Genomic DNA, 72,089 nt, shown 5'->3' on the forward strand with positions numbered 1-72,089 from the left:
AATAGTCCATTTTAAATGAGCCTTGGCCCACAGGACACGACGGCGCTTCTGGACCATGTTCACATATGGCTTCCTTTTTGCATGATAGAGCTTTAGTTGGCATCTGCTGATGGCACGGTGGATTGTGTTTACCGACAGTGGTTTCTGAAAGTATTCCTGGGCCCATTTAGTAATGTCATTGACACAATCATGCCGATGAGTGATGCAGTGTCGTCTGAGAGCCCGAAGACCACGGGCATCCAATAAACGTCTCCGGCCTTGTCCCTTACGCACAGAGATTTCTTCAGTTTCTCTGAATCTTTTGATGATGTTATGCACTGTAGATGATGAGATTTGCAAAGCCTTTGCAATTTGACGTTGAGGAACATTGTTTTTAAAGTTTTCCACAATTTTTTTACGCAGTCTTTCACAGATTGGAGAGCCTCTGCCCATCTTTACTTCTGAGAGGCTCTGCTTCTCTAAGACAAAGCTTTTATAGCTAATCATGTTACAGACCTGATATCAATTAACTTAATTAATCACTAGATGTTCTCCCAGCTGAATCTTTTCAAAACTGCTTGCTTTTTTAGCCATTATTTGCCCCCGTGCCAACTTTTTTGAGACCTGTAGCAGGCATTAAATTTTAAATGAGCTAATTAAGTGGATAAAAGTGTAAAATTTCTCAGTTTAAACATTTGCTACGTTATCTATGTTCTATTGTGAATAAAATATTGGCTCATGTGATTTGAAATTCCTTTAGTTTTCATTTTATTAAAATTTAAAAAACGTCCCAACTTTTCCGGAATTCGGGTTGTAGTTACATCGTTGCGATTTTCTAGGCCGATATGGCTAGGAACTATACTCTTATTTCAGGCTTAATAATGTAACTGTGTAACTACAGAAGATTCTAGTTTTAAATAGAAAAAAATATAGACACTCTGTGGTCATTTTTGAGGGAGATGCTAACGGTCTAATCAGATTCAATTACCTATGCTGAGCTAAGCTAAAAGTGCTACCGCTAGACCCGGAGATCTGCTATATGGATTCGGAAATGGTAAAACTCAACTGTTTAACTCTAGGGAATTTGTAAAGTTATCCTATTTTTTATTTCTTTTTTAAAGGGGAGTGTTCCTTTAACAATGCAATACATTAAGAAAAGAAATAGATATAAGGTGATGATTAATTGCAACAAACTAGAAATAAACAGTAACAAGATTGGCAGTTTAAGACATTAACTTGTAAGCAGAAAATACAAGATACTTCTCTTTTCAATATGAATAAGGCTTTATTAGATAAATCTAAGACATATAAACTAATCTAACACATAAGAACACACACTCAGACATTCATACAAGTTGGAGGAAGATAGAAAGTTAGGGAAGAATGAGTTTAAGAGAATGAAAATGTGGAATCCAAAGTTTACAGCAATACGTGAAATTGCATAGACACGAACAACCATCAATCACTTAATTAACCCTTGCATTGAGTTCCTCAATGAGGTTAAAATTATATTAGATACAGCAGTATGGATCAGCCTGGAGGTAGTTACTTGCGTTGCCTGTATAAAGGGGTTCCCTTTGTTGTCGTTGAAAGGGGGTTTCCCGATGTCGCTGATTGGCTGGAAGTTCAGTAGTCATTGAAGTGACGTCTTGGGAAGCCCGTGGTTGGGCGTTGGCTGAATGATTTAAGACCTCCTGTTGCCTTTCTGAGGAATTCGGCTCGTGTTTCAAGCACAGTCTGTCACAGTGTCTGGGTTGTGTTCCCTGGGTTTCCACTAGGTGTCCTCCTTTTCCACGGTGTCTGTCACCTTATCACTTCCTGTTCCCTTATTTGGTCACATTCCTCCTTGTTTGAGTTAATTGATTGTTCCCCACCTGTCTCCAGTTCCCTTATCATCCTTCTGTGTATTTATACCCGGTCTGTCTGAGTCTGTGTCACGGAGTCCTTGTCTAATGTTTGATGATATCCGTAGTCTTGCCATTTCCATGTGTTCTGTTCTGTTCTGTTTCATGTTGTTTTGGATACTCTGGTTTTGACCCTGCCTGGACTGTTTACCCTTTTGGATTTGGCCTCAATAAAACATCATACCTGTACTTGGATCTCTTCCGTGCTTCTTGTATCACCGTACGTGACAGAAGGACTCCGTCACCTTGAGATCCAGTGGTATGTCGATTAACGCTTCTTCCCCAGCCACCGAGCGGGAGAGAAGCAATCGGTTTGAGGGAACCCACCTGGTCGTGTTTCGCGGGACCAGGGGAGGTCGACGAGGAGGAGGTGGGCGAGAGGAAGCTCAGCATCGCTCTCCACCATGGCCCCCCTTCGACTCGGGGCTCACGTGGGAGGGACCAGAGCCGCCTTCTCACCAGGGCAGACGGAGAAAGTCAGCGACACTGCCCATGATGGCCGCAGGTCCAGCACCACAGCACAAGAGGGCCGCCAACCCAGCGCCGCTGCGGTGCATGGCCACCAACCCCGCACCACGAGGCAAGATGGAAGCCAGCCTCACACCACAGTGCAAGATGGCTGCCAGCTCAGCACCAACGCCCAAGATGGCCGCTGACACCTTTCTCGATTACTTCGAGATGTTATCAAGGATCCTAGAGATTACCAAGACGGTTCACGTCATGGCTGCTGAGCCAGCGCTTCAGCACAAGATGGCCACCAGCCCAGCGCCACAGCACAAGATGGCCGCCAGCCCAGCGCCACAGCACAAGATGGCCGCCAGCTTAGAGCCACAGCACAAGATGGCCGCCAGCCCAGCGCCACAGCACAAGATGGCCGACTCAATGCCTGAGTCTCCAGACAAGGTGCCACCGACTCGCCATCATAGAGGGCGGAGGAGGAGGAGACAGGCGTCTACCGTTCCTCAAAGCCTGGAGAACGTTCCCGAGCGGGCCGCTGCCGTCCAGGAGGACGTTCCCGAGCGGGGGGGCCGAGGCCGTTCTGGAGGCCGAGGCGGTGCCCGAGGCCGTTCCCGATGCGGTGCCCGATGCCACTCCCGATGCTGTTCCGGAGGCCGAGGCGGTGCCCGAGGCCGTTCCCGAGGCAGTGTCCGTTGCTGTTCCGGAGGCCGAGGCGGTGCCCGATGCTGTTCCGGAAACCGAGGCGGTGCCCGAGGCCGTTCCGGAGTCAAGTCAGATTCTTGTTGACCTTCCCAAGTCAAGTCAGGTGCCCGTTGACTTTCCAGAGTTGAGTCAGTTCCCGGTTGACTTTCCAGAGTTGAGTCAGTTCCCGGTTGACCCTCTAGAGTCGAGTCAGGTGTTCATGGACCCTCCAGAGTCAGAGTTAGTCACCGTCGACCTTCCAGAGCCAGGGTTAGTTTCCATTGACCCTCTAGAGTCAGGGCTAGTTCCTGTTGACCCTCCAGAGTCGAGTCAGGTTCCAGTTGACCCTCCAGAGTCGAGTCAGGTTCCAGTTGACCCTCCAGAGTCGAGTCAGGTTCCAGTGGACCCTCCAGAGTCGAGTCAGGTTCCAGTGGACCCTCCAGAGTCGAGTCAGGTTCCAGTGGACCCTCCAGAGTCGAGTCAGGTTCCAGTGGACCCTCCAGAGTCGAGTCAGGTTCCAGTGGACCCTCCAGTGTTCCCTGGGTTTCCACTAGGTGTCCTCCTTTTCCACAGTGTCTGTCACCTTATCACTTCCTGTTCCCTTATTTGGTCACCTTCCTCCTTGTTTGAGCTAATTGATTGTTCCCCACCTGTCTCCAGTTCCCTCATCATCCTTATGTGTATTTATTCCCGGTCTGTCTGAGTCTGTGTCACGGAGTCCTTGTCTAATGTTTGATGATATCCGTAGTCTTGCCATTTCCGTGTGTTCTGTTCTGTTTCATGTTGTTTTGGATACTCTGGTTTTGACCCTGCCTGGACTGTTTACCCTTTTGGATTTGCCCTCAATAAAACATCATACCTGTACTTGGATCTCTTCCGTGCTTCTTGTATCACCGTACGTGACACAGTCCTGATCGACTCTTTAATTTGTCTGGTTCGGGTCAGATACGCTACAATATATCACACGTTGCTCTCTGCGGGCACAATGAAAGAAAGGGTTAGCCGAGTCTTGCGGAGACATCTCTCACCTCTGTGTTTGCTTGCAGGGTTTTTGTGAGCAGCGCTTGATGGGGCGCAGATGTGGGCGCTCAGCCCGTGATGAGCAGGTGCAGGTGTGCCTGCTCAGTTTCCAGGGTGATGCTGATGAGAGTTCGGGACACGTGTCACAATATATATAGGTGCTGGTCATATAATTAGAATATAATCAAAAAGTTTATTTATTTAACTAATTCCATTCAAAAAGTGAAACTTTTATATTATTTTCATTCATTACACATATACTGATATATTTCAAATGTTTATTTCTTTTAATTTTGACGTTTATAACTGACAACTAAGGAAAATACCAAATTCAGTAACTTAGAAAATTTGAATATTGTGAAAAGGTTCAATATTGAAGACACCTGGTGCCACACTCTAATCAGCTAAACACCTGCAAAGGCCTTTAAATGGTTTCTCAGTCTAGTTCTGTAGGCTACACAATCATGGGGAAGACTGCTGACTTGACAGTTGTCCAAAAGACGACCATTGATACCTTGCACAAGGGGGGCAGGACACAAAAGGCCATTGCAAAAGAGGCTTGCTGTTCATAGAGCTCTGTGTCCAAGCACATTAATAGAGAGGTGAAGGGAAGGAAAAGATGTGGTAGAAAAAAAGTGTACAAGCAATAGAGATAACCGCACCCTGGAGAGGATTGTGAAACAAAACCCATTAAAAAATGTGGGGAAGATTCACAAAGAGTGGACTGCAGCTGGAGTCAGTGCTTCAAGAACCCCTTCACACAGACGTATGAAAGACATGGGTTTCAGCTGTCACATTCCTTGTGTCAAGCCACTCTAGAACAACACACAGCGTCAGAAGCGTCTCGCTTCAAAAAGGACTGGACTGCTGCTGAGTGGTCCAAAGTTATGTTCTCTGATGAAAGTAAAGTTTGCATTTCCTTTGAATATCAGGGTCCCAGAGAGGAGAGGCACACAATCCACGTTTCTTGAGGTCCAGTGTAACGTTTCCACAGTCAGTGATGGTTTGGGGTGCCATGTCATCTGCTGGTGTTGGTCCACTGTGTTTTCTGAGGTCCAAGGTCAACACAGCCATATACCAGGAAGTTTTAGAGCACTTCATGCTTCCTGCTGCTGACCAACTTTATGGAGATGCAGATTTAATTTTCCAACAGGACTCGGCACCTGAACACAGTGCCAAAGCTACCAGTACCTGGTTTAAGGACCATGGTATCACTGTTCTTAATTGGCCAGCAAACTTGCCTGACCTTAACCCCATAGACAATCTATGGGGTATTGTGAAGAGGAAGATGTGATATGCCAGACCCAAGAATGCAGAAGAGCTGAAGGCCACTATCAGAGCAACCTGTGTTCTCATAACACCTGAGCAGTGCCACAGACTGATCGACTCAATGCCACGCCGCATTGCTGTATTTCTGTATGTGTTTAAATACCTTGTTTCAGTGACTCCAAAATTTTACAGTTTACAGTTCGATAGATAATGGACAAGGAAGTCAGGGGTGGCGAAAAAGGCTCTTTATTAACTCAAAATAAAACAGGATAAACAAAAGTAAACTGTGGCTGGGCTCTCTGCCTTCACACATACAGTATATACACACACGCTCGACTCGGCTCAGCTCTGGCTCTCCCAACGATCCAGCTATCTTTCCATGGTCTGCTGGGCGCTTATAACTCCTCTCTTCCCAATCACTGGAATTACAAACAGGTGTTAATCATTAATCATTTGACCTCCTTATTACCGCTCGTCCCCACATTCTTTCTCCCGCTGCAGCTTTCCGCCTTCCCATGCCCACCTCGCCACATACCCCCACCGCCCGACCCAGGCCTGTGGATCACCTTGAATTTAAAAGGCTGTAAAGCGAGATATCCTTGAGATATTTGGTATCCTTCATGCGGTGGAGCCACTGGAAAGGGCGCATGGTCCGAACAGAGAGTGAATTCCCGTCCCAGGAGGTAATAGCGCAGAGTGAGGACGGCCCACTGAATGGCTAAACATTCTCTTTCAATGGTGCTGTATCTAGTCTCTCTCTTTGAGAGCTTTCGACTTAGATACAGCACCGGCCGCTCCTCTCCTGTGACCACCTGAGACAGGACTGCACCCAGCCCCCTTTCCGACGCGTCCGTCTGCAACAAAAACGGGAGATTAAAGTTAGGAAAGTGCAAGAGCGGCCCACCGCACAGGGCAGCCTTTACCTTGGTTAGGGCCTGTTGGCACGGCTCCGTCCACTGGACCGGATTTGGTGCTTCTGTAACCGATGTTAGGGCCGAGGGACAATTACCACACTCCGGAGGAGCAGACACCAGAGGGCACCAAGAGGCGGACAACAGAATGACTTTAAAAGGTAAGTTTCTTTTATTAATTTAAAACAACAAAAACAGTGCTGAGAATGTTTGTGGCTGGAACCCAGTTTGGGAAGAGGAACTGAGGGGGCAAGGGGCTCAGACTCGGCTGGTGTACGTGTTCATAGAACAGCCAATGGAATGACAGCAGCTTCCGCACCCCTTCAGAGGAACAGACAGTGACAGGGCTCAGACTCGGCTTGTGTACGTGTTCATAGAACAGCCGATCGAATGACAGCAGCTTCCTCACCTCTTCAGAGGAACGGACAGTGACGGGGCTCAGACTCGGCTTGTGTACGTGTTCATAGAACAGCCGATCAAATCACAGCAGCTTCCTCACCTCTTCAGAGGGACGGACAGTGACGGGGCTCAGACTCGGCTTGTGTACGTGTTCATAGAACGGCCGATCGAATGACAGCAGCTTCCTCACCTCTTCAGAGGAACGGACAGTGACGGGGCTCAGACTCGGCTTGTGTACGTGTTCATAGAACGGCCGATCGAATGACAGCAGCTTCCTCACCTCTTCAGAGGGACGGACAGTGACGGGGCTCAGACTCGGCTTGTGTACGTGTTCATAGAACAGCCGATCGAATGACAGCACTTTCCCCACCTCTTCTGAGGGACAGACAATAACGGTAGATCAGGCAATAACAAGTGATACAGGACTTTGGTAATTTACCCGCCTTTGCTCTCATTCCGTGCGTAGCGGAGCGGCGTCGTTTGGGGAGTTTGTGAAACTGGACTTTCGTGGACGTGAGAGACAGTGCCCGTGGAGCGTGATACTCGGAGTGCGTTTAGCGCTTTCCCTTCACACCGTCCACTCGAGTGGGAACCTGGACACAGCTTAGACAGATCAATTTGGAGGAATCTTCACAGTCACAAGTCAATATTCATCCATCAAAGTTTCAGAAGAAACACAGTCATTTGATTCTCACCACACTTGTGCATAAATCACTCTTGTAAATCTTCACACTTGTGCACTTCACTCTTTCAGACACTGCAAACTCACTTCATCTCCACAGTGATTGATCAACTCGTTTCTCTTCTCTCTGTAGGGTGGATGACTCAAGGAATAATGGTTTCAAAAGATCAGCATGAACACATCAGCGATCCTCCCAGCTGTTCCAATCACTACGCTTTGTTCTGTCAACAAGATCACACACACTGCCCGCAAACAAAGGTTAGTTGCACACTGGTGATGGTCAATCTTCAAATGTGGTTTTCCTCAACAGGTAATCAATGGAAGAGTGCACTTAACTTTTCCTCGGTGAGTCACTCAATATCCTGCAGTGGTTTCCTCTCTCACTTCTGCATAATCCTCTCACTTACTTTATTGCGTTGCTGTTCGTGGTTTCTCCAGAAAACTCACCAATGAGCATGCCTCAGGAAATCTCACAGTAGAACTCCTGATCTGGCATTAAACCTCCAGCCTTCTTGCTTCACCGCCGTTGTCAGCACACACACTACTGCCTGCCCGTCCCTGGCATTGAACCTTCAGCCTTCTTGCTTCACCGCCGTTGTCAGCACACACACTACTGCCTGCCCGTCTCTTCTCACACTGCTCAAACACTCCCTTTTTATGCTCCTCTTCCTGAGCACGTGCTTCAATGAAGCGCAGCTGATTTGCCTTAGCTGGCGCTCGTTATGGCCAACACTCAACAGAGCCAGATTTAAAACAAATGAGGAACCTTTTTAGATTCACCAGGTTTTCACCCGGTGACACTTACTTTTTGGTGAGATCAGTCAGTGGGCTAGTGAGCTCCGAATATTTAGGAATAAACCTTCTATAATATCCCGCCAGCCCCAGGAACTGTCTCACCTCCTTTTTGGTCTTGGGGCTTGGGCAAGCTGCAATTGCTGCGGTCTTTTCAATTTGGGGACGCACCTGCCCATGACCCAAGTGGAAGCCCAGATACCGTACCTCCACCCGCCCAATTGCACACTTCCGTGGGTTCGCCGTGAGTCCAGCCACTCTTAAGGATCACAGGACCGCACGCAGATGTTCCATATGCCGCTGCCAATCATTACTGTGTATAATGATGTCGTCGAGATAGGCAGCGGCGTACGCGCAATTGGGGTGGAGAATCTTGTCCATGAGATGGTGAAAGGTGGCGGGAGCCCCGAATAACCCAAAAGGAAGTGAGACAAATTGGTGCAACCCAAATGGCGTGGTGAAGGCCGTTTTTTCTTTGTATAATGGCGACAAGGGGATCTGCCAATACCCTTTTGTTAAATCCAGTGTCGAATAAAAGCGAGCCGAACCTAACCGATCAAGCAGCTCGTCAACTCGGGGCATTGGATAAGCGTCGAATTTCGACACTGCATTCACCTTTCGGTAATCAACACAGAAACGGACCGAGCCGTCTGTTTTAGGGACTAAAACTATCAGGCTCGCCCAGTCGCAATGCGATTCTTCTATTACTCCCAACTCTAGCATGGTCGTTAATTCATCTTGAACCACCTTTTTTTTGTGTTCCGGTAAACGATAGGGGCGGCTGCGCGCCACTTCCCCGTTTCGATATGGTGCTGTATGAGATTCGTGCGACCAGGCAGGGGTGAAAATACGTCCACAAAATCTGCTTGCAACTTCGCTACCTCGGCGAGCTGCCGCGGCGAGAGGTGATCTCCCCCATGGACCAGAGCGAGCGGGTTGGTTTTGACTAGGGATGGGCGTTTTCCGCAAATATCACATTTGAATATTTGAGCTCATAAAAAACGAATATTCGAATATTCGTTTATTTAAATTAAGTTTAATGAGACAGACGTTATTTTTCAGCAACATTTATTTTTTCCGTCATTTTGAACAAGCATACACACAATAAGCTTTAACATCACACATCGTGTTTTGTAGCTGAAAACCTTTAACAATGCGTGCAAACAAACAAAAGTACAGATTAAAAGCAAGAAAAAAAAAAGTTAACAAAGAAAAAAGAAAAAGTTAAAGAAAAAACGTAAAGCAGCCTGCAGCAATTAGGCTATTGTAGAGCGTAGCCTACACTTAACTTTGAAATTGTCAGCAAATCTTTTTTGCTTTTTTTTCTATTGTTTTACATGTTCTTGTTAAGAAATACGGGCATGTAAACATGATCGGGGGAAAGTCGGCTCCTTAGTCTGTTAACAATAAGGCCGGCCATGGAGAAAACGCACTCTGACGGCACAGACGTTGGCGGGACTCACTTCTCTCATGTTTTCATCAAGTAACCTGAGATATTTGTGCCGAGGGTCTAGGGCAGACGCGAGAAGAGGAGTTTTCACTGCATTCTCCAAGTTAGCGGTGTTTATTCGTTGCTTGAGAGATGCCGCAACAATGTTCTTGAATTCGGTCATTTTCTGTGATTCTCCACGGCATATTTGAAGTAGGAAGACCGCAGTTCTTAGGGGCCGTTCACAAATCGCATCTCAAGTTCGTTATTTCCAATGTAGGCGCGCAGTATGTGCGCTCATAATGGAATCGACGCGGACGCGATGCGCACGCGGTGCAACGCGCCCGTTTTTTCCAAGCGCCTCCGCACCGAATCGAGTTAAAACATCTCAACTTTTCAGAGAGCCGCAAGCAAACCGCGGGTCATGTGACAAGAACTAACCAATCAGATTCATCCTTTCCCTTAACAATGTTGAAAGCTCAGCCAAGATGAAGGAACAGCTGATTATATCTGGATATGGATTGCCATTTTGAAATAAATTTAGTAGCAGAGCTACTGAAAGCAATTTTTTTGTGCTGCAAATCCATTTATCCTTTGCTGAAATTTCTGCATCTTCATGGAGAGAGCGCGTCATTGTTGCTTAGCAATGACAGACGCCTCAGGAGCGCTTCTGCCCGAGCGCTTTGGAAAGAAGGAGAAAGCGGCACACCTAGCGTTTTCCATGCGTTTTTAGGCGCGATATGTGAACGGCCCCTTATTCATTCATTAATTATTTTTTGCTTGCATACATCTTCAAATATGCCGTGGAGAATCACCGAAAGTGACCAAATTCGGTTTAATTGAGAACTTTTTTTTTTTTTTGCTAAATTCGAATATCATTTTTATTTATCGAATAATTAGAGCAGAACGAATATTCGAATGTTCGACTATCCGTGCACACCCCTAGTTTTGACAGCTGCTTCTGGTCCGAGATCATGAAATTGTCATGGCTAACTCAACCGAGGTCACCTCATTCCACCGTTTTATAAGATTGAGATGATAAATTTGACGTGTATTCCCTCTATCCGATCGCACCACCTTATAATCGAGATCCCCCACTCGCCGTGTAACCACAAATGGTCCTTGCCACTTCGCGAGTAATTTAGAACTGGATGTTGGAAGTAATACAAGCACTTTCTTCTCCCGGTGTAAATTGACGCGCTCGCGTACCCCTGTTGTACAGCCGACTCTGTTTGTCTTGAGCCTGGAGCAAATTCTCTATAGACAGCCGCCCCAGAGTGTGAAGTTTTACTTGAAGGTCCATGACATACTGAATTTCACTACAGCTGTTTGAAGGCCCCTCCTCCCAAGCCTCCCTAATGACGTCAAGCACACTGCGGGGCTGACGACCATAGAGAAGCTCGAATGGGCAAAACCCTGTGGAGGCTTGTGGAACCTCCCGCACTGCGAACAATAGGGGCTCGAGCCATTTATCCCAATTTTTGGTGTCCTCTTTCACGAACTTACGAACCATGGATTTCAATGTGCGATTAAACCGTTCCACCAAGCCATCTGTTTGTGGGTGATAGATGCTGGTGCGAATCGATTTAATGCCCAGTAGTTTGTATTGCTCGCTTACCGTACGTAACATAAATGCCGTGCCCTGGTCTGTGAGGATCTCTTTGGGGATCCCCACTTGGGAGATCATTCGAAACAGTGTGTCCGCCACACTCTTTGCGGAGATTGTGCGAAGCGGCACTGCTTCTGATTATCGTGTTGCATAGTCCACGAGAACTAATGCAAAACGATGCCCATGTGCTGAGCGTTCTAATGGCCCGATGAGGTCCATACCAATTCTCTCGAAGGGGACCTCCATCAGTGGTAAGGGACGCAATGGCGCTTTAGAAGTGGCCGGCGGATTTACCAGCTGACATTCTCGAAAGCCCGCACACCACCGGCGGATGTGCTCGTGAATGCTCGGCCAAAAAAAACGGGCCATGAGCCGCTCACGTGTCTTTGCTTCCCCCAAGTGGCCTGCCATGGGACTACAGTGAGCCGCCTGGAAAAGCATTTCCCGATGGCCTTTTGGGACTAATAATTGGGTTATATTCCTTTTTGACTGGGTATCTTGGGTCACCCGATACAACCTATCTTTTATCATGGAAAAATAAGAAAAAGAGAACGGTTGGTCAGGCTGGAGAAGCCGTCCGTCGATGGTGCGGACCCGGTCATACATGTTTTTAAGCGTCTCATCACGAGACTGCTCCAGTGGAAAGTCATCTAGCTCAGGGGACATGAAGTCCGCCCTCGCTCTCGTTTCCTCTGAGTCAGCCTGTGAAGGTCCCGCAACTGCATCCCCAGCCTGTGCCACCGCTTCTCCGTTTCCCTGCCCTGTCTCCCAAGAAACATCCACACACAAAACCCCCAATAATTGTGTAAAAGCTGGCCAATCTGTCCCCAATACCGGATACCAAAGGTGGGAATTAACCACCACCTTCACTCTATGCGTTTTCCCCCGAAACTGAATACTAACAGGCACTAAAGGGTAGTCCACCACATCCCAGTGTACACACATCACTCGCTTGTATCCAATGCCCTCTGTTGCATCAGGCTTTGATGAATGGAGGTTTGGTATGGAGAGAGAGAGAGCGAGGTTAGAAAGGGGCTCGCCACCCCCGGGCACGCCACCAGATGGTCTTCAGCCAGCTGGATAGCCTGCATCAGCGATGTCGGGCGGTGGCACCGGACCCACTAAGCCGTCCCCGAGGTAGCCGAGCGATGAACTGTTCCAGTACCACCAGATCGACCACTCCCTCGACATCGCGATCCTCCGTCAACAACCACCTGCGGCAAGCGTCCCGGAGCTGTTAGGCCATCACGAAAGGCCGGCCGCTGTCCCCCAGCTCCCTTGATCGGAAGCGTTGCCGATGTTGTTCGGGGGTACGGCCGACTCGCTGAAGGATGGCCCACTTCAGGTCGTCATAGACCAGGAGGTTCGCTACAGGCAGCTGTTGGGCCACCACCTGTGCCTCCCCAGTCAGCAGCAGGATGAGGCGCACCGGCCATTGGGTGGCCACACGCCTCCGCTGTTCTCTCAAAGAGATCCACAAACGCCTCCGGATCGTCTTGTGGACCCATCTTCATCAGCGGGACGTGAGCTAAGGAAGAGACTGCTGCTGGGGCGCCCTTCCGGCCAAGAAAGCTCCGGTGGACTCGCCGGTCTTCATCCTGTGTTTGGACCAACAGCCGGAAGTGATCCTCCTGCTCCAAGTTGAGGTCCATCAGCGCCTGATGTTGGGTTTGGTGAAGACCGGCGAGTGACTTCACCAGCTCCGCAAGTGGCATTGCTGTAGCTGGCTGCATGGCGGCGTGCCGGCTTCCTTGTCCCGGGTTTCGGCACCAGTGTAGAACAGTTCGATAGATAATGGACAAGGAAGTCAGGGGTGGTGAAAAAGGCTCTTTATTAACTCAAAATAAAACGGGATAAACAAAAGTACAGACCGGTTTAAATAGGCAGGGTAATGACTATGAAGTGAAGACACCTGAGTGAAATTAACAGGAGTGCAATTACTGTAATGAAGGGACAAGGCCTTGTGGGAATTGTAGTGCCTGAGGTGAGGTGCCTATGGGGAAGTGAGACCACTAGTAGACACCCAGGGAAACAGCGGCCAGACACTGTGACAGCCATTCCTTAATTTTTTTTTTATATTTGTAGGTTAATATCAGTGATCTTCAAGAAGTTTGCTGAGAGATTTCAGCTTTATCATACAGAGGACATTAATGGGAAACAGAATAGTAGGAACTTGTAACGAATGGAAGGAGGGGAGGAAGCAAGTGCGAGTTTAAGATAATATTTAATGAACAGTCAGATAAATAAATAACAAAGAGACAGGAGGCTGGGTGAGTGTTGTAGGTCTGGTAGCAATCCGGGGAGTGACAATGTTCAACGGTGATCCAGGGCGTGGTGGTGAGTAGGCAGCAGGAGAACGTGACACAGGAACTGCGGTGAGCAAGCCGTGAAGGTGATGCGTGAAGTCCGTGGAAGGTGAGGAGCGGATGGGGTTCCGAGACAAGACAATCCAGCGACGAGAAGAAACATGAAACGGGAATGAGAGATCAGGAAACAACACTGGGATGAACATTTAACGGAGACGCCCACATGAAACAATCAGTGCTGACACAAGACACACACACACTCCACCACATAGTGCAAAACCTGAGGCCACGGTTTACCAACCGTGACAGAACTACAGACAGAAAAAGTATAAACCTCAACATGGTCCCTCTGAAAGAACAGACAACAGGAGCTTTCATGGACCGAGACATTCTGAGCTGAATATATCAAAAACTTTGAATTACTGTCACAAGACAAGATTATTGCAAATCATTCTTATTTTATTTTATTATAATGACAATGTACAAGAGCAGCACAAAATTAACAAGTATTAGGTCAGCTCTGTCAAGTGCAGAATGCGGTTAAGATTTGCTTTATGTATGCTTTAAAAATGCCATTATAGGGTTTGTGCTGAGTCGAGCTGTTAGTAAATCTGGACATCTACGTCTTCAATTTAAATGGTCATATAAAATTTCAGTCAGACCAGTCAAAGAATGGTTTTAATTATCACAATAAAGGATGTCTTCAAAATTAATAAGACATGGATGCAATAATTTATCCATCATTATAATGTCACAGTGACATCAGTCTCAAAACTCACTTGAGATATTTTTCTCAATTATCAACATGTCATCTCATAACTGGACACAATAATCCAGTGCCCTTGCAGCTGTTTGCTTTCGTCAGCAGTTCTGCAGGAACAGGTAGATAAACTCAATAACATCACAGGCTTTTTTATCAGCTGTAGATTCAGGAGTGTTCAGCATCTTTCCATTACAATGAGACTTTTGATTAATTATTTTATGTAACTTTTATGTATGTTGTTTTCTTTTTTATTATTTTATTTACTCATTTAATTATAATCATTTGATCATATAATTATTAGATCATTCAGTTTTTAACATGTGTTCCATTTTAAAAAAAAGAATAATAATTAATTGTACTGTACCTTGGCACACTTCCGTTTGATTTGATAGTAACAAGCCGGGAGATTTTAACCTCTCCTAGCTACAGAAAATGCTAGTAACTGCTGAATCAGTGTATATCTATGTGTCTGTTTCTATCTACACTTAGCAACCAGCAACCTGTACATTTATTTTAGATTTACAGTTGGCTACATATTTTATAAGTTCATGTATTCCAAAAAATCAAACCCTTGTCTAGTTAATTATGTTAATAATAATAAAGTAATAATAAAGTTAATATGTTACTAATTATTATACAGTATATTACACATAACATTATTATAGTTTTAAATATATTTGGTTGGCATAAATTTTTCATTTTATATTTTAATTTGTTGCCATGCTATAGGTCTACTTTTGTAAAGTAGATTAAAACTGCTATATTATTTAATTAATAAGTAGTTATAATATTTGGTGGCTGGAGCTACAACAATACAATTGTGTATAACACCCATTCAGCCTCTGTTTTTGACAATACATGCATGATATTTTGTGTCAGTCCACTTGAGTCTGTTCTGCTCTAACAAGGGATGCAAAATGTGAATGTACAACCCGAATTCCGGAAAAGTTGGGACGTTTTTTAAATTTTAATAAAATGAAAACTAAAAGACTTTCAAATCACATGAGCCAATATTTTATTCACAATAGAACATAGATAACATAGCAAATGTTTAAACTGAGAAAGTTTACAATTTTATGCACAAAATGAGCTCATTTCAATTTTGATTTCTGCTACAGGTCTCAAAATAGTTGGGACGGGGCATGTTTACCATGGTGTAGCATCTCCTTTTCTTTTCAAAACAGTTTGAAGACGTCTGGGCATTGAGGCTATGAGTTGCTGGAGTTTTGCTGTTGGAATTTGGTCCCATTCTTGCCTTATATAGATTTCCAGCTGCTGAAGAGTTCGTGGTCGTCTTTGACGTATTTTTCGTTTAATGATGCGCCAAATGTTCTCTATAGGTGAAAGATCTGGACTGCAGGCAGGCCAGGTTAGCACCCGGACTCTTCTACGACGAAGCCATGCTGTTGTTATAGCTGCAGTATGTGGTTTTGCATTGTCCTGCTGAAATAAACAAGGCCTTCCCTGAAATAGACGTTGTTTGGAGGGAAGCATATGTTGCTCTAAAACCTTTATATACCTTTCAGCATTCACAGAGCCTTCCAAAACATGCAAGCTGCCCATACCGTATGCACTTATGCACCCCCATACCATCAGAGATGCTGGCTTTTGAACTGAACGCTGATAACATGCTGGAAGGTCTCCCTCCTCTTTAGCCCGGAGGACACGGCGTCCGTGATTTCCAACAAGAATGTCAAATTTGGGCTCGTCTGACCATAAAACACTATTCCACTTTGAAATAGTCCATTTTAAATGAGCCTTGGCCCACAGGACACGACGGCGCTTCTGGACCATGTTCATATATGGCTTCCTTTTTGCATGATAGAGCTTTAGTTGGCATCTGCTGATGGCACGGCGGATTGTGTTTACCGACAGTGGTTTCTGAAAGTATTCCTGGGCCCATTTAGTAATGTCATTGACACAATCATGCCGATGAGTGATGCAGTGTCGTCTGAGAGCCCGAAGACCACGGGCATCCAATAAAGGTCTCCGGCCTTGTCCCTTACGCACAGAGATTTCTCCAGTTTCTCTGAATCTTTTGATGATGTTATGCACTGTAGATGATGAGATTTGCAAAGCCTTTGCAATTTGACGTTGAGGAACATTGTTTTTAAAGTTTTCCACAATTTTTTTACGCAGTCTTTCACAGATTGGAGAGCCTCTGCCCATCTTTACTTCTGAGAGACTCTGCTTCTCTAAGACAAAGCTTTTATAGCTAATCATGTTATAGACCTGATATCAATTAACTTAATTAATCACTAGATGTTCTCCCAGCTGAATCTTTTCAAAACTGCTTGCTTTTTTAGCCATTTGTTGCCCCCGTGCCAACTTTTTTGAGACCTGTAGCAGGCATTAAATTTTAAATGAGCTAATTAAGTGGATAAAAGTGTAAAATTTCTCAGTTTAAACATTTGCTACGTTATCTATGTTCTATTGTGAATAAAATATTGGCTCATGTGATTTTAAATTCCTTTAGTTTTCATTTTATTAAAATTTAAAAAACGTCCCAACTTTTCCGGAATTCGGTTGTAAAAACTATCAAACTTTGTCCTCCAGGGGGCTCGGCAAGCCTCATTTGGACACCATTCAAATCTCGAGACAAATTTGATCTTAAGGATGGTATTTGTGCGATGGAAATTATAGGCGTCTCTAGTTTGGCTTGAGGTACATGGAAATCCGCCCTGTCAATCTTTATGTAAATTATTACCGGTTGTGATTGGTCCATCCTGAGCAGCGCTGAGGAAAGTAACACGCACCACGTGACATCGAGCCCAGTTCTTCTTTAGCAGAGCAGATTACTTCTAATTAATTATGATTAATATCTTAATAAAAGCAGCCAGATGCCCGACGCGAGTGCATTTAGGTGTCAGCAGGCGGTGAAGAGTGAAGTCAGTGAAGGCTGCGAGCCCCAGGCCACGCCCACCCTCCCTCCCTCCGCATCCCTCATGACAACAGCCTCAGCCTCAGCATCCTCCTCCTCCTCCACGATCACACGAGCAGCTGCCTGAAACACCCCGCATCCCAGGACCTTCGAGGCTTAGACCACTGCGCCAACCGTACCGTCTCGTGCTTCGATATAAACATAGCATTCCGTTTTCATCTATTTGCCGTTATCGTCTAGCATCATGACGGACGCAGTAGCTGAGTGTAATATTAAAGTGCTGTGCCGCTTTAGGCCTCTCAATCAGGCCGAGACCCTGCGCGGAGACAAATTCCTGCCGACCTTTCAAGCGGACGACACCGTCATCATCGGGGTAACGATTCTGATTTGTGCTTATTAAACCGGATTCCGCAGTTAAACACGCAGCTCTTAATGACGGCAGTGATGCTCGAGGCTGTGTCAGTGTGACGTCAGCACATCTAGAGGCTGTAGGCCTCGTCATCATCTTCCTCTTGACTGATCTTCTTCATATTCCGATGCATATATTCTTCATATAGTGCATGGAGTGGCCGGTGATGGCTGGCTGGGTTTTGATTAAGCAAATGTATGGTTAAAGATGATGCAAGTATGTAGTACGTGAAACAGTCATAACGTTTTTTTTTTTTTAATAAATAAGCTTCCCATTGATGTATGATTAGTTAGGATAAGACAATATTTGTCTGAGATACAACTATTAGAAAATCTGGAATCTGAGGGTGCAAAAAAATCTAAATATTGAGAGATCATCTTTAAAGTTGTTCAAATGAAGTTCTTAGCAATGCAAATTACTAATAAAAAATGAAGATTTGATATATTTATGGTAAGAAATGTACAAATATTTTCATGGAACATGATCTTTACTTAATGTCCTAATGATTTTTGGCATAAAAGAAAAATGATAATTTTGACCCGTACAATGTATTGTTGTCTATTTCTTCAAATATACCCCAGAGACTCGAGACCGCTTCTGTGCCGCAGGGACTCATATTGGATAACGCTGAACTGAGACGGTTTATAGCCCGTCTGTATGTCTCTGTGACGTGATTAGTGGCCTGATCAATACCTGATGACACCAAACAATGACTTTTCTTTTTTCCTCCGTGTCTCTTCTCTTCCTCTGTGCCGGTTTTATGGGTGTGCAGGGAAAGCCGTATGTGTTCGACCGCGTGTTTCCCACCAACACCACCCAAGAGCAGGTGTACAACACCTGCGCCAAGCAGATCGTCAAAGGTCAGTGTGGGACGCCCTGCGCGCGCTCAGCATGTGATAATGTTTGGCAGATGCTCCTCACAGGAAAGCTGTGTGTTCAGCTGTGTTTGTCTGATGTGTAGATGTGCTGGGAGGTTACAACGGCACCATCTTCGCTTATGGACAAACCTCTTCTGGAAAGACCCACACCATGGAGGTACAGTCATGTTTTAGATGAGATAATGATTGTACTTTTAACACTTTTACATTATTTTGTACCTGTAAAAGACTCAGTCAGATGCACCAAATGACTAATATAATACAGACACAGTGTACCTGCATCAAAATGAACATCAAATATTATTGGCCAGTTTCCCTGTAAGTACTCACAAAGCCAATCACAAGATAATGCAAGCTTTATATTGAAATGTAAGAACGCTAGTCGATAAATTCACAGTAGATTTTTAAGTTAATTTTAGACTTTCACTGTACATTATTTTACCAGTGCAACCCTCCACTCTACCAAAGTCATCGACCTATAATAATAAAAAGACCTTACTGTCAGTGTTGCAGATATTTAGCGTAACACAAGTACAGTTTTGCTTTCTAAATACACATTATGGTCAGCACAAGCCATGTATACATTTATTGTCGTGTCAGAGTCAGCATCTTTGGATGGAAAATTAGGTTTAGTTTAGTTTGCTTTACCTTGTGCCTGTCTTTCTGTCTAATTTGACTTCGTTTTACCATGTGATGGATAAACTGGCAAAATGTAATTATTTTGCTTAATTCTGTTATGATTTGTTTAGTTAGAAGCACTGCTGCACTGGTCGATTAGACTAAGATGAAATTGAATAATTGAGGTGAGTTTGACTGTGATGGCACTTCCAGGGCAACCTCCACGACCCGCAGCAGATGGGCATCATTCCCCGCATCGCAGAGGACATCTTCAACCACATCTTCGCCATGGATGAGAACCTGGAGTTCCACATCAAGGTACAGAAAGGGCACAAAACAATGGCACATCCATCATCTAGTTATAAACCTGAGCGAACATCCTCCCAATCTACGGCGCTCTCAAAATAACCAGCGTTTGCTTTTCTCAGGTGTCCTACTTTGAGATCTATATGGAGAAAATCCGGGATCTTCTGGATGGTTTGTAGAAAACAGAGAAAGTGCAGTGTACCAAATTTACTACAATGGTTGTTATATTGTTCCTCATTGTGTTTCTTTCCTCTTCAGTCACGAAGACCAACCTGTCTGTGCACGAGGATAAGAACCGCGTCCCTTACGTGAAGGTGATTTTCCAGAGTGTTGTGTGAGGATGTGAGTTAATCAGAATGAACTGTAATGAAGCAGCTGTTTTGTGTTTGTGTGGCGTCAGGGCTGCACCGAGCGCTTCGTGTCCAGTCCTGAAGAGGTCATGGACGTCATCGACGAGGGAAAGTCCAACCGGCACGTCGCGGTCACCAGTGAGCGCTTTTATCATTGCTCTCAAATGCAGTTAAACTTCATTCACTCACAGCACTTCAGGTTACATTTTCCACACATTAAGGTGGGGGATTACTAGTATTTTATTATCACAATAATGACTCTTTTCCACTGCAAGGTATGACTCGGCACGGCTCGGTTTGCATTTCCACTGTAGTTTAGTACCGCTTTAGAGCTGGTGGGATTATTCACATGTCATTATAGATGCGCCGCCTCTACTGCCACAACTCCTGAAAAACAACTTCTTCATTCTGCATCACCCCATGAAGCTCTCACTGGATCCGCTCCTCTGCTTTCAGTGAGAGGAACGTCTGTACTTCCTCAACAAACAATGAAAAAAAGGAGCGCTCGTTCAAAACAGTGTTCGATCCTTCGCTGGCTGTGGCTTGTGAGACAAATAAGCAATCGCAGCCTCAAAACAAGCCCAAAACAGGACCAATATTTTCCCTCTCTAGCCAATCAGTGTCTCGTTTTGGTAAGGGTACGGCTCGCTTGGAACCTCAACCGAGGTGGTACTGAAAGAAGTACCGGGCACCAGATACTGTACCCACTGAAACCCCCCTAAAATGAACAGTACCACGCTGTACCATGCAGTGGAAAAGTGCCATTACAGTGTGTAAATTATGATACCTTCATCTCAGTCAGTGGAGTTCTTATGCTTGAAATGCACATTGTGTTTACATAAACTGTTCAAAGATTTGCTGTACATAAGTTCGTCTTTTTAGTTTTTTAGTGTTTATACTCATCAAGGCTGCAATTATACAGTATAAACTGTTTTTAATTTAAAATAACTGTTGCTGAGTTTGAGTGAATTCTAACTTTAGATTTGTATAATGCGTATTGGAGAATGATTGAGGGACTGTTCTGTTGTCAGATATGAATGAGCACAGCTCTCGCAGTCACAGCATCTTCCTGATCAACATCAAGCAGGAGCACGTGGAGACGGAGCAGAAACTCTGTGGGAAGCTCTACCTGGTGGATCTAGCCGGCAGCGAGAAGGTCTTCTGTCTTTTGTTGTATGAAGCATCTTGTTGTCATGTTTAAAGGCACAGTTCACCCATAATGAAATCACTGTCCTTCACTCCCTCTTATGTCGTAACAAAACTGTATGACTTTCTTCCTTCTAGGGAACACAAAATATATTTTAAGAACGTTTGGTTGCATATGACATTAGACTTTCATTTTATGAACAAAAACACACAAGACATTGAAATTATAAAGACTAAAGTCTCAAATCCAAATCCAAACTGGGAATTTAAGAAGAAATAAGTCTGACTATGCCACTTTGAGAATTTCACCCAAATATTTAGAATAAACCATCACCAATTAGAGAGTAACAATACAAAAATAAACTTTTTAGGGAATTAATGTTTTATCAAGAGCTTTTCGGCAAAGGCCAGTGCAGAAAAATAGGGATCCAGCAACTGCATAAAGTTCAGCTGAGAAAGGACACGAGTTAGCGATGTTCAACCAGCATTTCCAAGTCAAGTCACCTTTATTTATATAATACAGATTGTCTCAAAGCAACTGAACAACATTAAATAGGAAAACAGTGTGTCAATAATTTAAAAAGGCAGTTCATCATTGAATTCAGTGATGTCATCATCCAGCTCTGTTCAGTTTTAATAGAATTTGTGCAATCAAGTCAACGATATCGCTGTAGATGAAGTGACCCCAACTAAGCAAGCCAGAGGAACCGAAACTCCATCGGTGACAGAATGGAGAAAAAAACCTTGGGAGAAACCAGGCTTAGTTGGTTTTGAACATTAACAGATTTGGATAATAAAAGCATATTAGTATGTTATGTGTAAGCCAGGTTAAAGAGATGGGTCTTTAATCTAGATTTAAACTGCAAGAGTGTGTCTGCCTCCCGAACAATGTTAGGTAGGTTATTCCAGAGTTTAGGCGCCAAATAGGAAAAGGATCTGCCGCCTGCAGTTGATTTTGATATTCTAGCTATTATTTTAAAACAGTTCATGAGAAATTAACAAAGCATCCTCTCTTCCTTCTCCAGTGTTTGTACCCAGTTTGAATGAACAGTAATAAACGACACTGCAGTAGAACTCGAAGAGTCAAGACAGAAGCACTCTCCATACAAATCGGCATCTCTTTAAACACACATTAGACAAAGAGTGCACCCTTTAATAACCAAACACATGCCATTACCTACAAAACAACTAGCAGCACGTAACGCATATGTCCCTGTTTTTATAGCCCAGGGAAGCTGGGAATGGGTTAAAACAGCAGACAACAATGACGAAAGAAACATCACCCTCCTGCAACATGTTCTGTATATGTGTGCAAGTGATATCCATGCTAATTGGCTAATGATGAGAAGGGTTCTCTAATCTGAAGTGTATGTTCACACACAGGTCAGTAAGACCGGTGCGGCTGGAGCCGTCCTGGATGAAGCTAAAAACATCAATAAGTCTCTGTCTTCTCTCGGCAATGTCATCTCTGCTCTCGCTGAAGGAACTGTAAGTGTTCGCAAATGCCCACATGTATGAGTGACTCTGCATATTGGTGTTTGCTTATGCAATGTCCCTGATTTGTGTGAGCAGAAGACTCACGTGCCGTATCGCGACAGTAAGATGACCAGGATCCTGCAGGACTCTCTTGGAGGAAACTGCCGGACCACCATGTTCATCTGCTGCTCTCCCTCCAGCTACAACGACGCAGAGACCAAATCCACCCTCATGTTTGGACAGCGGTACCTCCAGCACATCACATGCATTCACATCTGCACAACAGTAGTGCAACAGTATCACAGCTAGATCGAAGAAAAACCTGCATTGTGTTCCTTCGTGAGTTCAGTTATCATCTCAATTATCATTGTCATGTTTTCACACAGCTTTACTACTAATATGAAACAGCGACATTCAAATACAATTATAAACCTCTATAAACTTCAGAACAATTTAAAGTCAGAGTGATATAAAAACATTTAAATTCTGGTCCTTGCCCATGTGGAAAAGAAGTACACTGTTAAAAGAATATTTACAACTTAAACAATGAAGTGCTAACTGAATGCAGCGTTGCATGTAAATTGCTATTAAATAAAAATGAATTATAGTTCAGGTGTATAATTAATGGATACATGTGTACATGTGCTTTAGTATGTGAGAAAGCACACCAAAATAAGTGTATTTCTTTAAAACACCACAAAAGATTTACAAAATTACATTTACTTTATTAAATTTACTGCAAAATTATTTACTTAAGATATTTAATTTGACATAATTTAAAAAGAAACTTCTTAAAACTGTGTTAAGATATGTAATCACTGTATGTTCACTTAAGTGGCCTCTTATTTCATTAGCTTTATATTACGTATATTACATTACATTTACACTAGTGGACATACAATAAATGCAGTAAAGCACTTTTTTGACAAGGTTGGAGGGCATACTGAACCACTTTTGAACAGAATCTCTGCTCTGCCTAGTGTTAAATAAAGAGCAGTTATAGAATATTAATCTGAATGCTTCTTGAAGGGATTGTTCACCTTTTTTTTTAAATCATGCCACTGTCAAAAAAAAAAAAAGATTTTCTTATTTAGTATTTTTTCTTGTTTTCTAGTATAAATATCTAGCCAACAACTTGTTTTCTAGTAAAAACACCAAAACGTCCTTGAATCATTTACTTGTGACAAAGTCATTTAACTTGTCAAGTATATGCAGCTTAATTAAACCTTTTGGTAATTTAACTAGAAAACAAGACAAAAACACTAACACTTTTTTCCTGTATGTACTCGCCTTTGTTCCAAAGCTGTATTCATTCCTTTCTTCTGTTGTACAAAAAAGATACAATTTTGAAGAATGTTGGTCACCAAATAGTTGACATAGTCATTGACTTCCATAATGTAGAAGAAAACACTGTTAGTCAATGACTGCTATCAACTGAACATTATCAAGATCACATGAGGGTGAGTTAACGATGACAACTTTTTCATTTTTGGGTGAACTATACCTTTAACAAGCTAATTTTCGTTGGTTAAATTTTGAGTGTTGAACGTTCTATCAGTGTGAACCAATGGCAGATTTAAAGCTTTATAATTAATTGCACTGCATTAATAGAATTAAAAGACTGAGAGCTGTGTGTGTGTTTGTGTTATAGTGCTAAGACCATCAAGAACACGGCCTCCATTAACCTGGAGCTGACAGCTGAGCAGTGGAAGAGGAAGTATGAGAAGGAGAAGGAGAAGAGCAAGAGCTTGAGGGACACCATCCAGAGGCTGGAGCTGGAGCTACTGCGCTGGCGCAGTGGTGAGCCTTTGCACTGCTCTGACGAGTCAAGTCAGTTTTATTTATATGGTGCTTTATACATTACACATTTTACAAGATGTGCACAATGTAATAAAATGTTATGTGCACAAAGTAATAGTGCACAAGCTACAGCAGAAGTAATTATATTGAAATGGATGATGTTCATTGTAGATTTAAACTGGCACAAAGTTTCTGATCTCTGAAAAACACTTTTATTATGTAGGATCTAAATGTCAAAAGGATCGACCACGATGACATATAAAGATGTTATTGGTATTTTCGGTATTAGAAGTTTGACAGAGTTGTCAAATCTCTAGCTGCTGCATTTTGTAACACCTGAGTTTATTTTATTTTTTTATATATATAAACCTGTTTTATTGAACCATTGCAATAATCTAGTCCTGAGGTCGTTAACATGTGAATTGGTTTTCCTGTTTGAAGGTTTTTGTTTCAATAATGAAGACCTTACTAGTTGTCCTATGCAGTCCATAAAGTTAGTAAATTGGTAGGTTTCATGGAGCCTTGAGAAAATATGAACATGAGTATCAGAATATAAATTGTTTATGAAAGACTGGTCCATGTTTCCTGTTCGTGTCTTCTAAGAAAAGCATTATGAAAGGTGAAAAGCAAAGGACCTAGTACTGAGTCTTGTGGCACTCCGTAACTAACTTTTATTTGATATAAATTTTCTTCATTCACCAAAATGAATAACAGTCAAGTTGCATAAGATTTAAACCACACTATCAGTCCAGATACCAATGTAATTTTCAAGCTCATGCAAGGGAATCATGGTCAATAGTGTCAAGCAGAACTAAGGTCCAGTATTTTGTGAGATGCAGCCATGATAGGATGATCTGCACAAAATAAGAGAGAATACAACTTTGTCTAGCATTTTTTAATATGAAAGTTAGAGATAGAGATTCTGCAGTTAAGGTCTATAATTGACTAATCCTTTTGGGTCAAGTTGTGTTTTTAATAACAGCTAACTTCAAAGATTTTGTAGAATATCCTACTGATACAAATAACAAATAACACCACACATTTTGTCCACAGCTGTGGACAGCTGTGTGCCGGCAGAACCACTTTTTTAGAGTTAAACTTTGCGCACGCCGAAGAGCTGCGGGTTCTCAGTCTGCTCCAGAGGCCTTCACCATCAGCGACCCCCACTGCACCGCTCGTTAAAGTGGCCAAACCAGTTCAAAAACAAATACAAGTGTGGCTGGAAGGGTCGTCAGAGGCTCTTCAAACAACCACTGTTTTGACACCACTGACTGGAATATGTTTAAGCAGGCTGCCGCATACAATAACACCACTGACCTCCAAGAGTACTCCAAGACTGTCACTGCCTACAACAACAAGTGTTTTGATGATGTAACCGTCACAAAGACCATCACAGTCTGGGCCAACCAGAAGCCGTGGATGACGGGGGAAGTCTACAGACTCCTGAAGACACGGAACGTTGCCCTCAGAGCTGGAGATGAGGTGGGCCCGAGAACAACTAGGGACAACCTCTCCCGTGGCATCAGAGAGGCTAAGAGACAGCACTCCAGGAGAATAGCCCATCAATTCAGCGACAGCAGAGACACTAGGAGCCTGTGGCAGGGGATACAGACCATCATGGACTACAAACCCTAAAGAAAGCGTGAGGAGATCCTTCAGCAGGATCAATGCATGCAAAGCTCCGGGTCCTGACAACATTCCTGGGCGTGTACTAAAAGACTGTGCAGCAGAACTCACTGATGTCTTCACAGATATTTTCAACATCTTGCTTAGTCAGGCTGTTGTTCCCACATGCTTCAAAGCTACCACCATCATTCCAGTTCTGAAGAAGTCATTTCCATCCTGCTTCAATGACTACCATCCAGTTGCACTTACCCCTTTTCTCATTAAGTGCTTTGAATGGCTAGTCACGAACCACATCAAGTCTGCCCCCCCCTCCCTGGACCACTTCCAGTTTGCATACCGGTCCAACCGGTCGACAGATCATCCCATCGCCATATTCTCCACTCAAGACTCATACGTCAAAATGCTGTTCATAGACTTCGGTTCAGTATTCCACAATCATCCATCAACAGCTCATTCACAAACTGGTCCAGCTAGGGCTCAACACTTCGCTGTGCAACTGGCTGTTGGACTTTCTGACTGGAAGACCTCAGGCAGTACATCCAGCACCATCACACCATACACTGGGTCCCCACAAAAATGTGTGCTGAGCCCCCTCCTCTTCACTCTGCTGACCCACGACTGTACACCGTCACACAATTCCAACCTCTTCATTAAGTTTGCAGATGACACTACTGTGGTGGGTCTCATTAGCAACAGAGATGAGACAAACTACAGGAGCAAGGTGAGCCGACTGGCCGGGTGGTGCAGTGACAACAATCTCTCTCTGAATGTGGAGAAGATGAAGGAGATTGTTGTTGACTTCAGGAGAGTGCAGACTAAGCATGCTCCTCTGACCATCAACGGTGTGACTGTGGAGAGGGTGAGCAGCACCAAGTTGCTGGGTGTGTATCTCTCCTGGTCCAACAACACCGCAGCCCTAATATAGAACAAATTAGGAAACTCCAAGGCACTCTCTTTAAGAAAGATTAAAAAGCCTTTATTTTATGGCTTGGTCATCATAAACCTTTAAAAACTCCGACGCGTTTCGGCATAGAAGCCTTCGTCAGGGAGTCAACACCGCAGCCCTGGCCAAGAAAGTATAGCAACATCTCTACTTCCTCCGTAAACTGAGAAGAGCCAGAGCCCCACCCCCTATCATGTGCACCTTCTACAGAGGCACCATCGAGAGCATTCTGACTAGCTGCATCACTGTGTGGTATGGCGCCTGCAACGCGTCCTGCCGAAAGACCCTTCAACACATGTGAGAGCAGCTGAGAAGATCGTTGTTGTCTTCCTCTCCTCCCTCCAGGACATTTACGGAACCTGTGTCAGCCCTCTCAATCGATCCCACCCAATCGTCACACATCTTCTTCAGCTGTCCTTCAATCTGCTAGTCCAGGCCAGGAGACTCCACAGTCTCCTCCCTGATGGCAGCAGACTGAAGGACAGCTTTATTCATCAGGCTGTCAGGAAGCTAAACTCCCTCCCGACCTTGCCACCCCCCCCCCCCATTTCCCACTACAAACTGGGACCTGCACCAGACACTTTGTACAGCATTGGTCTGCTCACTACCTCATTCATCATTCACAACTGCTCACTGAGATTTTTGGCACTTTAATCAGACTGAATCAGCTATTTGCACTACAACCATTATATCTGCAATGTTTGTTTACTTCACTGGTTTGAACTCTATCTCCAACATGCCATGTGCTGCTTTACTTATCGTTCTTTTTTATATGACCTATTTCTACATTTGTATAGTTGTACTTTATATTTTATCTGTATTTAATGTTCTACTGTTAGTGTTATCTGTATGCACCAAGGGTCTGAGAGTGACGCAATTTGTTTCTTCGTATGTATGTACTGTACATGTGGAAGAATTGACAATAAAGCAGACTAGACTTGACTGACTTTGATAGTGCTTGCATTATATTGTTAGTTTTTTACTGCATGTGCTGTTCGTTTGGGTTTCATTTGGTATTGCATAATTATGATGTGGTTTGTGTTGCACCGTGGAGCACGTCTGCATCTCAGTCGCACAGTCCACAAACACTTCCTCTGCTGTGAATTTGGGTTGCTTTGAACGTTCATCTGGGAAAACAGTGTCCGTTATCCCACTAGATTTATAATGTAAATAATTTATAAACATATGCCAACACAGGAGAATACATCAGTATTTTTAAATATGCGATTTGTTGTACATTGCGATTTCAAAATAAAAGTTCAAACCCCACGCTCAGAGTTTGCATGTGGCCAAATATTAAAATTACTGTTGGCGCCCTCTACAGGTATTTGTTATAATACATAATGTACTTAAAGGGTTAGTTTTCCCAAAAATGAAAATTAGGCTTGCGTTTTACTTACCCCGAGGCATCCTAGATGTATATGACTTTCTTCTTTCAGACGAATCTAGTCGGAGTTATATTAATAATTGTCTTTGATCTTTAAAGCTGTTTAGTAATTGCTGTGAGTAATTTATGGCCTAATTTTCATTTTTGGGTGAACTAACCCTTTAAGTTGGTTATGTTCATATTTTATGTAGGCTTACTACGTTATGTAGGCATATTTTATCAGTGTTGTTAAAACCATGTAATTATTTGGTTTTGATACTTTATTTAAACTAATTATTATTGCCTCATCATTAGTTTATATATAAATACGGTAGTCATACTAAAGCCTGTTTTTAACTTAGGTCTATTTGTAGTACTAAAAATACCAGATTACTCAATTGTCAAATTAATCAGTAGATCAGTAATTATTAGTTACAGCTCTAGATTAGGTAAAATATTTCTGTATTGCTTTGATTTGTGTGATTAAAAGACAAATATTTTGTCATTTTAAAAAAAAATCTTAAAAATAGTATTCAAATATTGTTTCATTCTAGTGAACCAACTATCTGTATATCTTGTGAGCTAAGTGTATTGTCACACATCCTAGTGTTGATAAGTGGTGACATACAGATGCATCTCATTAAATTAGAATGTCATGGAAAAGTTTATTTATTTCAGTAATTCAACTCAAATTGTGAAACTTGTGTATTAAATTCAGTGCACACAGACTGAAGTAGTCTAAGTCTTTGGTTCTTTTAATTGTGATGATTTTGGCTCACATTTAACAAAAACCTACCAAATCACTATCTCAACAAATTAGAATATTTCATAAGACCAATAAAAAAATAATTTTTAGTGAATTGTTGGCCTTCTGGAAAGTATGTTTATTTACTGTACATGTACTCAATACTTGGTAGGGGCTCCTTTTGCTTTAATTACTGCCTCAATTCTGCGTGACATGGAGGTGATCAGTTTGTGGCACTGCTGAGGTGGTCTGAAGCCCAGGTTTCTTTGACAGTGGCCTTCAGCTCATCTGCATTGTTTGGTCTCTTGTTTATAACTCTCTATGGGGTTCAGGTCTGGTGAGTTTGCTGGCCAGTCAGTCACACCAACACCATGGTTATTTAACCAACTTTTGGTGCTTTTGGCAGTGTGGGCAGGTGCCAAATCCTGCTGGAAAATGAAATCAGCATCTTCAAAAGCTGGTCAGCAGAAGGAAGCATGAAGTGCTCCAAAATTTCTTGGTAAACGGTTGCAGTGACTGTGTTTTTCAAAAAACACAATGGACCAACACCAGCAGATGACATTGCACCCCAAATCATCACAGACTGTGGAAACTTCACACTGGACTTTAAGCAACTTGGGCTATGAACATCTCCACCCTTTCTCCAGACTCTAGGACCTTGGTTTCCAAATGAAATACAAAACTTGCTCTCATCTGAAGAGAGGACTTTGGACCACTGAGCAACAGTCCAGTTCTTTTTCTCCATAGCCCAGGTAAGATGCCTTTAACATTGTCTGTGGATCAGCAAGTTCCTTGACACGTCTGTGTGTGGTGGCTCTTGATGCCTTGACCCCAGCCTCAGTCCATTTCTTGTGAATTTCACTCAAATTCTTGAATCAATTTTGCTTGAAAATCCTCAATCACTCGATTGGTTGTGCATCTTTTTCTTCCACACTTTTTTCACTAAACTTTCTGTTAACATGCTTGGATACAGCACTCTGTGAACAGCCAGCTTATTTGGCAATGAATGTTTGTGTCTTACCCTCCTTGTGAAGGGTGTCAATGATTGTCTTCTGGACAACTGTCAGATCAGCAGTCTTCCCCATGATTGTGTAGCCTAGTGAACCAAACTGAGGAGACCATTTTTAAGCCTCAGGAAACCTTTGCAGGTGTTTTGAGTTGATTAGCTGATTGGCATGTCACCATGTTCTAATTTGTTGAGAGTGAATTGGTGGGTTTTTGTTAAATGTGAGCCAAAATCATCACAATTAAAAGAGCCATCATCATCATCAAGGCCTTTTACAGCGCAAGCGCCGATCTGAACGGTGCCTAGCATGCTGTCTTTCTGTGCAGAAACTGGTGTAAGCGTGACGGGACAGAGTTGTGCCCTCTGTCAGCGCAGACCGCCTAGCTGCTCGGTCTTCCGCAAGGTGATGCCATCGGTCAGGGTTGATGTTAAAGACGTTCATGTCCCGCTTAATGACATCCTTAAAGCGGAGCTTTGGTCGGCCACGAGGGCGGTATCCCACAGCTAACTCCTCATGGAAGATGGACTTTGGGAGACGTTCATCTGGCATACGACGAACATGGCCGATCCATCTGAGATGCCTCTTACGTAATGCGGTATACATGTCACTGCTGTTAGTGAGCTTCAGCACGGTGGTGTTCGGAACCCGGTCCTGCCATAACAGGCCAAGGATCTGTCGTAGGCAGCGGAAGTGAAAAACATTTAGCTTGTGCTCCTGCCGCCGGTATGTTGGCCACGTTTCGCTACCATATAACAAAACGAATAGCACACAGGACTCGTATACGCGCACCTTTACTTTAAGAGAAAGGTGGCTGTTATTCCAGACGCGATGCTGGAGCCGCCCAAAGGTTGTTGAGGCACGACCGATCCTGGTATTCAGCTCAGCATCAAGGTTGTTGTTTGCTGTCAAGGTTGAGCCAAGATAGATGAATTTCTCAACAACCGACAGCACTGTGCCATTGATGGTGATGTGAGGGGGAGCAGGAACGTTCTGAGCCATCATTACTGTCTTCTGGAGGCTTATGGTTTGTCCGAACTCTGTGCAGGCAGCGGCAAAATAATTACACATCTCCTGAATTTCTTTTTCATTGTGAGCTACGAAGGCAGAGTCGTCTGCATAGAGCAGCTCACGCACAAGGACGCGCTTCACCCTGGTTCTGGCCCTCAGGCGAGCCAAGCTAAAGAAGTTGCCGTCATACCTGGTGTGCAGCAGAACCCCAACCGGATCAGGAAACGCTCATTGCAGCACAGCCGAGAAATAGATGCCAAACAAGGTGGGGGCGAGAACACACCCCTGCTTTACTCCGCAACAGACATCAAACTCATTTGAGCGGGCACCGTTGAACTGCATGGTTGCCCGCATCCCATCATGGAAGCCTTTGAGTATTGCCAAAAGAGTTGCTGGACAGCCGAGTCGCTGCAGAACGTGGAAGAGACCAGAGCGGCTCACATAATCGAAAGCCTTAGTCAGATCAACAAACACAATGTACAATGGGCGTTGCTTTTCTGCACACTTTTCCTGAAGCTGGCATATCGAAAAAATCATGTCCAAGGTTGAACGACCAACACGGAAACCGCACTGACTCTCCGGCAGCACCTGGTCAGCAACGCGCTGCAGTCTTAGGAGGATTATACGAGCAAGGCATTTTCCCGGAAGGCTGAGTAGCTAGATGCCTCGGTAGTTGTTACAGTCCTGCCTGTCACCCTTATTTTTGTAAAGAGTTACAATGTTTGCATTCTTAAGTTCGCTAGGGATGCATTTGTTTTGCCAACAGCTTCGAAACAAGCAGTGGAGCCGCTTGACCAATGCTGCCCCACCACATTTCAGTAGCTCCGCTGTAATTCCATCGCTTCCCGGTGACTTGTTGTTCTTCAGAGCTGCAATTGCGCGCTCAATTTCCATTATTGAGATCTCCACATCGAGCTCGTTGAGGACAGGTAGTTGTGGTACAGCAGCAGAAACAGCGTTCAAGTCAGCGTCCATCAGAGTGCCATACAGCAAGCTGTAATGCTCGACCCATCTACCAAGCTGGCCTGGGAGATCGTTGATGACAGAGCCATCAGTGGCTCGCAACGATGCAGTTTTTTTCACTGTAGGACCCAGTGCCTCATTGATACCGCTGTACATGTACATGTACTGTATGTCCCCAGTACTTGCACACCGTTCTACCTTTTCACTGAGGTCTTGCCAGTACTGCTCGTAGGCCTGGCGTGTAAGGCGCTTCACTTCATTCCTGGCCTTACGATAGTGAGTGATGGAGGAATCATTTCGGTCTTGAAGAACACTGAGACGGGCATTACGCTTGTCAGCTAGGGCCGGGAGCAGAATAGAAGAGCTTGCAAGGAACCAATCTGGCTGTTTTCTTCTACAAAACCCAAAGATCTCAGATGCAGCCTCCGTCATGGAACCTCTTAGCTTGGCCCAGATGTTTTCAGGAGTTCCGTCAACTCTGAAGTCAAGGCCCTCCGTACGTGCACGGAAACTTGTCACATATTTAAGATTCTGCATCAGCTCAATGTTTAGCTTTGACGTGGGCTTTGGAGTGGCACTGTGAATCTTCTTTGGGGTGAATTTTAGAGTGCAACGGACAAGGGCGTGGTCGGTGTTACAGTCTGCAGAGTGCATACTCCTGTACCTCTTTACAGTGTTGAGTTTGCACCTCCTGACTATAATGTGATCAAGTTGGTGCCAGTGTTTGGACCGAGGATGCATCCAGGTAACCTTGGATCTGATGGATCCAGATGAGAAGGAACTTGGTAAGCATAGTCCATGAGCAGCGCACAATTCAAGGAGACGTTGGCCGTTGTCATTTATGCTACCAAACCCAAACACAAAATCCTCCCCAGCCGGGACGGAACGAATGACCTCACTAACGTGGGCATAAAAGGCATCCTTATCCTCACTAGTCGCGTCAAGAGTGGGTGCGTTGGCAGAGAGGAGATTGAGAAAACCAGCCGTGTGTGACATTCCCAGGGACATTAGGCGTGGAGAGCAAGCAGTTGGTTGAGAGACGGTGGACAGCAGGGTGTTCCGCACAGCAAAGCCGACTCCATGCATCGGACGATGGCCATCTGGATGACCACACCAGAAAATGGTGTAGTTCCTTTCACGCACCGATCCACTACCCAACTGCCAAGTCTCACTTATAGCAGCAATATCCACTCTGAGGCGAGATAGTTCGCAATCAATGACGGCTGATTTCCATGGAGCACTGTTGAGGTCTGAGTGCACCCCAAGACTTCTGATATTCCAACACGCCAATGTCAGAGAAGAGGAGGCAGTTGCAGAATGTCGACCTGACCGCGCCTGCCTTACACGCGTGTCCTGCCGAGCAACGACAACCCTTGAGTGCAAGGGCTCCCGATTTGCCAGTCGTTGAAGATATATTTGACTTTTCATGCATGCTATAGCACCGAGTGCCGGGGCATAGAACAGAAGACGGATGGTTGCCCAGGACAACCGCCTCCCTCTGGGTCCTACGCCACTGAATCCGACGGAGTGCAAGCACGACAGTCAAGAGCAACGCAGGATCGCCCCGCAGTAGCCTACTAACTTGGCCTGATACTCGCTGACCGTTGTCCCGCAAATGATCTTCCGCCCACCAAGAAAGCTGTGGTAGACCAAACCAGGAAAACGTTCCCATGCTCTACAACAGCTGCCAACTCCTGCTGCCGAGTTGACATCTACTATTTGACCCATAGTTAGGAGGCAAAGTGGTACTGTCACTTGCCCATGGTGAGCCCCTATGACTCGTGGTAGGGCGGGGTCGTCTTACTCTCCCGTACAGGTCCTTTAGACCTGCCCACTGCCCATAAAAGAGCCAAAGACTTAAACTACTTCACTCTGTGTGCATTGAATTTATTTAATACACACGTTTCACAATTTGAGTTGAATTACTGAAATAAATGAACATTTCCACGACATTCTTATTTATTGGAAAGCACCTGTAGCTCATCATTTCCCAAGTGTATGATACAGCTTTCATTATTCAGGTCAATCATATACTGTATTAATAAAAAAAATCAGTTTAAATAAGGAAAGTGAAAATTTTGCCATATTATACTTTCAAATGTTAAAGTTGCCACAGTCATTGCATGCTTTTGTGCTGCACTTTATCTGTACCATTTTGTTTTATTAGTTTATTAGAATGTGAATGATATTAAAGCTGTCTCCTTGTCTCCTAAAGCGGTCTTCTTGCTGAACTCTGCCATCTGACACCCCTCAACACCCCCCACACAGACTCCTCCCCCTCTTCAACCCTCTGACTGATTTATTTATTTATTCACAACAAGCAAAAAACAGTAAACTTGTTATTACTTGCACTACTGTCTGTTCATCCAGGAACACTGAATAATCCATTTGCACACTGAAATATTTTCTATGCACTGTCCATTGCAATAGTGTAGTTATGTTCATAGTTCTGCCTATAGTGTACATACACTTTTACATAATCCATCTGTGTAGTATGTTCACAGTACACCTATCTGGATATTATGCTAATAGTATTTAAAATCTGTAAATTATGTCCATAATACTTATCTGTAAAGTTATTGTACATATTATAGACCTTGTATATTCTGTATGCTTATTGCACTTCTGGTTAGATGCTAACTGCATTTCGTTGCCTTGTACCTACATGTGCAGTGACAATAAAGTTGAATCTAATCTAATCTAATATTGTTTAATAAGTGATATATCTGATTTTAGTCCTTGAAAACCAAAAAGGTAGTGCTTGAAAAGTCCTGGAATTTAATTTTGCAGTTTCTGTACGAACCATGTAATGACATACTAACAACATCACATCCCATCCCATCCTGATATACTTACTCAACTATAAATTGAAAATCCCTTCTAAAACAACTTAAACCAGCTTAAAGTTGTTTGCTGGTTTTATCCGCTTTAAGTTGATTATTTTTGGAAAAAACATTTTTGAGGATTCACTGACATACCTGATACAATTGTGGTGTTTTTTTTTCTCTAGGAGAGAAGGTTCCAGAGACGGAGCAGGCAGATGCTGATGTGGTGAAGCTGGATGGCAGTGATGAAACATCTCTGGATAATGAGAGATCATCAGTGCGTCAGCGAGAGCGAGAGAGCGACTCTGACTCCTCCTCTATTGTGGTGCGGATCTCAGAGGAAGAGCGGCAGAAATATGAGGAAGAGATCCGCAAACTCTACAGACAACTGGATGATAAGGTGACCATGCTCTTGTGACATTATTACTGAGATGCAGATGCATTCAAAGTAAATCAGCAATTGACCTCTCACTGTGCATAATGTGTGATCCACCAGATCATGGATAACTTAATTTGTAGCAAAACAAGATAAACAACATTATTAGTTGCTCTCACTGTGTGTGTGTTTTGTAGGATGATGAGATCAATCTTCAGTGTCAGCTGGCGGAGAAGCTGAAGGAGCAGATACTAGATCAGGATGAGGTCAGAGGTCACATTCAGATTATCCTGTATTGGCTGTTAATATACTAATTGTTTGTATGGGATTTACTCAAAAATATTGCATGCACATCCCAAAAAGATAAATACTAGGGGTGTAAGAAAATATCGATACACGTGAGTATCGCAATATTTTGTTTGGCGATACTGTATCGATTCTCAAAAACGGAATATCGGTTAAAAAAATAAAAAAATAAATAATTCATACAAGATCATGGCAGTTGTTTAGTTTTTTAGTTTACATCCCGACCACTAGATGGCAGTCTTCTACTCTGAACGACTTTACAACCATTAAAGCACGCCACTAATGTTAGCATTAATATCACTTTTCACTGCTAGTAATGGAGGATGAAAGATTTGTCCCTGTTCCTGGTTCGGTGTAGAAAACTGAAGTGTGCCATCACTTGGGCTTTTGTGGTAACATCCACCGCGGGACCGCGGCGAGGTCGCCGACTCGGTCCTGCCACGTCCCGTGTGAAGAGGGGCTCGCGCGGGGCGGGTCGAGGGGGGCGGTAGGGTCGCAGCGCCTGCAGCTGTCTCTAATTTTGGGGGCGTTTTGTGCAGTTTGCCGGTGCTCGCGTCACGGTTTTGGCGATTCCAAATACAAAATGAAAAACCTGTGGAATCCAAATGGATTGTTTTATTGTTTTATAATTGTTTTGTGCTATAAAGCAGATGCAATTTTTTGTTCAGATCAAAATGTTACGACATTGTATGTCACAATTGTAAACTGAAACTGTGAACCTTTAAAGCAGGTTTTGATATATATGGTCTTTTTTATAAAATACACTTTATACGTAGTATATATTTAACTAAAGGATCCTGCAAGCATTTTAATTCCCAACACCCCCACCCTTTACTCATCACTTATTACTAAGGTTTGCATATGGGGGTGTATTCTTACAACATAGAGAACTACCAAACTTTGCTATAAGTTTCATTGCATCATAATAATTGCTGTTAACATTGTTCATCGTCTGCTTGATTATGTCTTTCATTGATTTTTTCGTACATTTCGCCATATGTTCACCCCTGATAAGCGACTACTAAATATTGTAGAAACTTAATTTTCTGTAAAGTTACTTTGCAATGATTCGTATTGTAAAAAGCGCTATACAAATAAACTTGAAGGGAATTGTGTTCTTAATGACAGCTTTCCTAAAAAAATATCCCAATATATTTCCTTGCTGACAGTATCGCAACATATCGTATCGCAACCCCGGTATCGTGATACGTATCGTATCACCAGATTCTTGGCAATACCCAGCCCTAATAAATACAGGTGCTCAACCTACAAAACATAGAAGATAAGTCAGCACTCTGTTGTAAGGCTCTCAAATCATTTAATTTGATCATTTAAAACTGATCATTTATTTAGTTTGTTCATCAAACAGAAAATAAAGATTACATTATTAATTGAAAGATTACAATGAAATAGAAATATTTACAAAATTCTGTATTACTCACTGTATTATAGGAATATGGATGTTATTTTTTGCCCCAGTCTGAGTTGTTTAATATTGCTAACTTTTAATTTTCTAATGGTAAGTGGACAATTCAGGTACATTAAATCATTGAAATTAAATCCAGTGTATATGCTTGATTGACAATTGAACAACTCATGATAAATGTATTAAGAAAAAATGACCTTACTGTTCCTTCACTGTTCACAGTGGGTCAGTCCCAGGCACAACTGACTATGATTGGATTATTTGAAACACTACATCTGTCATTTCTAGATGTCTCTTTCTCAAACCTTTATAAATGAGTAAACTTGACTGTCATTCAAGTATGTTGGTATTAACTTTAGTGCTCATCTTACTATCAAATGCACTTTTTATATTTAAATGCCCATTTATGAAATTCAGTGAATTTTCAAAGTTCGAAATACATTGTTTTTACTGTCCCACTGCAAATAATTTTGTTAATAAAAACTGTTAAACGCTATCAAGAAAATAGCTTTTTAATATCAGTTGAAGTTACTTATAATTCAGCTGAGTTTGCAGTTACTTAAACCAACAAAGCACACCATAGAGTAAATAAGCAATAAAAGTAATGGCAACATTTTAATAATAAATATATTCTTTGGCTTAAACAGCTCACCCTTTCACAGCAGATTTGATTCACAAATAACTGACAGTCTGAGTATGAGTTGAGGAGACTCACTCTGTGGTGCATTTTCTAAAAGGTTTGTTTGCTAACTATGGTCGCTAGATTCCAAAAGGTGGCTTATCCTGTCCCATCTGTTTTTAAAGTGGATATTGTAGCTTTTGCCAGCTCACATTAATGACGGTCATCTCGCTGCAGTTGCTGGCGTCCACGCGTGGAGACAGTGATAAGGTGCAGACGGAGCTGGGCCGCCTGCAGATGGAGAGCGAGAGCGCCAAAGCTGAAGTACGGGAGGTCCTGCAGGCGCTGGAGGAGCTGGCGGTCAACTACGACCAGAAGAGTCAGGAGGTGGAGGAGAAGAACCTGCACAACAAACAGCTGGCCGAGCAGCTCAGCCTCAAAATGGTGACGTCCGCTCTCCTGTTCTCATGTTTTACACTGTCCTCGTCGGCTGTGAATGACTGACGTTAGTCTTTCACTGCTTCTGTTGCTTTCTAGGCCAGTCTGATGGAGCTGGAGGTGGAGCTTGCTCAAATGCAGGAAGTGAGCTCGCAGCAGAGGAAGCGCATCGCTGATGTGTTAAACGGGCTGATGAAGGACCTCAGCGAGTTCAGCAGCATCGTCGGCAACGGAGAGATCAAGCTCGTAAGCCCAGAGAGGCCTCTGAGATCTTTTTAGAGATTATAAAAGTTGTGCCATATAAATGTAGTCACAACAGATTGAGACATAGAAAAGAGGCTTTATTAGGGCTCTATGAAATCTGTTTTTTTCTTGTTTGCTTGTCCTAATTTTTCTGTTCATCTAGCTTCTGAATAGTGTTCATAAATACAGCTCTGCTAAATTTTGTTATTTATTTAGAAAATTCTGTTGTTTGTGTTAATTTTTCTGGATTTATGATTTATTACAAATGTATTCTCAAAAAGAATTGGGAATCACATGAAGTCATGAAGGATTACATTAAATGCAGTTTCCTGTAGTTGAAGATGTGTGTGTTTACAGTCACTGCAGTGATCCGTGTGTGTGTGTGTGTGTAGCCGGTGGAGATCAGCGGGGCGATCGAGGAGGAGTTCACTGTGGCGCGGCTCTACATCAGTAAGATCAAGTCGGAGGTGAAGTCGATGGTGAAGCGCTGCAGACAGCTGGAGAACATGCAGCTGGAGTGCCATCGCAAGATGGAGGAAACCAGCCGAGAGCTGTCCTCCTGCCAGCTGCTCGTCTCTCAGGTGTGTGTGTGTGTGTGTTTCTGATGTTAGTTTCTGAGCTGGTGCTTGACGTGTGGTTCATGTGGACTGGTGCTGTGTGTTCTTTACTGATGCTGACGTTGTGTCTGTATGTGTCTGTGTGTGTCTGCGAGCAGCACGAGGCAAAGATTCGATCTCTCACAGAATACATGCAGAACGTGGAGCATAAAAAGAGGCAGCTGGAGGATAATTACGATGCTCTCAGCGAAGAGTTCTTCATGCTGCAGAACTCAGGTAAGAAAAACAATAACACACCTTATGTTAGAGTGGACAGAAGGGATAAAAAAGCCCAATCATAACACGTTAAAAATATTATTCTTTAAAAATGGTTTTGATGATTATTTTTCTTTTACTCTAACAGGTTTTACCTGTGATTTTCTAATGATCATTAAGACAGTGATTAGCATGCTCAGGTATGTTTGATTAGAGTTAGAGCTAAACTCCCGTGGGCCAGATCATAGGATCCCTGCTGTAAAGCTGCTTTGACACAATCTTTATTGTAAAACAAAAAAAGACACTATAAATAAAGGTGATTTGACCTCAATCCGGCAACCTGTGTGAGGGTCGGGTCTGATCAGAAACAGTATTAGAAGAGCTTTATTAACAAGTATGTTTACACACAAAAGGAATTTGATTTGACAATGTGTACATGTGTACAACAGTGTAGTAAGTACAAACATAGTACAGACATACATAGGAATAACACAGTAGGGATGTCATATAACACTAATATAAGAAATAGTAAAAAAAAAAAACATTATATAATGTACTATATACAGAAAAAGAAGTGTATGTGAAATGTAATTGTTTGGATAAATGAACAGATACTGTCATGGCCAAAAATATGGGCACCCTTGGTAAATATGATCAAAGAAGGCGGTGAAAATTCATCTGCATTGTTAATCCTTTTGATATTTTATTACAAAATATCAAGAAAAAAAGTATCCTTTCATTGGATAATAAGAATTTAAAATGGGGGGAAATGTCATTATGAAATAAATGTTTTTCTCAAAAACTCGTTGTACACAATTATTGGCACCCCCAGAAATTCTTATGAGTAAAATATCTCTGAAGTATGTTCACATTCATATTCACAATTGTGAGCACTCCAGCGTGATTGTGAACATGAAATCATCCAGCCATGGCTTCCTGTTTCACAAAAATATAAAAAGGAGGGGAAATAAAGCCCAAATGCCCTTAATCACCCATCACAATGAGACAAACCAAAGAATATATTTCTGATGTGCAGCAAAAGATAATTGAGCTTCACAAATTAGTGAAGTGGCTTTAAGAAAAGAGCTAGAGCAGTGAATATTCCCATTTCCACCATCAGGGCAATAATTAAGAATTTCCAACCAACAGAAAATGTTACAGAAATGTTTTGTGTGCCTATATCGTCCTAATGCACGGTGAGAAGGAGAGTTTGAGTGGCCAAAGACTCCAAGGATCACAGCTTGTTGAGTCTCGGGTTCAGAAAACCTAAAAAAAATAAATTGACAAACAGCACCTACATCACCACATGGTGTTTGGTAGGGTTTCAAGAAAGATGTTCATCCTAGCTCATCCAAGAACAAACTCCAGCATATTCAGTTATCAGACATGACTGGAACTTCAAATGGGACTGGCTTCTATGGTCAGATGAAACACAAACATTAGCTTTTAGCAGCAAACACTCAAGATGGGTTTGGTGAACACAGGGATAAAAAGTACCCCGTGTGTACAATGAAATCTACAGCTGTATTTTTGATGTTGTGGGCCTATATTTCTGCTGGAGGTCCTGGACATCTTGTTTAGATACATGGCATCTTTGATTCTATCAAATACCAACAGATAAAAAATCAGTAAGTGACTGACTCTGTTAGAAATCTTATAATGGGCCATGTTTGGATCTTCCAACCGTACAGTAATCCAAACACAAACCTCAAAAACAACACAGAAATGGGTCACTGAGCTCAAAACCAAGCTTCTGCTATAGCCCTTCCAGTCCTCTGACCTGAACCCTACGGATCATGAGAGGAGTGAACTGTAGAAGAGAAGCTGGGAATCTGAAGGGTCTGGAGTGGATGAAGGAATGGTCTCTGTTCTCTTGTCAGGTGTTCTCTAACCTCATCAGGCATTATAGGAGAACAACAGAGCTGTTAAACTGGCAAATGGAGGCTTCAAAAAGTACTGAATAAAAGGGTGCTCTTAATTGTGGCCAATGTGTATTAGAGAAAAAACATTTATTTCATAATGATATTTCCCCCCATTTTAAATTCTTAATATCCAATGAAAGGATACATTTTTGTGCTTTTTTTAAATAAAATATCAAAAGGATTCATTCATTCATTTCATTTCATATTTTATTTCATTCTTTTAAAAAAAGAAATGAAAAGGAGCAGAAAAAAGATAAACTTATAATATCTGCCCCTTATCAACATAAGTTAAATTACAATTCCAAAGAGGTGCGCTTACAACACACGTCTACTTTGCAGCACATATACATAGTCATAAATCAAATATCACATTTTCCTGCTAAATAGAAGCATAATATTTCTTTATTAGTAACGCTTTTACACTCTTCTTAAAAACAAAAAAGATGTTGAAGTTTTAATTTCGCTATTTAGATTGTTCTACAGACTGACACCTTGTATTGAGACACATCTTTCCTTTAATTTTGTTCTGAACTCAGGTTTCTGAAGGACTTCAGTTCCTCTTAAATTGAATCTACTAACTCTCTTGATGAATCTATTTTGCAATTTGTCAGGTAATGTTTTCAAATGAGCTTTATACATTATTTTTAGAAGGCTATATTCGAATAAGTCATTGAATTTTAAGATTTTTAACTGTATAAATATTGGATTTGTGTGGGCCCTATATTCACTTCCATTTACAACGCGAATAGCACGTTTTTGTAATTTAAAAACTAGTTCTATATAAGTCTTGTTTGCACTTCCCCATGCTTCAGTGCAATAGGTCAGATGTGGAACAATCAATGAATTATATAACAAAATTAAGGCACATTTATTAACAGATACTTTTACCTTATGTAACACGGCTATAATTTGGGATACCCTAGATTTAACATGGTCGATATGGAATTTCCATGTCAACTGTTCATCGATCACAACACCTAAAAACTTAAATTCATGAGTCCTTTCAATCTGTACTCCTTGTACTGACAATGCTGCATCAAAATCCTTATTTATACAACTAAAAATCATAAATTTTGTCTTACTAATATTTAAAGACAATCTATTGGCGTTAAACCATCTCATAATTTTCCCAAACTCATACTCTACAACTTGTAATACGTCATTTATATTTTTGCCAGCATAAAATAAAGTAGTATCATCCGCAAACAAAATACATTTTAGTAACTTAGAAACATTTGCTATATCATTCACATAAAGAAGAAAAAGTACTGGACCTAGTACCGATCCCTGGGGTACACCACAAGTTATTGGACAATTTTTTGATTTTGTGTTATTGATTTCAACAAACTGTTCTCTTTCTTTTAAATAGCTTTTGACCCACTGATGAGCTATGCCTCTTATACCATATTTATATAATTTACTCAATAATATTTCATGGTCTAAGGTATTGAACGCTTTTTGCAAGTCCACGAAGACACTTACAGTAACATGTTTCTTATCCATAGCATTGGTTATTTCTTCTACCAGTTCCAAAATCGCTGTTGCAGTTGAATGATTTGAACGAAATCCATATTGATTATTATTTAACAATTCATTTTTATCCAAATTTTTTTTAAATCTAAACACAAATAATTTTTCTAAAATTTTAGATAACTGTGGTAACAGGGGTATGGGTCTATAATTCGAAACATCATTTTTATTTCCTTTTTTGTAAAGTGGAACCACTTTGGCTATTTTCATACGTTCTGGAAATTTCCCTGTAGTGAATGACAAATTACAAATGTAAGTAAAAGGCTCAACAATAACGTCTATAATTTGCTTTATCAGTGACATATTCATATCTGTATAATCATTTGACTTTTTATTTGCAAATTCATACACAATTTTCAAAATTTCACTCGCTTGTACCCTCTCAAGGAAAATACTGTTTACACTATGTGGAATAATACTACCATCAATGTTTTCATCTGGGATGTGTTGTACTAAATTGGAGCCAATGTTTGCAAAATAATTATTGAATTCGTTTGCAATTTCTTCTGTCGCATATTTATCTGAGTTGTTCTTGGTTATAAAATCAGGAGTAATAATTTTGGCCCTGCCTTTCTGCAAGACTGTATTTATTACACCCCATGTGTTTTTGATACTGCCTTTACTTTTGTCTATCAGATTGGTGTAATAATCCTTTTTTTGTTTTCTCATAATTAATACAAGTTTGTTTTTATATTTTTTATATCTGCATTCTGCATCTTCTGTTCTTTTTTTAAGAAATATTCTATACAGATAATTTTTCTTTTTACAAGCGTTTTTCAACCCATTTGTCATCCAAGGGTTATCAAAGGATTTTTTCGCAGTTTGAGCACGAATTTTGATTTGTTTAAAATTTTTATCATATGAATTAATTAGTGTAGTCATGAAAGCATTATAAGCATTATTTAAGTCATTCGTATATACTTGATCCCAATTTTGTCTCTTAAGATCTTCTTTAAAATACTCAATAGCTTTACTAGACTTATCCCTTATGACAACGAGAGAGTTATCTTGCATAGTATTAATACAGAAATTGTCATAAATTATAAATACAGGAAGATGATCACTCACATCTGTCATGAAAATACCATTTATAATTTCACCGTGTATATTTGTATATATATTATCAATAATCGTAGCACTATGAGTTGTGATTCTGGTTGGTTTAGTTATCATTGGGCATAAACCTGCAATTTCCATATAATTCTTGAAGTCGTTAGGTGCTATTTTGCTACCCAAATCTATATTGAAATCACCACATACGATTACTGATTTGTTCTTTACATCCTCAAACATTTCTATAATTTTTTCTGTAAACAAATCAGTAGCAGGCCCAGGTGGTCTATAAACACAAGTGATTAACACATTTTTTCCTTTGTCATTTATGATTTCTATCGTTAATGCTTCCATCAAATCAGTCACAGCTATAGTTTTGTGCTCAACAACTTTACATTTAAGTTTAGCATCAACATAGAGGGCAACACCTCCTCCACCTTTCCCCATCCTGTTTACATAAAACATGTTGTAACCGTTGATCTGTACACTGTCAACTTAAATTTCCTTCAACCAGGTTTCTGTTACAGCAATCACTTTAAATGTCCGTTTTAAATCGCTAAGAAAGTTGTTAATCTTTGATAATTTACATTTCAAACTTTGGCTATTAAAGTGTATGATGGAAAATGCGTCATCAGAAAACCTTTGTGTAGTCCCATTAAACTCTTGTGTTGTAAAGTAGTGACATTCCCCAGGCACTAGTATATTATGTGCAAAGACAGTATCCATATCAAATATTTTGTCACTGTTTATATCAACATTTGGGACCATGATCGAAAGTGTGAGTACTTGGATCGAATAGACATTCTAATAAAATCATACAGGCCCAGTCCAACAACAAGATAAATACATTGATCTGACCACAATTCACATTTTGACAAGATTATATTCATTCCCACAGGGTTTAACATCGGCATATCTTGAGGTGTATCGAAAATGCAAAAGGGAATATGTCTCATTATTTAAATTGTTCTAGATCTATTAAGTCTCTTAACATCACAACTTTAGCTTGTTCCGGATTTGACCCATTAAGTTGAATAAATACCTTACAATTTCTTGTCCATGTCGCCTTAATTTTTCCAATTTTCCGCAGGGAGCGGGCTTCTCTTGCAATATTTGCCATTTTCTGCGTTAAATGCTCATTCAAATACACCGCTGTTCTTCTCAACTTTTTTCCTTGGCTCAGCATTTCAGTTTTGTTTTTCCGATTTACGAAGCGCATGACAATAGCAGGCCTCATCTTGTCTTTGCGTGGTAGGGTATGGCACGAAGAAATGGTTTTCAGATCCACATGTATATCCTTCTCGGGCAAAAATTGAAGAACTTGCCCTTCCAGTGTTTGCAAATCAGCTTTCTCTGCATCCTCACTGACATTGCTACCACTTGCAACAGCTTTCGCATAAGACTGAGGTTTGATGGTTAGGCCAGTAATTATTACATCCTCCATTCGCATATGTTGTTCAATGTTATCGAGCCTTCTCTCGAGTTCATTGATTATTTTGTCTTTTGCGCTTATCATGTCTTTCAGTTGTTTCACCTCTTCTACAACTTGCGTTAGCTTTGTCAGCTGTTCAGTGACTTTGACAAGTTCCACAGACATATGACTGAGCGACTTGCAGATTTCTTCCATATCGCTTTCCATTTCAGGCTCAGTTTTCTTAGGCGGTGCAATTTCCAGGATCTCCAAAACTTCTTTGAATTTCTTACTTCCAATTTAGCAAGACTAACCGTTGTAAACCCTTAAGTTTGCAGAGCTCTCACAGAGCGCGGCCATCTTGGAATGCGTCATCCAATGGGTCATTTGACACAGCAAGCACTTTTTGTAAGTGTGTGATTAACAATGCAGATGAATTTTCACAGCCTTCTTTGTTCATATTTACCAAGGGGGACGATATGTTTGGCTATGACTGTATGTTATTGTCCACATTTGTTATCTACTAAGTGTGCAGTTTAATATAAATATGTCAGATAACTATATTAGTTGTGATGGACGATGTATTAATTGTTCAGGCTGAATATAGCCTGTAGGAAAAAAAACTGTTCTTGTGCCTGGTTTTTCTGGGGGTCAGTGTTCTGTAGCACTGACCAGAGACAACAGATGGAGAGAGAGGGCTGGGTGTGTGGGTCCAAGGTGATTTTTTTTAGCCCTTTTCCTCACTCTGGAGATGTAAAGATCTTGGAGGCTGGGCAGAGGGGCGTTGCAGTCTCTTGACGTCTGATTTGGTAGCGGATGATGATATGGATGTGAGTTTGTCCAGCTGTCTGTCTGTCAGGAAGCTGGTGATCCACTGACAGATGGAGGTGGGCACAGAGAGCTGTGTGAGTTTGTCAGAGAGAAGGTCAGGCATGATGGTATTAAAGGCCGAACTGAAATAGGATCCTTGTGTAATTGCCAGGTCTGTTGAGGTGTTGCAGGATGTAATGCAATCCCATGTTGACTGCATCATCCAAAGACCTGTTTGCTCTGAAGGCAAACTAAAGAGGATCCAGCAAGGGTCCAGTGATGTCCTTCAGGAAGGCCAGGACCAGTCTCTCAAGTGATTTCATGACCACAGACACGAGAGCGACAGGTCTGTAGTCGTTAAGTCCAGTGATTTTGGGCTTTTAGGGAACAGGAATGATGGTTGTGCGTTTGAAGCAGCAGGGAACTTGACACAGCTCCAGTGATCTGTTGGGGACCAGTTAGTCAGCACATACTTTTAAACAGGCAGGTGAAACACCATCTGGGCCTGAAGCTTTTCTGTATTTCTGCTTCCTGTAGACCTGGTTCACGTCCTCTACACAGACCTCAAGCAAGTTTTTTGTTAGTCTGTTCCTGGCTTGGTTATATAAGATTTTATCCCCACTTCTGTAAGCATTCTCTTTGGCATGACTAAGCTGTTTGAGTTTCCCAGTAAACCACGGTTTATCATTATTAAACTATATGAATGTCCTGGTAGGAATTCATATCTTCTTAATATCTTCACAGAAATTAATACATGAAGTTACAGTCTCTGTGAGCTCATCCAGATCGGTGGCAGCAGCTTCAGAAACACTCCAATCAATGAGGTCAAAACAAGCTTGTAAATCCTGCTGTGCTTCATTAGTCCATCTTTTAACAATCCTTAGTACAGGTTTAGCTGATTTCTGTTTTTTTGACTATAAGTCAGTAGAAGATACTCAAACAGTGATTAGCCCCAAAGCTGCTCGTGGGACAGAGTGATATGCATCCTTTATTGTTGTGTAACTGAGATCCAATATATTATGTCTAGAGGCACGTACACATTCACGAGAATGAAAGAGGAAAACTCCTGCGTGAGTAGATAGGTTTACAAGTTAGGAGGAGAAGTTTATCCGTTTTGTTAGGAAGGGAACAGGCATTCGTGAGATGAATGCTCGGCAGTGCAGTCCAAAAGCCACGTGCACAGAGCTTCACCAGGGCACCAGTGTGTTTCCCTCTTCTGCGTCTGTTTGTTTGAACAACACAGCTGTACCTCCAACTAGAATGTCCAACAAAACGTCAGAATAATCACAAAACTAATCAAAAATCTGGAATATGTTGGAGCTCAGCTCCAGTAAAAACTTATAGAAGAAGAATGACAAAACACAGAACAAACGAACAAAAACATCTGAAGAATTGCGGAGCTCAGCGTCCTGACTGCCATTTGCGGCGCCATCTTGAAGATCAATCAAGAGATGAGGAGAACGGAGAAACAATATTTTGAATTTGGACTGCACCACCCATCTCAACCATATTACTAAATTCATAATTGCACCAATTCCAAACTACATTCAAACTCATGACGGTCTGCAATTCTGCATGCTATATCTCTTCTAAATGTGTGGTCTTACGACTGTCATTGACTGACGTTCAAATGAACTGGAGACTTCTGTACTGCTGCAGCACACTGTACTGCTGTATTGATGATTATGTATATATGTTTATATCAGAGAGTCATGTGGCAGAAGTGGACGGAGGAGAGAAGGCAGACAGAGAGGCTGGTGGGAAGGTAAATAGAACAAACATGGATCTAGTATTCTATACATAAACAGTTCTGTGACTAGTGTAAGAAACGCTTACACTACGCATTGTTGTACATGATGTGTTCTCACACTAATGGAGGTCATTCATTCATTCAGACATTATTATTAATATGATTATTTGTGTGTGTTTGTGTAGAAGGCTGCCGGTCGTCCCTCTCTCTACGCAGAGTCTCGTCAGATGCAGCTCAGCCACCTGCGGGATGAAATTAACGAGAAGCAGCGCCTAATCGATGACCTTACCGAGTCAGTCAGGCTGAATATACTTCCTGTATTTCGCTGGATAGGGTAACTGATGTGCTAATGCTGTCCGCGTGTGTCTTGCAGTAAGAATCAGGCTCTGGAGCTGGAGCTGGCTCACGTGCGCTCCAGTCTCAGTAACCTCAAGCTGCAGGACGACACCAAGAGCGCCTGCCTGGAGAAGCTGTCGTACGTTTCCTTCCACTACCACACAAATACTGTACTGTGAATACTGAAAACCAGCTGTTTGCATGAGTGTATAATGAATCTGTTAAGTGTGTGAACAATGGCTTCTCATCAGGTTTCAGCAGGAGAGAAACGAGCAGTCCAAACAGGATCTCAAGCGCCTTGAGGAGACTGTTGTAAGTTTCTCATACGCTCTTCCTCTTAGTCTACTGTTTTTTCCCCTCATTCTCATCTGAATTTATGCACCATGTGATGATGTCATTTTAGAGCGTGTCACTTTTCATACCAGATGAATAAGCAGCATATATTTATATAAAGTGGTCATCGGATGGCCACAGAAAGACACCATTGAAATTTGTGAACAGACTCTTATTGCTCAGGACAAGCTGACACATTTTACGTTTTCATGACAGTGATGACGAGGAGATCACTGCAGGTTAATCACCAGCTGTACGTTTGTGTCTCTGTCTCAGGCCCGTGAACTCCAGACCCTCCACAACCTGCGCAAGCTGTTCGTTCAAGACCTCACGACTCGGGTTAAAAAAGTGAGTTCACATGTGTGCAGGGGTATCCTTTTAACATATGGTCCGCTGCTGTGTGTATCTTTGACACGTTCTCCTCACACAGAGTACAGAAACTGGACCTGATGATAGTGGGGGGTCTAACACCCAGAAACAGAAGATTTCCTTTCTTGAGAACAACCTGGATCAGCTTACAAAGGTTCATAAACAGGTGAGGATGTGTGTGCAATGCTGTGTAAATTCATTCTTAAATTGTCGATTGGGACAGTTTTTATATAAATATGGATTTACTTTTTTTCTATTGATAATTTTCTAGTTTTTGTAAGGATTTATATGAATCCCGGTACTTGAACAATAACAGTTTAACCTTTCAAGACGTGATTCACACACATTTTTTTAATCTCCAGTCTTATGTTCATGTTTCAAGTAAAAAAAAAAAAAAAGGGTTTTAAAAACAATGAATACAGATTATGTGCACAAGTAGTGCATATCACTGTTTAGCTGTTTAACTGTTGAGCACACAGCTAGAGCACATCATCTTATGCTGAATGGTGACTCGACCATCTTTCTATCATGCAAGAGTGAGCAAACGGCAGTGTTTATGGAGACTAACAATAAAAAAATTAGAACCATTTTTTGTTTTAAACCCTGGGAAAAAAAAATTAATTAATGCTTTCCGTGGTATTATAAAAAATAATGTTGTAAACAAATGATATCAGCTGTGCACCCTAAAAAACAGTTTGACTGTAACGAGAGTTTGCATTGATTTACATTCACAGCTTTACACTGTTTTTTAGAATAAGCACTTGCATTACATAATATTGAATCCCTTTATGTGTAATTGATGATAATACTGATTACTAAAGGCCTGCTCTGCAAATGTTTGTGCAGCTGGTACATGATAATGCAGATCTGCGCTGTGAGCTTCCGAAGCTGGAGAAGCGTCTTCGTTCTACGGCTGAGCGTGTTCGGGCGCTGGAGACAGCACTGAAGGACGCTAAACAGGGCGCCATGAACGACCGCCGGCGCTACCAGCAGGAAGTGGAGCGCATCCGTGACGCCATGCGCCTGCGCTACCCTCCGCGCCGATCCAACGCCGCTCTGATCGGTACACCGCCTCTCCCCAGATTCAGAGAAGAATGCATGTTCTGTTTCTGTCAAACCTTACAATAACAGCTACGAGAGAAACTGAATGACTTATGGGCAAGTGCTGTATAATAAAATTAATTCAGTCATTCAACTCTCAAGGTGAAAACATCAATTTTGCATTCAAAATCAAAATTCATTTATAATTACAACTTCAATTTCTACTTTAAAGCGGCTCTACAGAATAAAATGTTTTGTCAGTATTCTGCTCAATTGAATTAAATTATTCCTGATCTTGACTGATATACTCATGTACAGGTAAATCGAGACAATTTACTGAGTATTAATTGTCTCTTGAGCCACCGCTAAACAAAAACTCCAGCAGCAAACAAGCTGATATGAATCACATTGTAGTTTTGTTTTGTGTGTGCCACTGTAGCTAAGCCAGTGAGACCAGGACACCCTGTTGCAGCCACGTCTCCCACCAGCTTCTGCTCCACGCGTGCCAGTAAACCTGCCACATCCTACAGCAACACTGTCTTCCTGCAAGAAGACAAATCTGCTCCTCAGAAAACCAACACGTGAGTGTCTGTCCTCTTCCTGTCTGTCTCTGTCTGTCTGCCGTCTCCTCCTCCTCTCACCTGCCGTTTGTTGATTTCAGTGTTGGGTACAGCACTGTGAGATCCATGGACATAATGAGCTCCTGTCCGCTCGACGTGGAGAACGGTAAGCCTTTGCGCTTTGACTGAACTAAAATCATTTGGCCATGTGAACCCCAGATCCATCCCTGGTCACATTATTAAATAAGCAGCCCACGAACAATCATGAAACAAGTCATTTAATTTAGTCCTTACAAACTGTTTACAAGTGTCTTTAATGCAACAAAGTTTAAAGGGGTCCCTGAGTGGGGAACATCTCCTGAAGCTTACCTCACTTCCGAACATTCGTTCATAGATTTGGTGCTGCGCAATGTCTTCACACCCGGACAAGTGTGACATCATATACCTCTGTAATAAATACAGTTTACATTGACATCTCACACACTTTAATGCCCTTTAAATGCAGAGGCGAACAGTAGTGAAGTATTTTTACTCGTAATATTCTACTATTATATTGTTTATGTAGTAATTATGTAATAATATTGCACTACCTTTCATATTAAATATCATAAAAAAAAAAAAAAAAGTATTTTCGCTTTCACAATGAAACAGTATCTCCACAACATGGCGCTGGTGGCGACAGTGAGAATCAAAGTTACGCCTTCTTTCTTTGCGTGAATATTTGGGTGGTGTTACACAAATCTTCCCACATCATGACATAGACATGTGGGGGCGTGTTTTTAAACGAGGCATTTCAGTGTGGTGTGGACAAGTCTTACATTTTATAAAGAATATCTCTTTGGAGTTGAGACTTTAGTCTTTGCAACTTTACAGATCTTCTTTATGCACCAAGAGCTTGTAACACTCCAAATTGTAATCGCATCATATGACCCCTTTAAATACTATTTCTTACTGCATAACTAATGAGGAATTATTGAAGTAACTACTAATGAACAGTTATACGCAAATACATTGAATTGTGACCCTTACATATAAATGTTATTAGCAGAAGTAGTAGTAGTAGTATGAAAATGCAATATTATTAAATGAAATAAATTTTATAGAGGATTTGTCTGTGTAGTGAATTATTTTGTGAGTAATCTGCTTCCGATATGAACCCCACGACCATGTATATTGTATATTTTATTATATATTTTATTGTATATTTTATTCCGCAGGAATTACTTAGAACCTGAAACAGTATTCTAAAGTGAACCTATGAGTAAATAATAATTACTACATAATTTTGACTCAAATCAAGCGTACACTCTTAAAAAAAAAAAACTATAAAAGCATAAACTTTGTAAAATACACGTCACAACTTGTTTACGATCTTTATTTGAGACGAGAACATTGTTTAATACAGCATATTTCATTCCATTTTAACGTGTATACTGCCCACATTTAAACTAATTTAACAAACATATTATAATCAAAAGTTAAACATTTGGAAGTAAACTAAATGCATATTTCATTTCCATTATAAAGGCTTATGAGTGAACTGTAACAAAGTTGCTACTGTAGTAGTACTTTGTACTTGTCCTTTTACTCAAGTAATTTTGAAAATGAATAGGCCTTCTTATAATTTTACTGGAGTAATATTTTATTGGGGTATCTGTACTTTTACTCAAGTACTTGATTTGTGGGACACAGCCTGATTCGTGACTATTTGCGTATAAATGTTCAATACTAGTTATTTCATAGTTATATTTCTTGAACCTTAACTAGTAGATAATTCTTCAGGATGTATGACAGAATATATTAGTTATTGATTAGCTAACTGTTACTTATCACAATCATAAAATTATATGACATACTGATTAGTTAACACATCTTCCTTAGTAGTTAACAGTAGTGAGTTAAGTCTTAATGAATAATCACCTGTTAGTTCTTCAATAATTCCTTATTAGTTATGCAGCAAGTAAGAAACAGTATTCTAAAGTGTTACCGTACTATTTGCGCTACAAATCAATAATATGATAATTATCAGCAGTGTAAAGCAGACTGTTTTTGTGTATAGCTAAAATAACTGGAGGTGAATGACACTGGATGCTTTGCACATTTACCTTACAGAGGGTAAACTTGTGCAAAAAAATAAAATTCAAATAAAAAATACAAAGAATGCAGCATATGTGTTTGCTTGTAACAGTATTAACATTTTATTCTCTTGCTTTATGCTTTTCAGGAAATAGTACAGATATTAATGATAACAGGTGAGTAAACTCGATATATATTGTGACGATATGTATTGACTGACTTTGCACAAATCTCAAATGCAATATGTCAGTTCTAGTTTGAACAGAGAATTAGAATTTCAGCTTTGAAGTTTTCATTAGATTGCGTTTATGTGCACTTGATTGCGTAGAGTGCGCTTACACTCACTGCTGCTGTGTTTCAGGAGCGATGTTCACTGTGGCAGCATGGTGGATGATGATTCACGAATCTACATCATGCAACAGCAGACTGCAGCCAGTTAATTGTTTAATGTATGCCAGCAGATATGCATATAATGAGCTAAGAAACTACTGTTTTCATTAGTGTGCTCTGCAGATTCTCATTTTGTACCGCTTTCTCCAGATATTCCAGTTGTGTGCATGCAGCCGTCCATCTTCGTATAGAGCTCCAGAACTTTCATTCCTAGACGTCTTGGCTCTGTAGCGTCTTATACTGTATGGAATATATCATTAATGCAGAGTCACATCATGTTTCCCATCTTATGTATCTCACTGTTGCATGTTTATCTGTTTAGTAAGAAAACATCTCATAGGTTGAAAATGAATCCTCTCACACAGTAGATATTTGAATACACACATCTGTATTGCTTGCTTTATAATACAGAAGAGTACAAGAAAAAACTTCCCTTTAGTCTTGCTGAGCCTTAAAGACAGATGGTTAAATATTATAATACACACTCCTAGATTCACACATAACATGTAGATTTTGATACATATTATATTCAAGTACTGACTACCTCCAATTGTGAAAAAAATAATAATAATTCAAAAATATTTGATTTGCGTCATGTTTGTTTTCACACCAAAAATGATTGGGATGAAAAATTGCTGTGATATGTCAAGAGAACATATAGCGATTCACAGATGCTGTGGTTGTAAATCGCCCCAAATGCTTCCGTTATTCTGCCAAAGGCTCTGACCAATCACAGCTCTGATTTCTCTCACAAAATCCTGATCAGCCAGTCAGGATGACGGAATGAAGAGCTGTGTGATCTTTCCCTGCAGGATCCTGTAAGCTCCGCCGGTTGGTCTGTCAGACGAATGTGTGACTGCTCTTTTTCAGGATGTCTGTAGACAGATTCACTTCACTTGTATATTTAGCAAGACAAGGCTATATGAACTGTATTATGATGAAGGTTTAATTATAGATTTAGTTAGCACTGAGATGTTCGCTTCTCACACTTCTTCACTAATTCAAACCTCTCTCATCACCGCTAGAAGAGAAAATCTGACTTCAGAAACTTCAGATGAAGAGCGTTTGTGCAATAGGTCAGCTGATTTACTCATGATATCTTTTATTGAAGGTTGTTTTGTGTGATATATGTACAGTGTGCTAGTTTGCTGGAAGCCAATCCATGAAATAAAGGTAATTCAAAGAAAACTGTGATTCGTTGTGAGCGTGTCTGTACCTACTTAACCATATTTTGGGTACATATTTATTCCCAAAAGTGAGCATAACTTTAATAAAATCTCCATGTCCTCCTTTGTAAAAATGGTATATAGTAAAAATGCTTGACATTTTTCTGTAAGGGGACAATAATGTAACAACAATTAATTTTCAGTAGACCTGTTGTATGAAGTTAGTTGATCAAGCTCTTTCCATTCCAATTTAGATCAGTTTAGAGGTCAACTCAGACCCAGGGTAACTACTTGTAATTTAGTTGATGGTAAAGGTTTATTTTATTTTATATATATTATCCTAGTCTTGCCAGGATTTTGTGATTCTGTGATTGCAGTATTAAAAAACAAAAAGCTAAATTAAGCAATCTAAATTATTTTAGGCAGTTTGCACTTTTTCTTGTTTACACTTTTTTTTAACAAAACATGTTAACCTGAGAGAGAAGGAATGCAATATTGCCTAATAAAAATCCATTATTCAAAATGAGTTCAAGTTTTCTGCTGCTGCATTGCAGTGAATGAGCATATCTGCAGCCTAGATCCCACATTGGTGAACCTAAGGGGGCTCTGTAAGTGGGTCCTAGGTGGGTCACTGTAGGAAATGAATGCATGGGCTTAAAATCGTTACTCTCTTTGGCTCCACCAGGCTTGCCATGCAACCCTGATCACCTTAAGGCTTCTGGTCCCTAGCTCCGCCCTGAAGAGTTGACCTGCTAGCTCCACCTCAGCCTGTTGACCGGTTCCGCCTTGGCTCCTTACTCCCTCAGCTCAAACAAGGATCATTGTCCTTCCTGCTCCACTGGAGCATCATAAAGATGAAGATGTGCCATAGAAAAAAAGACCTAAGACAGTTGAGCAACTAGAAGCCTGTTTTAGACAAGAATGGGACAACATTCCTATTCCTAAACTTGAGCAACTTGTCTCCTCAGTCCCCAGACGTTTGCAGACTGTTATAAAAAGAAGAGACGGAAGGATGCCACACAGTGGTAAATATGGCCTTGTCCCAACTTTTTTGAGATGTGCTGATGCCATGAAATTTAAAAACAAGTTATTTTCCCTTAAAATTATAAATTTTCTCATTCGATATGTCATCTATGTTGTATTCTGAATAAAATATTGAAATTTTAAACTACCACATCATTGAATTCTGTTTTTATTCACAATTTGTACAGTGTCCCAACTTTTTTTGGAATCGGGTTTGTATAGTGCACTGATGCGATACTGTAGCTGATAGCTGCATGGTTACAATTTTATCTCTAATAGTATCTGTGGCGAGTGGGCCGGGGCCGAGAGCCATGGGAACGGAGCGAGGATGGTGGAGTGATTGGGAAATGAGCAACACCTGCTCCACTCACCTGTCTCGAGTCCCATGGAGGAGATCGGAAGGATACAAAAGAGGAGCGACGAAAGTGAAGGACGAGAGAGGACCAGGCCTGGACTTTATTTTGTGTTTTAGTTTTGTTTGTGTGCGGCAGTCGTCCATGAGTGGCTGTCATGCTGTTTTGTGTCCATCGGTTCCCGCCTCCTTCTTCCCGTGATTATGGAGTTTTTATATTGTTACAGTATCGATTTTAGAAGTAAAGTAGTTCATAAAGTCATTACTGCTGTGATGTTGGGAAATGTCAACACTTGTTGATGCTTTATTTTTTGTTAATTTAGCCACTGTATTGAATAAATACCCGGGGTTATGTTTGTTTTCTTCTAAAAGAGACAAAAAATAATCAGTAAAAGCAGTTTTTAATGCTTTTCTGTAGGATAGGTTACTTTCCCGCCAAGCAATACGAAATACCTCTAGTTTTGTTTTCCTCCAGTTGCGCTCCACTTTCCGGGCAGCTGTCTTTAGGGTGCGAGTGTGCTCATTATACCATGGTTTTAGATTGTTTTCCTTAATTTTCCTTAAGCGTAAAGGAGCAACCATATCTAAAATGCTAGAAAAGAGAGTTCATATTTTCTGTTACATCATCAAGTTGCATACAATAGCCAGTACAAACATCACAGGGGACTTATCATTAACACTTGTTTCTCTGGATAATGTTATATGAAGCACCATTACTTCAAATGAGATATGCCTAAAGCCCACCCTTTGAAAAATACTAAAATTATTGTTATAAATTTTAGCAACACTTCCCCCAATACATTTTGGACATGGCTCATGTTTATAACAGTAATATTGGGGGCGTAGACTCATTTAAAATAATGTAATCATCTTGTTTTATCCAGGTTTCTGTCAAACAGGGCACAAATCTGCAGTCCTTTACAACAATAGGACAAGAGCTAAATAAAGTTATCACTGTATCTAAACCAACAACATGTTTATTAGAACCTGTATCCACTAAATTACTAAAAGAGATGTTAGCTGTAGCAGAAGAACCTTCTCAATATCATTAACTCGTCGCTATCTTTAGGTCACGTCCCGAAACCATTCAAGCTGGCGGTAATTAAGCCTCTTGTTAAGAAACCACAACTAGATCCTAGTGAACTGGCAAATTACAGACCCATTTCAAATCTTCCATTTATGTCTAAAGTTTTTTTTTTTAAAAGTTGTCTGCTCAATTGTGCTCCTTCCTGCAAAATAAATCAACTGTATGAAGAATTTCAGGCCCCACCATAGCACAGAAACTGCACTTGCCTTAATAACAAATGATTTGCTTCTTGCGTCAGACCAAGGCTGCATCTCATTGCTAGTTTTACTTAATCTTTGTGCTGCCTTCGACACAATAGACCATGACATACTCATCAATCGATTACAAAACTATACAGGTATTCAAGGGCAGGCTCTAAGATGGTTTAGATCCTACCTGTCCGATCGCTACCATTTTGTTTACTTAAATGGGGTGTCATCTCATTTATCACCAGTAAAATATGGAGTGCCACAGGGATCTGTCCTAGGTCCTCTGCTATTTTCAATATTCATGTTGCCCCATCATTATATTATTAGAAAATACGGGATTAGTTTCCATTGTTAAACTGATGAAGCTCAACTATATATCTCAACGAGACCAGATGAAACTTCTAAATGATCTAAGCTAACAGAGTGTTAAAAATGTAAAAGATTGAATTACCAATAATTTTCTCCTATTAAATTCAGATAAGACAGCGATATTACTTATAGGACCAAAAAACAGTACGCAGATTCTCATAGATTACAATTTGCAACTAGACGGATGTACTGTACAGTCAAAAATCTGGGTGTTATATTAGACAGTAACTTGTAATATAAAAAGCATATTTCCCATGTTACAAACACAACACTTCTCCATCTTTGAAACATTGCCAAAATATGAAACATGTTATTAAAGCTAGTTCATGCATTCATGATCTCTTGACTGAACTATTGTAATGCACTGCTAGCTGGTTGTCCTGCTTCTTCAATAAAAAAGCTACAGGTTTTCCAAAATGCAGCGGCTAGTGTCCTTACCAGGTCAAGAAAATACGATCATATTACCTCAATTTTACAGTCTCTGCACTGGCTACAAATTAAGTTCTGCATTTTTTACAAAATATTATTACTTACCAATAAGGCCTTTAATGGTTTAGCTCCTGCATACCTAACTAGTCTTCTACCACGCTACAATCCATCACACTCCCTAAGGACACAAAATGCTGAACTTTTGGTAGTTCCTAGGATAGCAAAGTCACAGTCAAACTCTGGAATAGTCTTCCAGATATTGTTCAGGATTGAGACACACTCTCTCTGTTTGAATCTAGATTAAAGACACATCTCTTTTGCCAAGCATTCAAATAATCCATCTCATAATGTTGTACTGCAGTTATATCTGATCAAATTATTATTATTATTCTTTAGCTTGGGTTACACAATTTACTTGGTTGGGTCGTTGCCTGTTTAATTGATTTTTCAGTGCATTTCTGCCATGTAGTACATAAACTGAGTCACACTGATAAGCTACTACTAAATATTATAGAAAAGAATTCTGTGAAGTTGATTTGCAATGATTTGTATCATGCAAAGCACTTTACAAATAAAATTGAATTGAATTATTCACAAAAAGTGCTTTCGTAGAAAGGGACCTGATATTCAATAAAACCAAGTTTTATCATTTGTTTATGCATATTACATCTGTTTTTTATTTGTTGAACATCAATTAAATTGTTGGTTTGGGCGTTTTTTTGTATTTTCTAGTTCGGGGAACAGACAGTCTCTATAGTGTGATATCATGGTGAAAAAGTCTCTATGTGCTGAGAATTAACTGATTTCTGTGACGTGAGGCAGCTAGCAGAAGGTTGGTATAGCCAGTCTGTCTGCTTCCTGACCTGGGCCCGAGTTATTCAAGTGCAAACTCTAAGACTATTTGCCATATTTCTAGAGAGAAGAGCGGCACCACCCCATGAGGGATGAAGACCTCTTTTTTCAACAGGTCAGATTTGCCCTAAAAACTCGTCCAATTGTCTATAAAACATATGTTTTTCTGAGGGCACCACTTAGACATCCAGCCATTGAGTGATGACAATCTGCTATGCATCTCATCACCACGGTAAGCAGGGAGGGGACCAGAGCATATTACAGTGTCTGACATCGTGCTTGCAAGTTCACACACCTCTTTAATGTTATTTTACTGATCTCCAACTGGCGAAGTTTAACATCATAAATGCCGGTGTGAATAACAATCTTACTGAATTTACATTTAGCATTAGCCAGCACTTTTAAATTTGCCAAGATGTCAGGCACTTTGGCTCCCATTAAACATTGAACTATGGTGGCTGGTGTCTCTATTTTCATGTTCTGTACAATACAATCACCAATAACTAGAGCACTTTCATCAGGTTTAACTGGGTGAGGAGATCCTGTTTAATGTTTTGATTAGAACGAGTGGTGTTTTGACCTGTGACTATGCCACCTCACAGTCACCCACTTGCCCTGCTGCGGAGGCTCTGTTACAATAAACAATGTTGCAGTGAACAAATACCCAAACTTCTTTATTCATTCCTGATAACACCATGTATGAAGCATGTTTCCCCTTAACTTTGCATAAATTATTATAATTATAATTACTACCACATTGCTCTAAATATAAGAAATTGATTTTTTTTCTTGAAAAGCCATAAAAAAAGGGGTCATATTACATTCAGAGTCTAGACTTTTATATGTCAACAATGCACCCATAAAAACTGGTGGTGACAAATATATATAAAATGAGTGCTCAGGACTGAAGCATGCAGCCCTTAAATTAAGATTAAAAAAAAAAATTTAAATGCCAGGGGATTGAATGAAGGCAAGTACTGTAATTGTCCTAAACAGAGGGGTTCAAAAGTTGTGTAAGTGAAACAGCAACTGAAGAGAGGTTATTTTGTAAACTTTAATCTCATGGTGATTATTAACGTGGCAGAGTCATCAGAAAACTCTCAATCAGCCAAGAAAGCCCACAAAGACAGTCTTACCACGGTTTTAAAAGCAGCCACTTTGAAGGAACTGACAGACAAGTCTGTCAGTAAATAACCAAAAAATAGAAATGAGGGCCTGCCAATAACCAGAGCCGGTGCTGGCTGGTGCAGGAGAATGATGTTGTGTAATGGATTAGCATCTGGACAGATATGCGATGCAGATCAAACACCTGTCTTTGCTGACATGCCAATATCTGTCATTATAAAAAATAAAATAAAAAAAAGGTTAGAAATCACTCATTGCCAAATCTACTAAAACAGGGGTAGCTTAAACCTGAAGCAATGGGCGTGCCAAAAGGTTTCTTATTGGTGAAAGGAGATTTACTGTTTTGGCCAATCAGCGGTAAACATACATATCGACGGTTCCTGTCTGCATGCTGCAGAATGGTTTGTGATTGTAGCTCTGCTTTTCTGTTGAATGTCTATCTTACCATCACTCTCTGTTGTCTAAAGTGATCAAATATATATTTAATTCCCATCACATATCCGATATTATCTATCAAAGTAATTTGACTAATCTGACAGTTCAATTTAAATTTTAAATTGCGAGTGGAGAGCACCTAAGCCGCATTAGCGTTCGTTAGACGGCTAGCTTGATATTCACGTTTCAATCCGTGTTTCTATTCGCATCTATTACCATTAGCTTTTTTTTCTTTTGCCTGGTTTCTTTTCTTTCTCATACTGTTTTTCACGAGTTCATCAAACAACAGTGGTAAGTCAAGTCTAGTCAAGTCAAGTAACCTTTAATTATATAGCGCTTTAAACAAAACAGATTGTGTCAAAGCAACTGAACTACATTAATTAGGATTTGAATAGACTAGAATAGATTAGAAAACTTTGTTGACATTGATGGAAGTGCATTAACATGGTTCAAATTGTACTTTAGGAAGTCGTGGCCTAGTGGTTTCACTCGTAACCCTAAGGTTGAGGTTTTGAGTCTCGGGCCAGCAATACCACGAATTGAGCAAGGCACCGAACCCCCAACTGATCCCCGCACGCCGCAGCATAAATGGCTGCCCACTGCTCCATGTGTGTGTGTTCACTTGCTGTGTGTGTGCACTTTGGATTGGGTTAAATGCAGAGCATTAATTCTGAGTATGGGTCACCATACTTGAAAAGGTATCATATCGATCACAAGTGTAGTATGGAGTACCTCAAGGCTCAGTACTTTTCACGCTTTACATGTTACCCTTGGGATATATCATCAGGATGCACATTGTTAGCTTTCACTATTATGCTGATGATACTCAGCTCTATATTTCTTCATGGCCTGGAGAAAAATACCAGTTTAAAAAAAAATAATATAATGCATAGCCGATATAAAAACAAGGATAAATTCTGAAAAAAACAGGTGTTAATCATAGGACCTAAAAACTCTGCGTGTAATAACCTAGAACGCTGTCTAAGTCTTGATGTCTGCTCTGTCAATTCTTCGTCATCAGTTAGGAACACGGGAGTGATATTTGATCACAATCTTTTCTTTAAAAGCCATGTTTCTTGCATTTGTAAAACTGCATTTTTCCATGTCAAAAATATATCTAAATTACGACCTATGCTCACATTGTCACATGCAGAAACGTTAAACGTGCAGTATGGAATTTTTGGCCACCAGGGGTCACTTAATCAAAATAATAACATGAGACGTACTTTGATGACGTCGGGAAAGAGCGTAGGCTCATGGGAGTTGTTGTTCATTGGAACACACGCTCTGTCGCTCCCCACATTCCTCACTCATTTTAACTGAGGCCGGCGACACACTGGATGCGTGGCGCAAGCGTCTCAGCTGCGTGGCGTGTCAGTTTAATTCGGCTCCCATGTTAGAGCTTGCAGACTGCCTGCGTGAGACGCGTGTCTCAGGCCCGGCTGAGCCACGCAGAAAACGTGTGCATGCTAGAAATAGAACCGACGCCTATTTTACACGCGACACGCATGCATGTTGGAAGCGTTTCCAGGCAAAATATAATAGGAAAATATGTTTATATGTAATTTTGTACACAAATACATATTCATTCATGACATTTTGATGTTTGAAAGTCTATAGGTTGACATAAATTCAGATACAAATGTAATTTAAGAAATAAATAAATAATTATCGATTTTCAAATATTGCACCTGTCAAACATAGTCTATTTTGCCGTCAATACTGTTGACGGTGTCCTTTATCAGTAGGCTTTATATTTATGTTCAACATGAAGTATAGATATTGTTGTCATGAAGACAAGAGCCTGGTCTGTCGGCGGTCTCCCTCTATGTCACCTACAGCAGCAGCAGCGCGCCACGCTTCTGGCACGCAGCAGCGACGCCACGCAGCCAGTGTGTCACCGGCCTTAGTATTTTGACAATCACGTATTTTCGAACGGAGAAATATATGAATTATCAGACCCCTATCAAATCAATATTCCATCTAGCCAGTAGTGATATATGTTAAAAAAAACACGGTTGCCTTTCGTTAATAATTATTATTAGGCTACGTTTATACTATGATATCGAACAAGATAGTGAACTGCATTTGAAGCTACTTTATCCAGCTAGATATAGAACACATGTAGATTTACATTATACTCTACATGAGAGCTAGTCCGTCTGCGTTTTACACAAGACATCATCGTTTCACAAAATATACGGATAGATATAGTTAGCTGAATGGATGCATACCTGTTTATTAGAATGCAAGCATCTCTCTGTAGTTTCAGCTTGTCACGAAGCTCTCTCTATCTTGGAAATGCAACTCCAATATTTACCCGTGTCTTGTTTCTTCTTCGTCCCAAAACCTTCTCAGGTCATTTATTTCACCCGTACGTTTGCGCTTCACAGAACGTGCAGTCAAAGCCTAATCATGATCCATAACTAAGTTATTGATTGAGGTATAAATACGAATATAAACAATATAAATATCAAATATAATAGTCTCGATCAAGGCTAGCTACTACTTTTTCTTCTTCGTATCGTCTTTGCTTCTGTTCACCTTTGTATTTGGCAGTTCCGCAGGAAGTTAGATAAACTAGAGGGGTCAAAGTTTATATGACGCCATAGATGGGCGACAAAACGGAAATAAAGAAATGTGCCGTGTCTTTTACTTAAACTATAATTTTCTCCGGATTTGAAAGTTCGTGGAAAATGTCGGGATAATGTAAGTACACAACAAAAAAATATATATAACATAGATATAGTGATATCTGCTACAACCCGAATTCCAGAAAAGTTGGGACGTTTTTTAAATTTTAATAAAATGAAAACTAAAAGACTTTCAAATCACAAGAGCCAATATTTTATTCACAATAGAACATAGATAACATAGCAAATGTTTAAACTGAGAAAGTTTACAATTTTATGCACAAAATGAGCTCATTTCAATTTTGATTTCTGCTACAGGTCTCAAAATAGTTGGGACGGGGCATGTTTACCATGGTGTAGCATCTCCTATTCTTTTCAAAACAGTTTGAAGACGTCTGGGCATTGAGGCTATGAGTTGCTGGAGTTTTGCTGTTGGAATTTGGTCCCATTCTTGCCTTATATAGATTTCCAGCTGCTGAAGAGTTCGTGGTCGTCTTTGACGTATTTATCGTTTAATGATGCGCCAAATGTTCTCTATAGGTGAAAGATCTGGACTGCAGGCAGGCCAGGTTAGCACCCGGACTCTTCTACGACGAAGCCATGCTGTTGTTATAGCTGCAGTATGTGGTTTTGCATTGTCCTGCTGAAATAAACAAGGCCTTCCCTGAAATAGACGTTGTTTGGAGGGAAGCATATGTTGCTCTAAAACCTTTGTATACCTTTCAGCATTCACAGAGCCTTCCAAAACATGCAAGCTGCCCATACCGTATGCACTTATGCACCCCCATACCATCAGAGATGCTGGCTTTTGAACTGAACGCTGATAACATGCTGGAAGGTCTCCCTCCTCTTTAGCCCGGAGGACACGGCGTCTGTGATTTCCAACAAGAATGTCAAATTTGGACTCGTCTGACCATAAAACACTATTCCACTTTGAAATAGTCCATTTTAAATGAGCCTTGGCCCACAGGACATGACGGCGCTTCTGGACCATGTTCACATATGGCTTCCTTTTTGCATGATAGAGCTTTAGTTGGCATCTGCTGATGGCACGGTGGATTGTGTTTACCGACAGTGGTTTCTGAAAGTATTCCTGGGCCCATTTAGTAATGTCATTGACACAATCATGCCGATGAGTGATGCAGTGTCGTCTGAGAGCCCGAAGACCACGGGCATCCAATAAAGGTCTCCGGCCTTGTCCCTTACGCACAGAGATTTCTCCAGTTTCTCTGAATCTTTTGATGATGTTATGCACTGTAGATGATGAGATTTGCAAAGCCTTTGCAATTTGACGTTGAGGAACATTGTTTTTAAAGTTTTCCACAATTTTTTTACGCAGTCTTTCACAGATTGGAGAGCCTCTGCCCATCTTTACTTCTGAGAGACTCTGCTTCTCTAAGACAAAGCTTTTATAGCTAATCATGTTACAGACCTATATCAATTAACTTAATTAATCACTAGATGTTCTCCCAGCTGAATCTTTTCAAAACTGCTTGCTTTTTTAGCCATTTGTTGCCCCCGTGCCAACTTTTTTGAGACCTGTAGCAGGCATTAAATTTTAAATGAGCTAATTAAGTGAATAAAAGTGTAAAATTTCTCAGTTTAAACATTTGCTACGTTATCTATGTTCTATTGTGATTAAAATATTGGCTCATGTGATTTGAAATTCCTTTAGTTTTCATTTTATTAAAATTTAAAAAACGTCCCAACTTTTCCGGAATTCGGGTTGTATTTTTAAAGCAGAAAAATTACATATTGCGCCTTTAAATCATACTTTCATGACCTCAAGGTTAGATTATTGTAATGCATTCACTTGGTGGTTGTTCTGTATTCTTAATAAACTACAGCTAGTCCAAAATGCAGCAGCAAGAGTTCTTACTAGAACCAGGAAGTATGACCATTTTAACCCAGTTCTGTCAACACTGCACTGGCCCCCTATCAAACATCGTATAGATTTTAAAATATTGCTTATTACTTATAAAACCCTTAATGGTTAAGCACCTCAGTATTTGAACAAGCTCTTATTGCACTATAGTCCTCCACATCTGCGGTGTTCTAAAAACTCTATTATCAACAATTTGATAATACCTAGAATATCAAAATCAAATACAGGTGGCCGATGCTTTTCCTTTTTAGCACCCAAACTCTGGAATAACCTACCTATAACATTGTTCGGAAGGCAGACACACTCTGTCAGTTTAAATCAACTGTAGATTAAAGACCCACCTCTTTAACCTGGCTTACACATAACACACTAACATATTTCTAAATTCAAATCCGTTAAAATAATTTTAGGCTGTATTAATTAAGGAAAATAAGAACCGGAACACTTCCCATAACATGCAATGTACTTGATACATCATTAGAAGAAAGGGATCTACGATAATATTTCTCTCTTATTCCGAGGTCACCGCAGCCACCAGATCCAGTTTGTATCCAGATTAGAGGGTCACTGCAGTCGCCCGGATCCAGTACGTGTCCAGACCAGATGGTGGATCAGCACCTAGAAAGGACCTCCACATCCCTGAATGTCAGAGGAGACCAGGACAACTAGATAAGCCCATGAGGCAGATCCAAAGACCTTGACTCCGAAGACGGCCACTGGGACAAGACAAAAGGAAACAGATGATTCTTCTGCATAGTCTGATTTTGCTGCAGCCTGGAATTAAACTGCGGGTTTCGCCTGGCCAGAGGACAACTGCCTCCAACACCCCCCCCCCCCCCCCCCCCAACCCCCCAACAGAGCCTGGTTTCTCCCAAGGTTTTTTCTCCATTCTGTCACCGATGGAGTTTCGGTTCCTTGCTGCTGTCGCCTCTGGCTTGCTTAGTTGGGGACACTTCATTTACAGCAATTTTGTCGACTTGATTGCACAGATACTATACGTACCAAAGTTTGTAGTCATGGGAAGAAGGAGACAGGAACCGACAAACATTTAAACAAAAATTTTTATTATAAAATAAACACAAAATAGCGTGACAACCCCTCGTGGATGACTGCTGCACACAAACAGACACAAGACACAAAATAAATCCAGGCCTGGTCCTCTGTTGTGTCGCTCCTTATCATTATCACTTTCACTCCACCGGCCTCAGTCTGTTCCCACGGCTCTTGGCCCCGCCACACTCATCACACTATTTAAACTGAACTGAGCTAGATGATGACAACACTGAATTTAATGATGAACTGCCTTTTTGGATTATTGACACACTATTTTCCTATTTAATACTGTTCAGTTGCTTTGTCACAATCTGTATTGTTAAAAGCTCTATATAAATAAAGGTGACTTGACTTGACTTAAACATAATTTCTTTGAGAAAAGAGTGGTGGTGGTGGCAGTAAGACATGGTGTAATTCATCTTATGTTTATCTATGCTTTATATACCACAAATATGTATATATTACGATAGTTTGTTACATAGCTTGTTACAATATGATCATAGTTTACAACCCGAATTCCAGAAAAGTTGGGACGTTTTTTAAATTTTAATAAAATTTTAAATCACATGAGCCAATATTTTATTCACAATAGAACATAGATAACGTAGCAAATGTTTAAACTGAGAAATTTTACACTTTTATCCACTTAATTAGCAAATTTAAAATTTAATGCCTGCTACAGGTCTCAAAAAAGTTGGCACGGGGGCAACAAATGGCTAAAAAAGCAAGCAGTTTTGAAAAGATTCAGCTGGGAGAACATCTAGTGATTAATTAAGTTAATTGATATCAGGTCTGTAACATGATTAGCTATAAAAGCTTTGTCTTAGAGAAGCAGAGTCTCTCAGAAGTAAAGATGGGCAGAGGCTCTCCAATCTGTGAAAGACTGCGTAAAAAAATTGTGGAAAACTTTAAAAACAATGTTCCTCAACGTCAAATTGCAAAGGCTTTGCAAATCTCATCATCTACAGTGCATAACATCATCAAAAGATTCAGAGAAACTGGAGAAATCTCTGTGCGTAAGGGACAAGGCCGGAGACCTTTATTGGATGCCCGTGGTCCTCGGGCTCTCAGACGACACTGCATCACTCATCGGCATGATTGTGTCAATGACATTACTAAATGGGCCCAGGAATACTTTAAGAAACCACTGTTGGTAAACACAATCCGCCGTGCCATCAGCAGATGCCAACTAAAGCTCTATCATGCAAAAAGGAAGCCATATGTGAACATGGTCCAGAAGCGCCGTCGTGTCCTGTGGGCCAAGGCTCATTTAAAATGGACTATTTCAAAGTGGAATAGTGTTTTATGGTCAGACGAGCCCAAATTTGACATTCTTGTTGGAAATCACGGACGCCGTGTCCTCCGGGCTAAAGAGGAGGGAGACCTTCCAGCATGTTATCAGCGTTCAGTTCAAAAGCCAGCATCTCTGATGGTATGGGGGTGCATAAGTGCATACGGTATGGGCAGCTTGCATGTTTTGGAAGGCTCTGTGAATGCTGAAAGGTATATAAAGGTTTTAGAGCAACATATGCTTCCCTCCAAACAACGTCTATTTCAGGGAAGGCCTTGTTTATTTCAGCAGGACAATGCAAAACCACATACTGCAGCTATAACAACAGCATGGCTTCGTCGTAGAAGAGTCCGGGTGCTAACCTGGCCTGTCTGCAGTCCAGATCTTTCACCTATAGAGAACATTTGGCGCATCATTAAACGAAAAATACGTCAAAGACGACCACGAACTCTTCAGCAGCTGGAAATCTATATAAGGCAAGAATGGGACCAAATTCCAACAGCAAAACTCCAGCAACTCATAGCCTCAATGCCCAGACGTCTTCAAACTGTTTTGAAAAGAAAAGGAGATGCTACACCATGGTAAACATGCCCCGTCCCAACTATTTTGAGACCTGTAGCAGATATCAAAATTGAAATGAGCTCATTTTGTGCATAAAATTGTAAACTTGCTCAGTTTAAACATTTGCTATGTTATCTATGTTCTATTGTGAATAAAATATTGGCTCATGTGATTTGAAAGTCTTTTAGTTTTCATTTTATTAAAATTTAAAAAACGTCCCAACTTTTCCGGAATTCGGGATGTATTTCCTTTGTGTTATATGTTGCAGCTTTACTAATTAGTTTATTGTTGTGGACAGATAGGGATGCACTACTACCCGCTGCTCTGCTTGTGCCTCAATAAACTGTGTTTCTGTTACTTTCAGCCTCTTGTCCTGGTATTCCGTAACAGAATACCGGACCAAGACCATCTCCGGTGCCCTCTGCCGTCTGCTCAAGCTCACTACCACGGCAACGCCGTCAGCCAACCAGGTCCACACAATAACTGGAAAATATTTGAGTCACAGATGTATTCATCATAGTGTGGGCCCCATAACCCTCTAAACCGGACTACTTCATCATGAGAAGATCAACCTGCTGGTTCTGGAGGAATCCACCACTGACGTCATCCTAGGGCGCCCGTGGTTGGAGCAGCATAATCCAATCATCTCATGGAAGACGGCGTGGTCCTGAAGTGGGGCGACTCCTTTTTCCAGGGCTGTATCACTGGTTTCCCTGTTCCGGAGGAGAAGGCCATGGAGGATTACATCAAGGAAGCACTGGCTCAGGGTTACATCCGAGTCTATGTGAACACAAACTGTTGCTGACGTAACTGAATATGAATGAGTGGTGAATTTCTATTCAAAATGTGGCATAATACGGATTTATCATTTTGCACTCCTGACATAAATTACTAAATAACTGTCACTGCAACAATGTTTTATCAAAACCTTGGTCAAATATTGAAGCTAGAGTCTTTAAACTTTTAATTGTTGCACAGTTTGTCCAGATCAAGTAAGAGAGTGATGTTTAACATGCTGTGAAAGTGAAAAAGTAATAATCTGGGGCCGTCGCCGATCCTTGCACGCAAAGGGGTTTATGACAGGTTTTTTTTTAACGAAGACAGGAGTAGGATGCAAAAGGAAGAGTGCTTTATTAATAAGGTAAATAACAGTGGCCAGAAGGGAAAACAACATAGATGGAAGTTTGAAATGATCACAAACTCAGATGGTGGGTGACGCAGGGACTTCAGTGGACAACCAGTGATGATCCTCGGTGATCCAGTGCTGTATCCCAAGAGACGGTGCTCGTAATCCCAGTGCTGAGTGCAGGAAGACATTACGAAGAACAGAGAGGGAATCCACGATCCACGAACAGCATGGGGAACAGAAAGGGAACACACTGGAGAACCACAACGATCTGACAACATGAGACACCAGTTACTGCAATCTAAAAGGCACAAACAATTGGTAGCAGCTGGTTCCCCATCTACGAGACGCGGCGGGGTAGGAACCTGGACCTGGTTAATGCGTGCATGAAACACAGGTTTTATTTTTTATTTACACATGGAAGGCAGGATGAATTCTCCTGTACGCAGGAGGAAGTTTGAAGCGGACTGCCACCGGACTAATAATTTTGGTAACAGTGAACGGGCCAATAAATTTAGGAGCCAATTTGTTAGATACGGATCCTCCAGTGCTAACTTGACTGCCAACAACTCTCTGTTACCAATGTCATAGTTACACTTGGCAGGTGATAAACGATGAGAAAAAAAAAAAGCAAGGATGCATCTTGACGTCTGCGGGAGAAGGTTGGGAATGTACTGCTCCTTCCCCCACCTCTGATGCATCGACCTCCACTACGAACTGACACGATGGATCAGGGTCAACGAGGATGGGAGTCGAAAGAAGCGACTATTAATTTTGGCAAATACAGCCTCGGCTGTATCGGACCACCTGAACGTCGTTCTGGGGGAGGTCAAGACAGTCAGAGGTGCGGCTAGTTGGCTGAAGTTGCGAATGAAACACTGAGAGAAATTGGCAAATACCTCTGTAGGGCTTTACGGGAATCTGGACTTGGCCAATATAATCACAGCCTTAATCTTGTCAGGATCCATATGCACTCCCTCAGACGAGACGATATACCCTAGGAAAACACATTTCTCCACCTTGACAAAAACCCATTCTCTAGCAACCTCAGAAGCACTCGTCTGACGTGCTGAACATGATCCTGGAGAGAATATGGAAAAATCAATATGTCACCCAGGTAAACATATATGAACTGGTCAGCCATGTCTCTCAGCACGTCATTGACGAGTGCTTGGAAGACTGCTGGGGAGTTGGACAGCCCGAACGGCATGACCAAGTACTCAAAGTGCCCCTAGGGGTATTAAACGCGGTCTTCCATTCATCACCCTTCCTTATGCGAACCAAATGAAAAGCGTTACGTAAATCCAATTTTGTGAAAATGGATGCTCCCTGTAATCCCTCGAAGGCTGAAGACATCAACGGCAAAGGATAAGTATTCTGCCCCATGATGTTGTTCAACCCCCGGTAATCAATACACGGTCGCAGAGATCCATCCTTCTTCCCCACAAAAAGAACCCCGCCCCTGCTGGAGATGAGGAAGGATGAATGAACTTGGATGCTAGAGAATCAGAAATATATTTCTCCATAGCCTCCCTCTCAGGAACAGAAAGAGAGTTTCCTGGTTCTTCATATGTATAATTGAATTGAGTTTCCTTAGTTGATGTGATTTTCATTTATTTTCATTGCAATATGGTTCAAATGTGTTTAATAAATTACCCATTTATTTGGTGTATTATAAATGATGAAAGTAGACATAAAGAGTAAAACAGAGACATAAATAATGGTAATTATTGTGAAATGCCAACATTAACATGCTTTGTATGTTAAACAAGGTAGTTATAAAAATTTCATAGAATTTAAGTAGGATAGAGACTGTGAATTTCATCAATTCCTGGATTCCTGGAATGAATTTATGATCTGACTGGTTTTCCAAAGAATCATGAGTGTTCATTATGAGCATTTGACTATTGTTTAACTTTTTTTCCCCCAAGGTTATTGTTGAAATATAATCTTTTTCTTGTTCTTACCTTACACGTTGTCTGAGTCTGTTCACTGCTGCTGCATTATCTTTCTCCTTGGACAAACCAGATATTTTGAGCTCACTGGTCCAATTGTAGAGTCAACCCGAAATTTATACCACAGTTGTGGGTTACATATGCTCTCAATGCAGAAACCTTATATTCATGTGTTCATGACCTTAAGGCTAGATTATTGTAATGCTGTGATATGACTGCTAGGGTCAGCTGCAACAGGAAAAGGAAGAGTCTCAAAAACAGAGAGATCTTGAATTGCAATAATGTTTTTACAAGTAAGGATTTGGCATCAGGGGCAGACAAGGCTAAAATAAAAAATAAAAAATCTTTAACACGCTACACTTCCTAAATCAAAATTAAAGAAAACAAAAATATATTTTCAACTTACCTGACTCCCTAAAAAGTGGTTTCAAAACAAAATGGCATCTAGACCCCTACATCCCTCACTTGCCAAAAGTTATTTACAAAATATGTATAAAAGAAATATAAAAGTTAACAGCCAGTAATTCACAATCAGAATCCAACATCGAAGCCAATTAGGCTTGGGTCAAGTTAACAAGGAATATCACAGAATGGAAACATTAAAACATTAAATATTTTTGACATTTGATAATATTGCCGGATACTCTTCTGTGTGAAAGCAAACATGTCCCAGGATTGATTCTGGGATCGATCCCGGGTTGGGGACCTAGTAACATTGCCGGGTTCAGTCCCAGACCGAGCTCTGTGTGAACAAAAGCCAGAACCAATGCCGTAAAGGGTGTGTTGTAGTAATGATGCATGTTATCGTGTGACTCTTTTACCTTGTGTTTTGAAGGCAGATCAACGTTTGCAGCAAAAAATATGTGTAACCTGTAATAAAGCAGAGATCACTATCCGTGCTGAGATCATTGAAAGTGAACCGGCCTAGCGTTTTCGACTCGTACATTACACGTCACATCCTGATGTCACGTGTCGTTACAGGATCTTTACGGGTTGTGTGTGAATGCACGCATATATCCCGGGTAATCACTGGCAGTGTGAAAGTGCAAAATCTAGCGACCCGGGAACAATTGTCGGGACACATTACCCATGTATTTTCTGGAATCGCAGTGTGAAAGGGGCTATAGGCTAATATGAATGGACGATTAAACTCACAATGTATTTCTGATAAGAACTTTAGGGCAAAAATGGCATCTGTTGTAGATCTGCCTGCGGAGAAACCTGATTGTTGAGGACACCGTTGAGACACAAGGAGTGGTTGAATTCTTGCAAACAAAATGTGAGCAAACACCTTTCATGGAATAGACAGTAGTGTAATAGGTCTATAGCTGGGACATTCATTCTTTGACCATTTACCCTTGTACAGAGCCATGATAATGCCTTACTTCCACTGAGCAGGGACATGTGCAGAAGACCACACCTACAGAAATAGTTTATGGAGAGCTTTGCTGACAGGGTTGGTGGGGCCTTTCAATAGTTCTGGTCAAGGCTTCATTAGATAGCCACGGCTTCTGATGTGATCTTCTACAGCCTACAATGTCTTTGGCGACGGTGGCGAGGTTGTCTAACAGCATTTGCACACTGAGTGTTGGCTGTGGCTTATGCTTATATATGTGTATCCAGGTGGTATTAGAGTTTGGGGTATGCAAGGAGTGCACTTCCCCTTTAAGAGAGCGGCTGCTAATGATGACGCTCTAAGAGTGCAATCATAGACTGTATAAAAACATGGATGTAGTGTCCGTGACATCACCCGTAGACTCCTGAAGAGTGTTTTTAAAGCCTAAAGTATGCAGAGAGGGCCGTCGCCAACTTGGCAGCGCGTCACCGCGCGACTCTACCGGACAATTAAAAAATGGGCAAAAAGGCGTGAGCTACTTGCTGAAGCCACATCCACCTAGCGTGACGATAGTGTCAGCATCATTTGTCACTCAAGTGGCCACGCCCTTAATTATGCAGAACTTTAAGTCTTTATATAATTTAAACGGATGAGTTATAAAAAAATTCACCCCCCTATCAGTTGTCATGCAGGGCAAAATTAGCTATTTAGACCAAAATCATTTTTTGCACCAGGCTGTAAACATGTTTTTTTCCTACAGGATTGTTTTTTATGTACAATGTGTATTTTATGGTTAGGGATTTGGATGAACCTAGATTGTATGATATTGCACAGATTCTCAGTGAAACAGAATTCGGTAAGTGTAAATTGTG

At 41.2% G+C, this 72,089-nt stretch overlaps 1 protein-coding gene across 3 annotated transcripts; it reads left to right on the plus strand.

Moving 5' to 3' along the window:
- Positions 1–17,142: 17,142 nt before the first annotated feature.
- Positions 17,143–52,979, plus strand: kif5aa (kinesin family member 5A, a). Of its 3 annotated transcripts, XM_059547022.1 has the most exons (29): positions 17,143–17,457; positions 18,266–18,353; positions 18,455–18,528; positions 19,203–19,307; positions 19,418–19,466; positions 19,554–19,609; positions 19,696–19,783; positions 20,677–20,801; positions 22,175–22,279; positions 22,364–22,512; positions 23,919–24,097; positions 34,736–34,950; positions 35,124–35,192; positions 37,515–37,721; positions 37,815–37,961; positions 38,351–38,539; positions 38,674–38,791; positions 47,203–47,261; positions 47,432–47,538; positions 47,620–47,721; positions 47,834–47,894; positions 48,192–48,263; positions 48,346–48,450; positions 49,131–49,347; positions 49,765–49,906; positions 49,987–50,051; positions 52,110–52,137; positions 52,323–52,410; positions 52,502–52,979. In XM_059547022.1, exons 1-28 carry the CDS (start codon positions 17,329–17,331, stop codon positions 52,399–52,401), a joined length of 3,129 nt encoding a protein of 1,042 aa, XP_059403005.1. In that variant the 5' UTR covers positions 17,143–17,328; the 3' UTR covers positions 52,402–52,410; positions 52,502–52,979. The 3 variants fall into 3 exon arrangements, with proteins under 3 accessions (XP_059403005.1, XP_059403004.1, XP_059403006.1); XM_059547021.1 differs by having other exon boundaries at positions 52,323–52,979; XM_059547023.1 differs by having other exon boundaries at positions 17,144–17,457; positions 23,919–24,067; positions 52,323–52,979.
- The last annotated feature ends 19,110 nt before the right edge of the window (positions 52,980–72,089 follow it).

Source organism: Carassius carassius, unplaced genomic scaffold (genome assembly GCF_963082965.1).
Source record: "Carassius carassius unplaced genomic scaffold, fCarCar2.1 SCAFFOLD_58, whole genome shotgun sequence".
Taxonomy (NCBI): Eukaryota; Metazoa; Chordata; class Actinopteri; order Cypriniformes; family Cyprinidae; genus Carassius; species Carassius carassius.

What these genes read in the sequence shown, in the direction of transcription:
- kif5aa (XM_059547021.1), top strand. Translation starts at nt 17,329, where the DNA reads ATGACGGACGCAGTAGCTGAGTGTAATATTAAAGTGCTGTGCCGCTTT. An exon ending in CTGCTCTCGCTGAAGGAACT is followed by an intron (nt 22,280 to 22,363) that starts GTAAGTGTTCGC and finishes TTGTGTGAGCAG; the next exon opens with AAGACTCACGTGCCGTATCG. An exon ending in TCCGCTCGACGTGGAGAACG is followed by an intron (nt 50,052 to 52,109) that starts GTAAGCCTTTGC and finishes TATGCTTTTCAG; the next exon opens with GAAATAGTACAGATATTAAT.